Source organism: Bidens hawaiensis, unplaced genomic scaffold, assembly GCF_021521415.1.
Source record: "Bidens hawaiensis isolate Kalapana, Puna unplaced genomic scaffold, B.hawaiensis_p1.1 tig00024613_1, whole genome shotgun sequence".
In the NCBI taxonomy this organism is placed as follows: domain Eukaryota; kingdom Viridiplantae; phylum Streptophyta; class Magnoliopsida; order Asterales; family Asteraceae; genus Bidens; species Bidens hawaiensis.
Genome location: NW_027493883.1, coordinates 259,054 through 331,142, shown reverse-complemented (window position 1 = coordinate 331,142; position 72,089 = coordinate 259,054). Strand labels below are relative to the sequence as shown.

The 72,089-nt window shown below is 37.6% G+C and overlaps 2 protein-coding genes and 1 pseudogene across 2 annotated transcripts; all 3 read left to right on the top strand.

Annotated features, from left to right (window-relative positions):
• Positions 1-37,490: 37,490 nt before the first annotated feature.
• On the top strand, positions 37,491-42,508 carry LOC143569564 (uncharacterized; annotated as a pseudogene).
• A 6,816-nt stretch (positions 42,509-49,324) lies between these two features.
• LOC143569563 (uncharacterized) lies at positions 49,325-52,854 on the top strand. Its single transcript, XM_077055441.1, has 2 exons — positions 49,325-49,485; positions 52,100-52,854. The coding sequence occupies exons 1-2, from the start codon at positions 49,325-49,327 to the stop codon at positions 52,848-52,850; spliced, it is 912 nt and encodes a 303-aa protein (XP_076911556.1). The 3' UTR covers positions 52,851-52,854.
• A 2,167-nt stretch (positions 52,855-55,021) lies between these two features.
• On the top strand, positions 55,022-59,385 carry LOC143569561 (uncharacterized). The gene is made up of 6 exons (XM_077055439.1): positions 55,022-55,168; positions 55,294-55,367; positions 56,022-56,171; positions 57,169-57,454; positions 58,046-58,279; positions 59,116-59,385. The coding sequence occupies exons 1-6, from the start codon at positions 55,022-55,024 to the stop codon at positions 59,383-59,385; spliced, it is 1,161 nt and encodes a 386-aa protein (XP_076911554.1).
• The last annotated feature ends 12,704 nt before the right edge of the window (positions 59,386-72,089 follow it).

The following is a 72,089-nucleotide window of genomic DNA, read 5'->3' as shown; positions in this document are numbered from 1 at the left end:
AGGACCATGATTGTTGATGCCAACTTGCCTGTTAATTTCTGGGTAGAAGCAATAAACACTGCATGTTATGTGCAGAACAGGGTTCTACTCAACAAGGCTCAAAACAAGACACCATATGAAATTCTCTACAAGAGAAAACCTTATGTGAAGTTCTTGAAGCCTTTTGGATGCAAATGCTCACTCTTGAACATAAAGGATTACTTGAATAAATTCCAGTCCAAATCACTGGAATGTTTCTTTGTGGGCTACTCATCTCACTCAAAAGCTTATAGAGTCTATGTGAAAGAGCACATGGTGGTGATTGAATCGTCTGACATTATCTTCAATGAAAACCAGTTCAACAATACTGATGGTCCTAAATGGTTATTTGATCTTGAGAAAATGATCAAATTATTTAAAATCTACAGTGAAGACATGGATGATAGTATGCACAGACCCAGCTTTGAAGAAAAAGGATAAGCAAAGCAAGTTGATCTGGACAAACTATGGACCTTAGTTGCGTCTGAAGCAAATGGATTTACCTTTGGAGGTACTATCCAAGGAGAAGATGATCTAGAGAGAGTTAGACAAGAGGCTGAAGTTGAAATCTCAAATGAAGGTCCAAGTTTTATTGAAAGTCAACCCATCCAAAGTCAACAACGTTCTCAAACTGAAGAAATGTGTCAGTTACAATCCCTGTTTGACTCATTGCAGCTAGGAGGAAATGACGCATCTACATCATAACTCAATCTTGTTCAAACTTCTACTGAGACTCAAGTCACATATGAAGATGAATCTGTTGAGTTAAATTTGTCAAATCTAGAAGCAGAAGTGTGTGTACCTCCAGTTGTACAAAGTACCTCAAATGAAAGAAATCATCCTGCAGAGAACATTATTGGAGATCTACATGAAAGAGTTACCAGAAGTGCATCTGAAAAGGCAAATATCTGCCTGTAATCCTGTTTTTTATCCGAAGTTGAACCAAAGAACATCAATCAAGCGTTGAAGGACAATAGCTGGGTGGAAGCTATGCAGGAGGAATTAGCTCAGTTTAGAGACTTACATGTGTGGGACTTGGTGGACAAGCCCAGAGGAAGGTATGCAATTGGTACAAAATGGGTCTTCAGAAACAAAAAGGATGAAAGGGGGATAGTGATAAAGAACAAAGCTAGATTGGTAGCTCTAGGATGTTTACAAGAAGAAGGAGTATATTTTGAAGAGGTATTTGCTCCTGTTGCAAGACTAGAGGCTATTAGGATTCTTCTGGCATATGTAGCATCAATGAACATTAAAGTCTATCAGCTTGATGTAAAATATGCATTTCTGAATGGAAAGATAGATGAAGAAGTGTATATCACTCAACCTCCTGGATTGGAAGATCTAATTCATCAAAACAAAGTCTACATCAGGCACCAAGAGCCTGGTATGATGAGCTGTCTAACCATCTGTTAGAACATGGTTTCTGTAGAGGAGCCATAGACAAGACTTTGTTTTACAAAAGGAGAGGAAAGGATCTGCTGCTGCTGCAAGTATATGTGGATGATATCATTTTTGGGTCAACAAATGAACAAATGTGAAAAGAATTTGAGCAAGTGATGAAGTCCAAATACCAAATGAGTTCAATGGGAGAAATGAATTTCTTCCTTGGATTGCAAGTGCAACAGAAGCCAGATGGAATTTTCATTAATCAATCAAAATATGTTCAAGAGATTCTCACCAAGTTTAAGTGTCAAGACTTCTAGACAGTGTCAACACCAATGGACACACATGAGAAAATGGTACCTGATGAAAAGGGGGAGCCAGTTGATCAGCATGAATATAGGGCCAGGATAGGATCATTGATGTATCTTATAGCATCTAGGCCAGATATTATGTTTGCTGTGTGTGTTTGTGCAAGGTTTCAAGCTAATCCAAAGGTGTCACATAAGCTAGCAGTGAAAAGAATATTCAGATACTTGAGAGGAAAACCAGACCTGGGAATTTGGTATCCAAAGAACTCTTCCTTTGATTTGATGGCTTACACTGACAGTGATTATGATGGATTAAACATGAGTCGAAAATCAACCTCAGGAGGATGTCAGTTTCTTGGAAACAGATTGGTGTCATGGCAATGCAAGAAGCAAACCACAGTGTCAATCTCTACTGCTGAAGCAGAGTACATTGCTGCATCTGCCTGCTGTGCACAGGTTCTGTGGATTCAAAACCAACTGCTGGATTATGGTCTGAATTTCTTACTCACACCTATTTTAATTGATAATACGGCTACTATGTTCATTGTTAAGAATCCAGTTCAACATTCTAAAACTAAGCACATTGAAATTAGACATCATTTCATTAGGGATTGTCAGGAAAAAGGGCTTATAGAAATGAAGAGGGTAGATACATCTGATAATTTGGCTGATTTGTTCACCAAACCTTTAGATAAGACCAGATTTCATTTTCTGTTAAAATGTCTAGGAATGATTGATGCTGATGAAGTATGATTTAGGATGTGTGCTTAAGTGAGGTGCTTACTGATGATCCATGTTTCTCACTGTGAATGTTTGCATGATTGATAGTTGTGCTAATCTGAATATTCTGTTTGCCTTCATCATGTGTGTGACTGTTCTGGGTGTCATAATCATGTTTGTGAATGTGTGTATGTCGAATTTCTGTTAAATCTGATATTTACAGCTGTTAGTACTTTGATCTGTGCTTGCATGATAAATTTTTATGATTCTAAGTACTTCGAGCATGAATCTGTGCTCGATGTTGTGCTTTCAGTTGCTCAGTTGCTCGAGCACAGACTTGCTTTGGAAAAATTTTCTAAGTATTCCGAGCATGGTTCTGTACTTATGGTGTGTTTGTTGTTCTTCGAGCACAAACAAAGCATATTTCGAGCACAAATGATATGTTTTGATGTTCGAGCATGGACATGTACTATGGAAAACTTTCTAAGTATTCCTAGCACAAATTTCTTGCTCGAGCACAATGTACAACTCTGTCGAGCACAAACTCTGTAATGATACATCTTTAGGTTGCTACAGACTTCCGAGTATGCTCGATGGATTTCTAAGCATGCTCCACCGTATTGTGTGCTTTGCTGATTGAAATGTGTGATGTGAGTATTATGTGTGTGACACTTGTGAAGTGTCTTCTTGTCAAATGTGACCACAAGACTATACTATTTTCAGAATCTAACATTAAAAATGACCTATCAAATAAATGATTTTGAAAATGTAACATGTTTTATGATAAGCAACACTGTTTTGGTGATCAAACAAGAGAGATGATAATATTATCCAAGTTCATATTCAGAAATGAATATTGTTATTCAGGTGGAGATTGAATCCAACTAATATGGAAAATGATAGTATATTGTCTAATCTACTAACTCATGGATTATAGGCTTAAAAGGTTTCTATTTAGTAAACTGACAATTTGTGTAGCTTCTTCTCATGAGTGCAGTGAACTGTGTGATACAAATACTATAATCATGCTAAGTTTGATGTGGTGATTCATTTGAAAACTAAGGTATGTTTCCTTGCACATCTCTCCGAATGATAGGCAGAAAGGCAATTATCCAATCATACACGAGCCTGTTGATGTTATGGTCTACCAAAAACAGTTTATCAAATTATGAGCAGCTACTAAATAGCTATATATATATATATATATATATACATCTGAAAGTTCATAAAAAGAAAATGAAGCAAATGAAAAAGACTGAAAAAGAAAATGAAATATGCTTCAAAAATTATTAATGATAAATAAATATATCATGAACTTAAGGGGTACTAACAGAACTACAAGAGTGGGGCATTCAAATAAGTCCTAAACACTCTGAATGAAAGGCATGTAAGTCCGGATGGCTTGTAAGTCCAACGTTCAACCTTATGGTCTGATATCTATGTATGTTATTATTAAATAAACTGCTCGGACAAATAAAAATTATTTTTGACCAATGCACCAGGGGGTTGAAGTCAATTCGGGGTGATTCGGAGAAAGCTAAATAAGCTTTGAGAAGAGATAAGGATCAACAAAAGTCTAAAGTGTGACCATTCTAACTCAAGCAACTATTGAACCTTAAGAATATCACAAAAATTCATAAGAATCATGCTAAGAACCTACACCTAGTGTCAGCCTGACTTAACTCATAATACGGCTGAGAATGAAGTGGTGTGACAGTTATTGGACAATCTGATCCCATGTTGAGATCTTTCAAATGAATTGACATAACTTTTGAACTGGATTTTGATCTCTTGTTCACCTCAAACCCAAGCTTGAGCAAACGGAATGATTTCATTAACTTGTAATCGTAATTGTTGCAAAGTTTGAGTGTGATTTTTGTCTTAACTTCTAGGCAAATGATTTTGATTTCACCACTGTTATCTGTGTTTGTTCTAAGTATTTTCGAGTATGATCTAGGAATTAGACTGTACTTCGAGCTTTTTTTTGATGTGTTTTGTTATCTTTGATCTTCGAGCACGAAGATATACTTTGTTATTTTACTAAGTATCTTCGAGCATGATTGCATGAGTAACTATGATTTCATGTCTACGAGCACGACAACTGAATGATAGGAAACATTTAAGTGTTTCGAGCAAGGTCTGTGCTCGGTGTCTTAGTGAGCGTGTAGAGATGATTGAGTTAAAATTTCGAGATAGAGTAAAGATGATTTTATTGCTACAAAATTTTCGAGCACACTAGGGTACCAATTTCTGTGCTCGAGTGCGGGATTAGGAAAGATTTTAAGGCTTTCGAGCACACTGTACTTCAAGCACACAGGAATGCATCTCGAGCATAAGAAATTGATATGATATATTTCTAAGTATGCTCGAGCAAGCATTGTACCATGTCCTTGTGTACAGGGGGAGCAACTTTTTATTTTGGCTATATACTCAAGCAAGGGAGGTACATGTAAATTTAAAATTAAATGACAACTGTCGTGTGCTAGACGACAAACCAAGGTACTGTACCACCAAATCGTTAGGTATAAAAAGGGGACTTAGAAAGTTTTTCTCACATTACTCTCTAATTAAACCTAAACGAACGCCCTCTTGCTCGTGCTATCTCCCCCTTGCTCGCTATTTAAATTACTTGTTAATTTCACTTCGATTATAGCCATTAGCTCTGTTTCGACTTCGGTAAGACATCGCAGTTCGATAATCGTCGCACTGTTTTTGAAATTAGGAACAAACTGACTAACTGTTTACTTGTTTTGCAGGTACGCATATTACTACGGAACAGAACTGATGGCATTCAAATTCGAAAAACGGCATAATATGTGTGCTCGATTGGCGATAGACGATGACAACCGTGAGTTGGAGACAATGATAAACTTTCTGAGAAACTCCAATCTGAGGGTGGCGTTAACTACTGACCCCACAATATACAGAAATCACATATCGGATTTTTGGGGGTTTGCAACACATGTCAATGACATCAATGGGGACAGAATTGAGGCATCGATACTAAATCATGACATTAAGATAACAGAAGCCTCAATCAGAGCTTCTCTGGAACTTAATGACAATCTTGAGGATCAGCCGTCCTACTCCGTCCAAAGGTTACTGAGAGTTTTTCAAGATACTATGGGATATCAGGGAGGAGTAATAGAGGGACAGTTTCAAAAGGGGAGTTTTCCGTTAATCTACAGATTTTTAATTCATCACGTTATTCAGTCTCTATCTCCACGACGAGGGACCTGGACTTTGTTGAGCAGAGAACTAGGGACACTCACAGTCGCAATTCTTTACCAGCAACCCTTCAATGTTTCGAGACTCATCTTTCAAGGGTTGATTTCAAATGCTGAAAGGTCACTAACTCAAAGATTCTTAATGTACCCACGTTTTCTGCAGATCTTAATAAACAGAGACTTACCAGAAATTCAGAGGACAGGGCAGATTTCAAAATTGCAAGACTCAAATATATGCAAACGGATGAAGGATGCTCAAAGTAAGTTCATTGAAAACGATGACTGGGATGTACTCCCATGGTTACTCCTACCTGCACTGGGTGCGATTGATGTTCCAAGGAGCCCTGGTAATAGTGATGAGGAAGATGATGATAGTGATGATAATGAAGAGGATGATACTGATGATAATGATAATGATGTTGGTGATGATAGTGGTCCTGAAATGTTGATTGGTTGTGATGAGAGACCGTTGATTTAACAAGCTGAATATGAGGGGGTTACTAATGATATTCATGAACAGGGAGAGTTAACTGAGCCTATGGATGAAGATGTGCTTGTTGAACCTATTCCTACTTCACCAATGCAAGACTCCACTTTTCATGACCCTACCGCTCAATATGAACCATCCACTGACCCAGTTCCAAAACCAACTGCTGAAACCCCACCATTAACTCCAAATCTCTATGATATTGTATGTGAAAATGCCAAACTGGAGTTTGAGAACTTAATGTTAAGAGAGAAAAATGCCATTTTGGCTACAAAGAACTCGGTATTGGAAGCTGCACTGAAGGAGGCTTTATTGAAAATTCAAACCCTTGAGGGTCAGTCTGAGGTTGAGAAGACCTCAGATGCACCAAAACAGGGGGAGAATATTAATGTTGAACAGGAGGTTGGACCATCTGATGCACTACACATGATCAATCAGCTATATGATGATGAGTCAGAAGTTGAGGGGGAGAATATGGAAGATAAAGTAACTGAGGAAGAAAGTTTAAAAAAAAAGCAAAAGGCAAAGGGGTTTCAATGACTGAAGATGATTTACATCTCCTGCCTAAGCACCCAGTCCAATCAGAAGATATATTGTTTAAAGAAAATGTTGTTGATCCGGATGTAGCTGAAGCTGAGTCTGTAAAGACTGCAATTAATTTAATGAATGAAGAGTTGGAAGCTCTGGAGAGGGAACAAATGGTGGAAGAAGCGGAGGAAATCCCTCAGGAAGTAATAGAAGCTTTAATTGATATGAAAGAGAGGAAAATGAAGAAAAGAGGAGATTAAGAGAAATTGATGAAGCAATCAGGGCAACAATTGATGCCTTTAAAGAAAATTTGAATGATGATAAACAAGAAACTGAACAACAAAAGGCTGCTGAGCCCTTGATCACTGAGCCTGAAGAGCTTCAAGTAAACGAAGATGAACTGGGACTAGGTCCTGTAGCGAATGAAGAAGATGAAACAGTTGAGGTTCAGCTTTTACAATGGTCAAACTGGTGATAATGAGAGATATAACACTCATACTGAACAACCCAGAAAACCATCACCCAGACATTGTAACAGCAGCAAAGAAAGCACAACAAAACTTCATAAATATGAGCAAAGAAGAAGGATCAAGAGCTTCAAGAGCTGCAGAGCAAGTTGATCCAACTGAGCCCATTATTCAAGAAGTCACTGAAAATTCTGAAGAGATACATATAGATAATCCTGTTATTGAAGAAACAGAATCAGTTGATGAGGAGATCATAATGGAAGGGTCAGAAGATCAAGTAACTCAATCAAGTTCTCCTACTCAATCTAAATCATCTCTAAAAAGAAAAGGCATTGATGATGTTGAGACACCAAAATCCAAAAGACAAAAATCTGTCAAGAAAATGGTGTACAAATTGAGGTTAGACAAACTTGAAGAAGGTAGAAGAGATCAATCCAAACAAATTGATGAACCAATGATTGAGGCTCTTCATGACCTTGAAGAAGTAATTGAATTGGATGGTGAAAGTGAAAATGAAGAAAAATTGAAGAAAGCCGAAAAGGAAAATGAAGAGGAGGAAAAATTGAAGAAGACTGAAAGGAAACAGAAAAATGAAGAATATTATGAATCTTTGAAAGCCAAACACAAGGATATCAAATTCCTTCAGCTGTATGGCTACAGCAACAACTTCTTGATAAATCTTTCTCATGGAGAATTGAAAAGAAGAATTCAACAAATTAAAGACTCTCACAAAGATCAAGCAAGTCGAGAAAAATTTGAAAGAGAGCAGGAGTTGAAAATGAGGTTACAAAGGGAAAAGGATGAAGCTGAAAAGAAAAATCAAGAATTAAAGAAGTGGTTTGAGGACCCTCAGATGGTAGAGATGTTAAAAAGAATTGTGATGGAAAAGGGTGTGTCAGAAGAACAGTTTCAAAACATGCCTCTTGAACAATTAATGGAGATATATAATAGAGAGCAGAAACTGTATCTTGAAACCCAAAGAATATTACAGGAGGAAAGGAGGAGAGTTGAAGAGGAGGTACGTGCTGAAATGATGAGTGCTCTCCACAAAAAGGGAGTAAGAATGTCAAAGTTGTTGGTACAAACAGATGAAACGATAAAGAGATGGTATGTTGAAGAGGGTCTTGATAAGATTAAGAAAGTTGAAAAGGGGAGCTCAAGTGGAACCCATAGGTCAGAGAGTGTGAGGCCTGTGCAACCAAGAAATTTGAATTTGCCCACACACCTCTACTTTGACAGAAGATCGAAGACCTTAAGGGTTGTCACTGAAGATGTAGCAGAACATCTCATCATCTTCAGAGATGATTTGAGAAACTTTACAACAGAACAACTGACCAAGATGGCTGAGCTGACTTTATATGACAATCAGGTAAGGAGTCAGCCATCTGGTCAACTAAGGAATGATCTCTCAAAGTTTTTAAAAGATCAAGCAGAAAAGGGATTCCCATTTCTGCAGCAGAAGAAGAGAGAAATCAGGAGCCAAGCAGAAAAAGAGAAGAGGAGGAAGAGAATAAGTGAAGTTCACATATCTGAGCTTTCTCTCTCTGAATCAAAGAAAAAGAGAACTCTAGCAAGCAGCTCTCATCAGAAACGGAAGACCTTAAAAGAGTGCTTGGCTACGAGAGAGAGATGAAGGAACCCAACTCAAGAGTGCAACAATTTGGAAGAATCACATACATAACGTACAATCAAAATGATGATTCGACCACTTTGAGAAATGAGTCAGGTATACCTATTGCAGTCATAAGAGAGGATGGTGATCTGCATTATATGCATCCACAAGATTTACAAGATTTGATTGATGCAAGATTCCCAAGTGATGCCTCTGACTCCTCTGAACTTGACATGCTGAAGCAAAGAGCTGCATATGTGAAGAAACAGAAAGAAAGGGCTGAAGCCAAGAACAGAGGAAGAAGATAACAGAATGGAGCTAATGGATGATTGATTTTTAATTCTGTTTATCTTTGTAAGTTTGAGTTGTAAAAATTTAGTGTGAAATGCCTATGTGGCAAAAAATTCCAATTATGTAATGAAATGACACGTTCTTAAATGATTTATCTAGAAAACTGATACATTTGTAACTCTATGCAGGTATGTTTTGGTGCATCTGAGCTTGTTCCAATCTAGGGGGAGATTGTTGGGTCGGATTTCTTAATAAGGAAGATTGGAATCTTTTCAACCTCTTGAGAAACGGCTAAGTATGGAATACGAGCAAGCCCAGACGATCGAGCATGGTTTTACTACTTCGAGCAAGGTTCTGAATCTTAAATGGTTGATTCTTCTAAGTGTTGAAGGCTTCGAGCAAGCTACACTTCAACGAGCAAGAGTATTCTTCTATCGAGCATGGATTGCCAATCGAGCAAACAGCTTGATCATACAAGTTCCAGCCAAGTGTTACGAGCACAGGATGATCGAGCACATGGGGACGAGCATGGATGCAATAAGAGGATGTCACGTGATTCAAAGCAAAGACTTCGAGCAGAGTTCAGTTACCGAGCAAGATTTACATCCGAGCATGATAAAGATTGCTGAATAAGAAAAGCTGAAGACATCAAGAAGAATGAGCTTGCTTGATGGACTTATTCGAGCAAAGTTTGAACAAGTTATGAGGAATGAAGCTTACTCGAAGAGAATATGTATTCTCCGAAAGAGAATATATTCTAAGTAAAGTATGCTCGAGGACACTCTCCGAGCACACCTTGTATAGGAAGCTTGCTCGAGCAAGGTATATACCTTGCTCGAGGTCTGAAACACTTGTATTAGATTTATCTTTCATTATGTAATGTCTAGGGCGTGTACATGGAATGTTAGGGTCTATATATAGACATCCTAGGGTACGACTAGGGACGGGTTTTTTGGCGCGCATACTGACAATCTTTGCAGACGAATATCAAAAGCCGCCATCACACAAAACCCTAGACATTCCATTCACTGTATCAATGTAATGTAATTAGTCTAAAGTATAGGGGTCTTAATGTAAATATGGCTAAATGGGCCATTCGCTCTAATGTAATGTTACATTCGTTAGCCTGTAACGAATGTAACACATTCGTCTAATCTGCAAGCTCATTCGTTAGCCCAGATTAACGAATGAGAGAACGAATGAGGGCTATTCGTTATATGTTAAATGTATTAACGAATGAAGAGTTCATTCGTATGGTTTAATGTAACGAATGACACATTCGTTAACAGGTAAGTTAACGAATGTGGTCATCCCCTATATATATGCTGTAAATTATTCATTAATGTAAGTTTTCAAGTTAGTGTATCAATTTCTCTCTCGTTACTCTACCAATTCATTCTCTCACATCATTCGTATCAATCATAACGTATATCGACCTTAATCGTGTACCTAAACATCATGTATCATCGTAATAATAAGTTCTAGATCCTAACCCCAAGCTCTTTCAAGTGGTATCAGAGCCTTGGATCTGATCTATGATACATAATCAAGTTTTAATCGTAATCAATTGATCAATTTCGAACATGAATTGATTGATTTTGTGATTTAATTGAAGTTCAAAAACAGAGTCTGGTTGTTCGTTAAGTTGAACCTGATTGAAGAATGTCTGTGACTTCGGACATGGCTAGAAAGGTTTGGATTTGGTGTTGGATAGTTTTGGTGTAAGTTTTAAGTAGTTTCAGTAAGATTCGGACGAGTTTGAACTTTAAATTGGAAGTTTGAATTGTTGAATACTGATTCGTTACGATGAAGACTTATTCGTTAGGATGAAGACTCATTCGTTACACTCATTCATCATGCTATCTTATTCGTTCAACCTTATTCGTTCAACTTTCATTCGTTAAAAGCCTGACTCGTTAAGCCATATTTGTTAATTCCCTTCATTCGTTATGTTGATCTTCATTCGTTAAGCCTATTAACGAATGAGCTTATACGTTAAAACCTTCTATTCGTGTGAACAGTGTCGAATGAACATTCCTTGAGAAGTCATGTTCGTTAACTTTCATTCGAATATCTTAGACATTCGCTAAAGTAATCAACTTTTAACGAATATCCCATTCGTTAAAGTATCTCAGTTTTAACGAATATTCCATTCGTTAAAACCTATTCGTTCATTCGTTAATCTGTTAACGAATGTGAAGAGATTCATTAAAACCCATTCGTTACTTGTTCATTCGTTACTGACTATAGTTTATCAGTTGGTTTATGATGGCTGCTCAGAATTCATCTTATTATGCGTTAGCATCACAGAACGTCTTATTGCAACAAATGCTGACAATGGATAACGAGATAGGCAGTCATAATAAATGTCCCAAGCTGTTGAAATTATCAGATTTTGCCCGTTGGGAACCAAGATTCCGTGCACATCTAGGATCTGTGCATCCTAGCAGTGTTCGTTTTCTTGATGATGTTTATGCTGCACCACTGATCGGTAATGACAACACGAGTTGGACTCCGAAACCGTTTAAAGAGTATGAGACACATGAGTTGAAGGACTTTGAAAGTGAGATGAAAGCTTATTCTACACTCACTATGGCTTCACCGGAACATATTTTTCATCAATATAGTACGATCAAAGTCTGTGCTTCACTATTTACTACCTTGAAAACAAGAATTTTGGGCAATACTCTCGAAAGCAAGAAGACTTTAGTGAAATTCCAATTCAGAAACTTTATTCTGATGAAAAATGAAACTGTAGAAGAAATGATCAACCGTTTCAGCCACTTGATTGTTGAAATGTCTTCTGTTGATCTTGAGCCAACAGAACAGGACAAGATTGATACTTTGAAGAATGCTTTACCTACAGACTATTCGACGTTCCTGTTTGTGCTTAAAGAGAACAGATTCTTTCAGAAACCTGAACTGACTGCTATACAATTCATTAATAAGATCGAAGAAAGGGAATTCGATCTTAAATGTCAATCTACTTTGAAAGAAAATCAACATCAGCAGTCGTCAACTCAAAACCCGTTACTTTATGGTGCTGCATTACCAGCAAATAATGCGACAAGCTCAGTGCCTATTAATGCATTCTTTGCTCAATCCCAAGAGGATCCTAACGTAAACAGTCCTCATAATGTATGTTTCATGGCAAGTGGTACAACTGGCAACTCAAATGCTCATACTTCAAGCTTACCCAAGGTCAATTTACAAGAAGCTGAACAACAGTTCGCTTATGTATGTGCGTTCATGACTTCATATGAGCAACTGGTGGGAAGTAAGATTGCTACGAACGATCTCATAGATGAGGACTACGATTAAATCGACCCAGATGATCTTGAGCTTATGGATTTGAAGTGGAACATGGCCATGATTGTTCGAAAGGTTAAAAGATTCATGCAACGAACTGGAAAAGATCTTCCTACGTTGAACAAAAGGGTTGGGTTTGATAAGTTAAAAGTCAAGTGTTATAATTGCAGTGAATTTGGCCACTTTGCCAAAGAGTGTGACAAGTCGAAGAAAGATTATTCTGGCTCACGCAATTCTGACCGTGCTTCTACAAAGTCTTCATCTGGAGGAGATAAAAATAACACTGCTGCCTCTAGTGATCAAGACAAATCTCCTGTTACTCAAGCTTTATTGGAAAATGATGGAGTTGATTGGTCTCAGCGCTTACTGGGAAACCAGGCAAACGTTGCTATCGTTGAGCCTGTCGAGAATTTTGAGGATGCCAGTAGCGAAAACGTGTTAGAGAGTAGTGATTCATCTGACTCGGAAACTGACAGTGATCAATCTCTGTTATCTCAACCAGAATCAACTCCTGAGAAAACTGAATCTTATGCTTGCATGGCTAAGATTGATAAGGTATGTCCTACACCTCAAATTAATGTAAATGATCTTGCATCAATAATGGTGGATTGTTCTGAGTGTGCTGTGTTAAAAGCCAAACTTGAAACAGCATTAACTCAAAACAATACATTTACTAATGATTACTTTACTATCAAGGATTGCTATAAGCAAAAGACAAAATTGCTTGAGCAAGCGAATCTGAAAATTCAGAAATTATCAGATAATAATCATGATCTTAAAGCTAAGGTCCATTGTAAAATTATTGAAGTGGATCAACATTTAAAGGAGATTCTTCGTCTTCGAACTTGCATTTCCAATCTCGAACAAGAAAAAATGGAATTAAATCATAAACTTAGTAAATTCAGAGATTCTTCTTTCTTGTTGAATGAAATAATCGAGGTTAATCATTCACATAAAAAGAACGGAAAAGCAGGTTTGGGATATGTCGAAATTCCTCCTCCATTTAATCAGGATTACAGTAGTATTCCTAAGAAAGAAAATTCTTTAAATATGTCTACTGATAAACTGAAAATGTTGATTCATTTGAACCGACTCGTGAACCAGTTAATATTGAAAGCAAAAAGGTGTTTACCAAAAACGAAATGGATGGTTCAATCGAGGAGCTAACTGAAACAGATGTGATTGTTAAAAATAATGACATTCCAATTGACAATCACATTCTGTGTGAACCTGAAGATTTTGAAAAAGCTGTTTATAGTGCAAAATCCTCAAGTGCTTCTTCAAACAATTCACGCGTTCCTAAGGATATTCCTAAAGTAATTCCAAAGGAACATGTTAATGTAACTTCCACAGACAAGCTTTCAGTGTTTGATGAGGAATTAATGCAATTCACTAATCCTCCACTGAAAAATTCAACTGGAAAAGTATTTAAATTAAAAGGTCTCTCAAAAGTGTTTTCAGACAAAGAAGTTCCATTGAATCTTCTTAAACCAGAATTGATTGAAAGTGTAATTCAAGATGAAACTACTGAAATGACTGAACTTGAAAAAAAAATCTTTCAATCAAAAACTAGTAATGTTCAAAAACAAAAAACAAATGTTTTCAAACCTATAAAATAAACCTATAAAATTCATAAGATCGTCAGGTTTGGAAATTTCATCGAATTTGACAAATCTTGAATTTTACAAAACCAAGAAGGGTTTAAAACATGAGTCATCAAAGAAGGCCACTTGTGGAATACCTAAATCTGTTGATCTTAAAACTTTGATACCACAAACAACCGGTACATCATCACAACAAAATTTAAATGACTATCGATTGTGTTTCAAGTGTGGTGAACCGGGTCATCTTTCAAGACGATGCAAAGTAAAGATCAACAATATCAAAGATTATTCAACTTGCAAGATTAAATATTTTTCAAACACAAAGGAAAATCAAGTTGATGATTCTATGATAATGTATTCAAACATCAATCCGAGGAAAGTAATTCGGGTTGATACACTTAATGTATTGAACACATGTGTTGATCGTGCTCAACCCATCTGTTCAAACATAGATTCGGGAAGAATCCGTGATGGTTATCTTAAGAAGAAAACTAAGAAAAATGCCACTTATTCTCAAGTACCGAATACGTGTGTTAAATTATTAAGTTCTCCAAAAGTTTCATAGGGAGAGCCCAAGACTGAGGCTTGGGCTGCCTTTTCGGACTAATCATTTTACTTGATTGTGTAGGGTACATCTAGGTCCGTATCAAGTCAAAAATGGATATTGGATAGCGGATGTTCTCGGCATATAACTGGCAACCTAGACCTTCTGAACAACATTAAGGATATTCAAGGGGGTTATGTGGCATTTGCTGGTAATCAAGGAGGAATGATTACAAAAGAAGGGGAAGTTTCAAACGGTAGAATAACGTTTGAAAAAGTCAATTATTGTGAAAAGGTGGATCACAATATGTTGAGTGTTTCACAGATTTGCGATAAGAAGTTCATCACCATATTCACCGACAAGGAATGTGTTATTCTTCAACCGGGATACACAATTCCAGAAGACATGGTTGTCTTGCGATCACCTCGATCAAATGATATTTATGTACTTGACATGAGTTACGATGTCAAAGTTTCTCCCTCATCTACTTGCTTCGTGTCTAAAGCAACAGAGAAAGACTCTATTCTTTGGCATAGACGCATGGGACACATTCACTTAAGAAAAATAAACTTTTTGATGACAAATGATTTAGTGAATGGAGTGTCCCTCAAGAACTTTAAATTTAATGATCATTGCGTCGCATGCAAGAAGGGGAAACAAAAGAAGAAATCTCATCCGACCAAATCACTAAACGATATTGTTACTCCTCTGGAACGACTTCATATGGATCTCTTTGGTCCAGTGAACCGTGCTAGCATTGCTGGAGATTTTTATTGTTTAATTGTGACGGATGATTTCTCTCGTTACTCGTGGGTATTATTTATGGGATCAAAAGATCAAACTCCTGTGCTAATTCAGAACCTTATTACAAAGATCTAATCACTTTACAAACTGAAAGTGAGACGAATTCGTAGTGACAATGGAACTGAGTAATGTATTGGATTTCTTCTGTATACAGAAAGGAATTCATCGGAAATTCAGTGCACCTTATGTTCCTCAACAGAATGAGGTGTCTGAACGAAAGAACCGTACACTGATTGAAGCTGCACGTACAATGCTGGCTGATTCAAAGCTACCTGTTCAATTCTGGAACAAAGCTGTGAATACCGCTTGCTACACATTGAATCGCGTACTAACGGTAAAAAAGCTCAAGAAGACTTGTTACGAGCTTCTACATAATTGTAAGCCGAACTTAAAGTATTTGGAACCATTTGGGTGTCCATGTACTGTGTTAAAGAAAGACGTTGGAAAGTTCGATGAGAAAGCTTTTGAGGGTTATTTCTTGGGTTATAACTCTCTGAAAAAGCGGATTTTCAATCTTTCTTCTGGTTGCGTGGAGGAATGGTATCACGTTGATTGTCAAAGTTATACGACTCCACCAACTGGTACAGGTCCCGATTGGATGTTCGACTACGATCGATTATTTAACTCATTTACATCAACAGTTAATGACATACCTGAAGATCTTGTTTGATCATATTTGGAGCCAAGGTTTTCTTCGGTTGATGCAGATGAAGTTCAGGAAACTACCGAGCCTATTCTAATCAGTGATGATTCATCATCTGTCTCTTTAGACACTGTGGAGAAGAATATCACCAATTTGGGTGATAATGTATCTGTTCCTGCAAATTCTACTTTACGAATTCATTCGCAACATCCACAGGATCAGATAATTGGTAATGTGAACGACGGGTTTCGCACAAGGTACTAATTGGCTAACATATGTGATGATCAATCTGATCATAATGTATATCCTATTGAGGATTCGATTGTTTGTGCTTATGCGGATTTGCACTCTTCGGGTATCCTTAGTATCGCACAATACACCTGCTTTCTATCACAGATAGAACCGACAAGTGTCACAATGGCACTCACGGAACCATCATGGGTTGAGGCTATGCAGGAGGAGCTGCAACAGTTTGTAAGACTGGGTGTATGAGACTTAATTGACAAACTCGATCGCGTTAAAAAGGCGATTCCTACAAAATGGGTTTTTAAGTTCAAGAAGGACGACTGTGGGGTTATCGTGCGAAATAAGGCACGATTTGTCGTTCTTGGTTACAATCAACAGGAAGGCATAGATTATACAGAAGTGTATGCTCCGGTGGCACGACTGGAGGCTATACGAATTTTTCTTGCCTATGCAGCCTACAAAAATTACAAAATTTATCAAATGGATGTGAAATCCGCATTCTTGAATGGAGAAATTCATGAAGAAGTGTACGTGAAACAGCCTCCTGGCTTCGAGGATCCAGACTTTCCTGAGCGTGTTTATCGTTTAAACAAAGCTCTGTATTATTTACATCAGGCCCCGAGAGCCTGGTACAGCACGTTGGCTGACCATCTGATTGAAAGTGGATTCACGAGGGGAACTGTGGATTGTACGTTATTTTACAAGAATATGGGTGATGATCTGCTCCTCGTCCAAATTTACGTGGATGATATTATTTTTGGTTCGACAAACGATAGTTTAGGCAAAGAATTCGAGAAAACGATGCAGACAAAATTCGAGATGAGTTCGATGGGAGAAATGAGTTTCTTTCTGGGTTTGCAAGTTCACCAATCTGACGCTGGGATCTTTATCCATCAGACAAAATATGTGAACGATGTCTTGAGCCGATTCAAGATATCCGATGGCAAAATTCCCTCTACTCCTCTTTCCGTGGGTCACAATTTATCACCGGATGAATTGGAGGATACCGTAGATCCGACCCTATATCGAGCCATAATTGGATCAATCATGTATTTGACTGCTTCTCGACCGGACATTATGTTTGCTGTCTGTTTGTGCACTAGGTATCAATCGAGTCCCCGAGTGACTCACCTGACGGCAGTAAGGCGTATCTTACATTATCTGAGGGGAACTCTAGACATCGGGTTGTGGTACCCCAAAGACGATAAGTTTGATCTCACCGCATTTACTGACTCGGACTATGGAGGTTGCAAGATCAATTTCAAATCGACAACGGCGGGATGTCAATTCTTAGGAAACCGGCTTGTTTCCTGGCAGTGTAAGAAGCAGACAATGGTCTCAACTTCAACAGCCGAAGCGGAGTATGTGGCGGCCTCGAGTTGCTGTTCACAGGTTCTCTGGATCCAGCAACATTTGCGGGATTATGGTTTGAAGTTTCTTACTACTCCTATTTTTATTGATAATTCTGCTGCAATCTCTATCACCAAAAATCCGATTCAACATTCAAAAACAAAACATATTGAAATCCTTTATCACTTTATACGTGATTGCTATGAAAAGAAATTAATATCAATTGATAAAATTCATACGGATTTTCAAAAGGCTGACCTTTATACCAAAGCTTTTGACAAGACGCGTTTTCAATACTTGCTTGGTATAAAGGTTTAAAATCTTTCACAAAAAATTCAAAAGCTTGGTTAGATCATTTTTTTTGTTTTCTTATTTCAATTTTTACTGTTTTCAGGGGGAGAAAATAGATAAGTACAAATATATTGTGTTTTAGTTTGTACATTCTATAAACTCCAACAACATTCAAATATTGAAAAATACAAAAAACATTGAAAAATGCTCCTCAAAATTGAGTTTTTGATGCAAAAAGGGAAAATTATAGCACATTGACTCAGCGGACCTAACACATGAATAAAGTAGACTAAAAAGTGCCGTAAGATCAATTGTATGATGTGTATGATAGGCTTAACAGATCATATAAGTGCTGAAAAAATATAAACCTAAATGCTTGCTAAATCTAGTGGTGTTACATCTTGATGCATAGTTAATATCTGTATTAAATATCAAAAAGCTTTAAAGATTGCTGTGTGTGCATACATTCATTTTTGAAGAAAATTTCTGCTTTGTTTTATCTTTAATTTTGCAAAGAAATTCAACTTCATTTTTTCTTTATTTTTATTCAAATCTTGGATCCTCTCCTGCGCGATAAGATTATCCGACCTGAGGGTTAAGTTTTGAATATTCTGCTTTATTTTCTTGGTGTTTCGTATAAAATCTTGGACTTTCTCTGCGCGATAATACGAGATTATCCAAATTGAGAGTTAAGATTTTATGCAACTTCTGCTTATTTTTTATCTTTTTATTTTTGTTAAAATGGAACCTTATCTGCGTGTAGTAATACCGATCTTAAGGGAAAATTTTAATTTTCTGCTTTATTTTCTTTTCGTTATTTTTTGTATGAGTCACAGCTAATCAATTCAAAGAAGAAAAACATACATGTAAAATTCAATGTATAAGAGATATGAAACTGTGTCTGATAGGTGGGTTCCACATAAGATTTGTGCTTAATTAAACCTTAAAATGTATCGTAAAGTTACGGACGGATCTGTCTAAAGTTTAAAGAGGACAGTTATATCTGCAATCTTCTTTGGGTTACGTGCATAATAATGTCAAAATTGAAGTGTAGTCTAGGACGTTATTAGTCAATATGATTCTCTGCTCAACTCACAAAAATATGTACTGCTTTTCATTTACTATGTTTAGTTCTTTACTACTTGAAAATTTTCAAAATATACAAAAAAATTTTGTGTTTTTATTTTTTTTCTCTACTTTAGTTTCGATTTGCCAAGCTTGCGAATTAAATCATTGAGGAACAGGAAAAAGAGTTAAAACCCCGGAATAAGTTTAAGTTAATCGTGCTTAACGTATTTTCAATTGGTAACAATTGATGATTTAACGTAAAAATCCGTTTAAGTTAAGTATTACTGATCCATGGTGATCGGGTATTTTAATATATGCAATTAAAACCTAACTTGGATTTAATTGATTATTTAATTCCTTAAAATGAGAATTTTGTCTCATTCGCTAGGGAATATGGTGATTCGTTAAAAAGTTTAACGAATGAAATGGCATTTGTTATTTAAACATAACGAATGAGTTTCTCATTCGTTATAAAGACATTCACTTCTGTTGTGCATAAAGAATGGAAGACATTCGTTTAAACATTTAACGAATAAGAATGGTTAATGTATTATTCGTTAAAGATTAACGAATGACTTATTGATTCGTTAACGATTAACGAATGACTTAGTTATTCGTTAATAATTTAACGAATGAGAGAAGATTTGTTAAAAAATTTAACGAATGAGATTCAACAGTTAATGAATGAGGCCATTCGTTAGTTCAAATTTTGAACGAATGACCTCGATTCGCGTGAAATTATTGGATATAATCCCAAGGTTAGACGAATGATGGTTCATTCGCCTAATTCCTATTACATCATTTTCTCTAAACGAAACTCTGTCAAAATTTCTTCAGAATTCATTACTTGCATTTTTGGCTCATTGATTGATCTATTTGTATTCAGCAGGTAATGGCGATCATAACTATATGTGTTTCATGAAGATTCATCGGTGGTTTAAGTGTTAACCTGATTCATTAAATACGTGAAACTTAATTGAATTCTTAAAATCGATAATATTCATATATGAGATTACTTTTGTATTGATAAATTGAGGATGATTACATGCATTTGGTTTCCGAACACAAACTCAATGGTTAATCGTACAGATTGTTTGGCAGTTTAACAGTTTCTGATATGAACATGATGATTTTGACTATACATAGTCAAAATTGTTTGTATTTTGACCCTCAGATTAGTCAAACAAACACCCTAAACTGATTCGTTAGTTTTATAACGAATGAAGCATGATTCGTTATCTTTATAACGAATGTAGCTTGATTCGTTAAGACAGTTAACGAATGACTGTATGATTCGTTAAAGTAACGAATGGATTGTTTAAAGTCATAACGAATCAGATTGGATTTGTTAAGAGTGATTCGTTATATTTGATTCGTTACTTGTAACGAATAGGTTAACGATTAAGGATAATTCGTTAAAGATAACGAATACACCTTTTCATGTTTAACGAATGTCCCATTCGTTTACATTTTTTAACGAATGTGATTGTCATTTGTTAAACCGTTTGTTTATTTTGAAATATTTTACTAATGTATGTTTTTTCTAAACAGATATGGCACTGTCTTGGAATAAAAGTCACAATATATGTGCGTTTTTAGAGCCGAACTTTGAAGATACTCCTATCTTTGGTGGTATGATTAGTTTTCTCATCCGTTCAAGAATTTACAAGGCCATTTCTACCCGTACAATTGTTTATCAGAAGACAATACAAGAATTTTGGAATACTGCTAAATTTATTGAAGCGGAAAATCAGATTTAAGCGGTTATTCAAGACAAACGGGTAGTGATTGATATTGGCGTGATCAGAGACTCACTGGGTTTTCATGATACTATTGATGATAGGTGTGAGTTCGATCGAGCGTTGATCAGAGGACTATTTGGTCGTGTAAAGTATAATGGTGATTTGGGCAGATCTATGTACAACAAAGCAAACTTGTGTGAACAATACAAGTATTTGCTTCACGTATTGATTCATTGTCTCAGTAGACGTAAGGGTGGATTTGACGAGTGCCGGGTGATGCTTCAATCTGCGTTTGTTGCTCCTGTTCTTAATAAACCATTCAATTTCTCCGAATTGGTGTTTTATCATTTGAAAGAAAACATCACCAACAGACATAAATTTTTAATTTATCCTCGATTTTTGCAAATGATGATCAATGATTTGGTGCCGGACTTGGAGAAAGATCAAGCTGATGTTATGAAGCTTGAACACATGAACGAAGAAACTATGAGACGGTTGAGATCTTATAGAGGTCAGAGTTTGGCAGATCGACCAAAATTTAAACGATTGATTGGTCATCTAGCGAATATTGATTATGTCACGCCACTTAATGATCGTTGGGCACATGACGATTCAGATTCAGAATGTGAAGGTGGTGATGGTGATGATGGTGGAGATGATGGTGGTGATGGTGGTCCAGGACCACAAGACGAGTTAACTTATGAACGTAAGCGTAAAGGTAAAGAACCGATGATTGAAAAAGGTGAGAAAATCAAGAAACAACGAATTAGAAGGGGTTCGGGTATTGAGATACCAAGTCAGCCATTTGTGCCTTCTACTGCTGCTTCTACTCATATTATTTCATCTACTGCTTCTCCAGTTCAAGTTCCACAGATTCAACGATCTCCTACTCCTATTGTTATGACAGATTTTCCTCGTTCTCCAACACCTGTGCAGATGCCTACGTCTCCAATGCCTCCAACTTTGACTTTGGCTACTACTGTGAGGCCTGATCTTCATTTTGGAGACATCTTACATACTGTATTGGCACAGATGCCTTCACCACAGCCAACGACATCTGTTACTCCTGTTACTCCTATACCGTTGCCGAGGCCTGAGCACTCCTTTATGACATTCAGTCGTCCTCAGGGTCCTATGCAACCAGTGCATCCTAATTCCTATCACATGGCTCCTCACGCTCAATGGTTTCATATGATGAATCTGCTGCATTTACAACACACTCAAATGCAAGCAGATCGAGCTGCAAACGAGCTAGCACAACGAAATTTGCTTAGGCATCTTCTATCGGCTCAGCGTGATAATAAGGAACTTCGAGCCCTAGTTACTGCTGAGGGGGAGAGGTTAGACAAACAGGAGGAGATTATTCTTCAACTAACATGCAAAGAAGATGAATTAAAGAAGTTGAAGAATAATGAAGACGATCAGGATGGTGCAGGGGTGGGGTAGATCAGCAACCGGGCGGAAGTTCCACACCGTCGGCGGGTAATAAGACTGATGCGAGTGTTGGTGGTGGGTCAGAAGAGAGTAATCTATAGATTTTTCCATATAAAGATTACACGAGAGCCAAGCCAATAGACGTTATTCCGGCTAACATGCTTCTGTTTGTAGGAATGGATGGGATTGTATACAGTACGGTGAATGCTGATGAGATCGAAGAAGGTGAATTTGTTGATCATTCGTTAACAAAAGAACAAATTGCCTTGCTTCTGGATCTAAATGATGATGAGATTGAGGAATTGGGTAAGAATGTGGATGTGGAGATGGAAGATAGTACTGATACAGGTATTCCTCACGGGAATGTACCTGATTTTGAAGAAGTGGAAGTGGAAGATGTTACTGCTAAAGAATATCCAGAGTTTTACACAGATAATAACAATGACTCGGGTATTCCGTTCTTTACAACTGAGCATTTCAATGCAGCAGAGCATCGATTACAGGAAGAAAAAGATAAGTTAAATGCTATAGAATCAAGCCATGTGTCCACTACAGAGAAGAAGAGGAAACGTGCTTTTGAGGGTATGTTTGAGCATAACGTTGAGAAGATGAATAAGATGATCGAGACTTTCAGATATCATGACAGAGAAGATGTGAAAGTTGAGAAAGCTCGGGAATCTGCATACCAGATGAAGAAGTACAAGCCTGCTAAAGACGATAAAGGTGATATGGTGGCCTGGCAGTACGATTCAGATCTTAAGGTATGTATCATGAAGTGGGAACACGGTATTTATTATTTCAGACACCCACACGATATTTTATCTATGCCTCGATGGGATGTACGAACCTTAGCTAATTGTCCGTTTTTTAACCGTGGAGACGATAAATGGGCTAGCTGGTTCTACAGGCAGTTATTGCATGAAACCCGCTTTGGTTTCAAATTCTTCCAGCCTCAGGTGACGAAACACAAATATATTGACGAGATAGATGCCGCACAGGATGGAGGAAGTTAATTTTAATAGTGAAGCCGCCGAAGACGATGAAGAGGGTTCCGATGAAGATATTCCCTCAGAGTCTTTTCACCTCATTTAATTATTGGTATTATGATAATCGTACAGGTGAAGCGGTTATTGTTTATGGCCAGGGTTCACGCACGAAGACGTTACGTGTATTTGATCTGATGTGGCTGGTCAATCTATCTGAGTCTGAAACGCCGCGTTATTCACAAATCAGATCAGATTCGCTAATGTAAAGGATTATGATCTTGCAATGCAGTTTCAGAGGGTTGTTCGTGTCTACTACGCATACAAGATTCATAGCTGCGTTGATTGGAAGACAAAGATGTTTCAACGCTAAAGTATAATAAAGAGCTCGAGACGAGGGGGAGTTTGTTGATACACGTTTTGTACGTCTCAGTATTTATCAGGGCATTAATGTAATTAGTCTAAAGTATAGGGGTCTTAATGTAAATATGGCTAAATGGGCCATTCGCTCTAATGTAATGTTACATTCGTTACCCTGTAACGAATGTAACACATTCGTCTAATCTGCAAGCTCATTCGTTAACCCAGATTAATGAATGAGATAACGAATGAGGGCTATTCGTTATATGTTAAATGTATTAACGAATGAAGAGTTCATTCGTATGGTTTAATGTAACGAATGACACATTCGTTAACAGTTAAGTTAACGAATGTGGTCATCCCCTATATATATGTTGTAAATTATTCATTAATGTAAGTTTTCAAGTTAGTTTATTAATTTCTCTCTCGTTACTCTGCCAATTCATTGTCTCACATCATTCGTATCAATCATAACGTATATCGACCTTAATCGTATACCTGAACATCATGTATCGTCGTAATCATAAGTTCTAGATCCTAACCCCAAGCTCTTTCACCTTCTGCTGATCCTGATTCTGATTACCTGACGAACTGTTACCCCGGTAACCATCTCTGTTATATCCCCGACTGTTATACTGACTGTTCGAACCACTCTGTCGGTAGCTGTTCTGCTGTTGGTTCTGACTAGACCCCTGAAAGTTCGGGTTCGACTGGTTCTATGCCTTCCCGTATTTGAAATTCGGGTGATTCCTCAGGCCTTGATGATAAGTGTTCGAATTAAACCCTTTTCCCTTGGACTCCCTGTACGCGTAACTGACTTCCTCCTCGTCGGTATACTCGTCATCATCAAACCTGGGGCAATTTTCAACCTTATGCTCCAACTCGCCACAATCTGAACAAACCGGGAATTTCACCCCGACTTTACCAACCTCTTTCTTCTTCTCCTTTCGATAACCCGCGATTTCTCATTCCAACTCTGCAATTCTGTCTGACTCGCTCGATGCTGATTTAACTGACCTGGTAGTTCTAACTTTTCGTCTTCGTTTAGCTGTTGCTTCTGACTTGGAATCCTCACACATAAACTCAAGGAAATCCCAATCATCCTCTTCTGGTTGGTTTAACAACATCCCATTACATGAAGATTTCAAATACTTTCTGTCCTCGTAAGTCAACCCGTCAACAAAACACTTCACTGAAGATTTCAGGTGGTGCGGACATTTCTTGATCATCTCCTTATAACGAATAAATGCCTCATGAAATAACTCACCCGGTGACTGTGAAAAATGTCGAATTTCCATCCGAGCTTCGTTAGTCTTCGACTACGAATAATACTCATTAAGGAAAACCTGCTGCATCTCGGCCCAGCTCTCAATACTGTGCATCGTAGCGAGTTGAACCAGTGTTTTGCCTTGTCTTTTAATGAAAACTGGAACAACCGCAACCGAACCTCATCCTGATCATAAGTACCATCTCCAATAGACCCGCAAATAACTGAAAAATCTGACAAGTGTGAATACGGGTCTTTTGATCCCAGTCCGTGAAAATAGGGAACTATGTTGATGTAGGACGGACGGGATTTAAATGTCGGCTGTCCCTGAACACGCACCTGTGGGATAATTGGTGATGCACCATCTGAAATAGCCGGTCTGAACAGACTGTTAACTCCCTGAACTAGAGGCCTGCAATTCCTTTGTCTGGCCCTTGGTTCCTCAAAACCTCCCCGATTAACCTGAATCGGCTGTCTCTGTTCCTCCCGTTATCTTCCTATACCATTTCTGTCTCGGTTTCTGTTCCTCCACCTAAGACCTCTCATCCTAACCGGTTCCTGAACCTCTCCAACCTCTTCAAACGCTTCAATCTGAATACCCTGATATGCATTTCTTGGCTCTCGTTCCTCATCATCACCCTCTTCTTCGTCTTCAGTGTGAATACTGACATGATCAAAATCTCGAATAATCGATTGTCGGTGACGAGGGGTATTGTTCGGGGCTGATGGTCCGGGTCTATCATGGTTTCGGTTTCGGTTTCTGGATTGTCGGGCTAAATTTTGTGGTGGTGATATGTCATTATTAGGTGGATTTTGGTTATTTGGTGGATTCTGTTCGGGCTGGAAACCTTCGGGTGGTGGGTTTTGGTTTTGATCCTGGTTCTGGATCTGACCTTCCATATCTGGCTGTCTGATCTAAGCTCAGTTTCGCCGAGCTAAATGTTCAATCTCTGGCTCGTAAATCAGTGGGGACTGTCTCCCTGAATGGTGGGTGTGCATAAACCTGTTACCTGCACAAATAACACACACCGCGTAAAACGGGAAAATAAAACTAAACTATTATTAAAATTACAACTAAATTAACTACTAAATTAACAAGGAAATCAATTAACACAAAAACACTAAGTGCACTAACTCCCCGGCAACGGCGCCATTTTGATGCTAGACTATCGCTATCTAGTAAAAAACAATATAAATCAGTGTCCTAATCACCTTAAACTAGTCAGGGTAAGTAGGGTGTCGAACCACGAGGAGTATGTGGTCAATCTAAAGTGTAAACGATTTATAACATTATGAAGTAATTCAATTAAAGTGCTGATCACACTAGCAAACAATTTGGTTTTCATATTGATTAAACACGTAAACAACTTTCAAGCAATTAACAAAGACAAGTCACACCCGGGGATTCAAGCAAGTAAACAAACAGCTATCTCATGCAACTAAACAAATTAACGATCAATGATCAACACAGATTGACTAACTAGATAAACCTTAGGCATCCACGCTCACTAACACACGGCACTGGTTATCAAACGGTCCCTGCCAGTGTGACTCAACTAAGGGAAAGCGTATGCTTCATCATATTCAACTAGTCAAAACAATCCTATAAGCAATTATCATAGCAACTGGCACAATAATCATTCTGATTGAAATAAACCTAAACTGACTGAGTGCACACTAGACATCAATACTCATAGATTAATCAAAGATGGTTACAAATAATTCGTTCTTAATACATGAGAAAAACTGAAAGATACAATACTCTACATCCCGGGCATGACTCGAAGGAACTAGCCGCGTCTCGACATCTCTCGGGCTTTGGTTATGATGTAATAGGACATGTATGATGCCTTGAGATGATTGGAGGTGATGGTGGCTCTCCTTGCTGCTCAGAAAATCACCTAGAAGGTGAAGAATGGCGTCTAGGGTCGTTAAAACAAAATATAAACTCAAACACTAACTTTCACGATTCTGGGGACCATCGCGTAGCGCGATGGTCTCCTCTCCTGGTCCATCGCGCTACGCGATGGACCAAAGTCAACGCAGATAATTTACAGGGCATCGCGTAGCGTGATGCCCCACCTTAAACACCCATCGCGCTACATGATGGGTCACTTCAGTCAGCAAGTCCATATAACTGCCTCGGTAAGCGTGCTGGACATCCCGGGTCTTCATTCCATGCTCGTACAGGGCCAAATTAAGCGCATTAAGTACCTGTGACATGAAACACAGTAAACATGTATGAGGTACCAAAGTTCCTAAACTAAACTAACAAAACGACTAAGTTAACACGTTAATATATATACAAATAAACGAACATCGGACCCATATTCATTTCTCGCAGTAATCTCATATCTCTCCTGAACTTACAACACACACACACACACATATATATATAAACAAAACTTGTGTGAACTAACAAACTATTTGTTTAGTTGACCTTTATTGTATATATATATATATAGTTCACACAAGTTTTGTTTATATATATATATATGCTACAAGTACAGTCATTAGAGGATGAGACATGGAGAAGACACTACTGTTGGGACCAGGATCTTTGATCCTCGAAAATCAAGTATCATTAGCAACAATCAGCGGGACTAATGATCCTTTGTGGTTCAAGGATCCTCAACAGTCAATTTCAATTATATTCTAATCTAATTTTTGCAGATAAAACACGTGACTACTGGAAATTCCTATTCTTGCGGATGAAGTATTTTACCTGGTCCTCCCCACTCGTCCAAGCTCGTAAACGGTCAGGTTGAAAGAGTAAACAAACGTGACCGTATTTGTAGGAGTTAGTTAGTTTATGTTGTAATCTTTGTATCTATATATTGAACCTTAGCTGATCAAACAAAACACACAACACTCAAGCACACTTAGAATTTTTAGCAAAAATACTCTGTAATCACGATCAGCTATTGTTCCACCATTTGTAATCTTTTTCAGTTCAATATAATTGGTAGTGATAGTTTTCACTACCCGAGGTTTTTGTGCCAGTGGGATACTAGTTACCAAGGGCTTTTCCTCGTATAAATCTTTGTGTTCATTGCCTATAATCGTTACTTTGGTTATTCTGTTCATTTTTGCACCAATCCTCACATACGAATTTGGTTCATTGATCCTTAGCCCGATTTTTAACCAAAACAATGGGGCACTTGGTACTTTAATCACAAAAAATCCTTACCTTTATTAAATCCTTTGTTATCACTCACTCAATGGCCTCTCAAGGAAAAGCTATTCTACAACCGCTGCTTCAAGTGTCCCGGCTCAAGTAACTTTACCACCGCTACCTGGCACTACGAAGCCACAAAAGCAAGTAGCTGTTACTCAGAAGAAGGTGACTACTGTTTTCTCCGGATCAAAATCCACTACTATTTCCTAAACGGTAACTGCTAACAATGACGTCTCTGTTATGTGTTCACAGATGAGGAGCTATATGGAGCAGCATAACAAGACCAATCAGAGGATCCTCTACGAGATCGGGGAAATCAGGAGGGCAAAGAAGGCCGCTGAAAACACAAGCCCCAATATGCCGAGGATGCTTGATTTCAACACTCTAGATTTCTCGGACCAAAGGTGCCCAGCATCCACGTATCCTCAGCAAGGATCCTCGGACCTCTCCCAAAGAAAATTCTCTGATAAATATTCTCAAGGATCCTCCATCCTTCAACAAGGATCTTTGGGTCAACCTTTAAGACCCTTCAATCACCATTTGTAAGGATCCTCAGCATGCCAACCCGAACCCTTAGGATTCCGTCAAGGATCCTCCAACCAACAACTTCAAGGATCCTCGGTTTTTCAACCAGGATCCTTGGGTTTCCAAACAGAATCCATCATCCATCAGCGTCCAGAATCCTACTATCCTTATGGAAAAGTGCCCCTTAAGGAACCCCGATCCAGGCCATTGGAGGTCCATGAAGGCGATTTCATACCCATGCAAACTACTGCTCCTACTAGACCAACTACTGATGCCGAAACAATATATCCCGGACGCAGCTATGGAGCTAGATCTTTTGATCACGTAAAAGGTAACCATTATGATAATCCGTCTTTTGGCACTAAACATGCTAGTATGCAGGATACTGGGATCAACCAAACCATAGCCCGTGAGCTACAGAAACTCAAGGATATGATTTCGAGTGTGTCTGGAATCATCAAACCTATTCCCGAAGTACCTGCAGGAAGCCACATCATATCCAGGTTTGCTCCACCAATTTGCGATGCCGAGATACCAAAACGCTTCACTGCTCCCAGTATGAAACTATATGACGGATCCACGGATCCTGTGGAACATGTAGCCTTATATCGCGAAAGGATGGAAATTAATCCAATCCCAGATAGATTGAAGGAAGCCTGCTTGTGTAAAAGCTTTGGCTCGACCCTCACTGGAACCGCCCTTAAATGGCTGCTAAGTCTTCCTCCTTATTCTATTACTTCGTTCTCTCATTAAATCAATCTATTTAATAGTCAATTTTCATGTAGTAGATCTTTCAAAAAATTAACTAGTGATTTATATAGAGTTGTCTAACCTCGTGAGGAACCTCTTAGGCAGTTCCTTACAAGGTTTGGAAGAGAGGCTTTGAAAATTCCAAATTTGGATGTCCCGACAGCTGTTGAGTCATTCAAAATGGGGTTACAAAAGGACTCTCCATTTTATCAAGATCTTGTGATGACCCCGTTCAGGAATTTAGATGAAGTGCAAAACAGAGCTTTAAGATTCATCAGTTTGGAGGAGGATCAAAGAATACAAGATCAACTAAGCACTCCGTTGAAAAGGGGTCTCAAGACAAGAAGCAAAGACCCTACTTCAAGAACAGCAACTCTAAGCCATACAATAGACCAAATGGCCAGAAGATCAATACTGTAGAAGAGGAGGAGGACGATGAAGATTGTCCAAGAATATCTAATTATTGCTTCTCTGTAGATATGGGAGGAGTGATGCTTGCCGTTAGGAACTTGGGCGACAAAGCAAGATGGTCGAGAAAAAATGAGAAGGCACCTCTCCCCAAAGACAAATCGAAGTGGTGTGCCTTTCACGAAGACTTCGGCCATATGACAGATGATTGCATAGCCTTGAGGAAGGAGATAAGCTACCTCCTCAGCAAGGGTCACCTTAAGGAGCTATTGGGAAGAAAAAAGCCCAGGAACCAGGATCCTGAACTAGTTCCAGAAAAGGCTGCTCCACCTCCCCTAGACGCTCAAGTTATCAACATGATCTTTGGAGGATCAGATATATGCGGAACCTCTTACTCGGTTGCAAAGAATTACGCCAAAGAGTGCAAACTGGAGAATGGTGAAAGGCCAATCAAGACTTATACAACAGCCGAGCAAAGAGCTATCTCCTTTGATGAGGATGATCGAGTCAATGTTCAGGATCCTCATCATGACGGTTTAGTCATTACTTTATTTATTTCTAACCATTATGTACGCAGGATACTCATTGATGGAGGAAGCTCAATTAACATTATCCAACTAGAAGTACTTCGAAGGATGAATATCCCGGAGTCAGAAATTGTCCCACGGTCTTCAGTTCTTGTAGGGTTCAGTGGGGAAACGAAGAATACATTGGGGGACATCAAACTACCCATACATATAGAGGGAGTAAATTCTATTCAAAAATTTTGTGTTATCGATTCCTTGTCTTGTTGCAATGTTATTCTTGGAAGGCCATGGATACACGAGATGAAGGCGGCTCCCTCCACTTACCATCAATGTGTGAAGCTACCGACCCCATGGGGAATAGCGAAGATCGAAAGTGATCAGCAAGACGCTAAGGATTGCTACACTTCCTCAATGAAGTCAATAAAAAAGTTGAGGGAAGCATAGCAATTACAGAAAACAAGGAGAAATGTCATGGAAACTAGGGAACAAAACTCCAAGGAAATGGTCTTGCACCCTGAGGATCCTGACGGCAAAGTCTTAATAGGTGTTGAAATACAAGAATCTATTGAGAAGGATCTAGTATCCTTCCTACAACGAAGAAATTCGACCTTTGCGTGGAAGCACGAAGACATGACAGGTATTTCTAAAGACGTTATAACCCATAAACTTGGCATTGATCCTTCTTTCAGGCCCATTCATCAAAAAAGAAGGAAATTTGCACCAGAGAGAAATGCGATCATCCAAGAAGAGGTATTGAAACTACTAAAGGCAGGTATGATTAGAGAAGTAAAATATCCAAAATGGTTAGCCAATGTGGTTGTAGTTCAAAAGAAAAATGGAAAGTGGAGGGTATGTGTCGATTTTACTGACTTAAACAAGGCATGTCCCCAAGGATCCTTTCCCTCTTCCCCACATTGACTCCATGGTGGATGCTACCGCAGGGCATGAAATGTTGACCTTTATGGATGCTTCCTCGGGATTTCAACAAATCCAGATGGAACCATCTGATCAAGAGGATACAGCATTTATAACCCCTACGGGCATATATTGTTATATTGCTATGTCGTTTGGTCTTAGAAATGCAGGTGCTACATATCAAAGACTAGTCAATATGATGTTCATGGAACAGTTGGGAGAGACCATGGAAGTCTACATCGACGACATGGTGGTAAAATCAAAGATGGCAGAGGATCACCTTAAAGATCTGGAAGTGGCATTTGACATCCTCGATAAGTACAACATGAAGCTAAACCCGGCTAAATGTGTATTTAGTGTCAAAGCCAAAAAATTCTTAGGATATTTAGTAACCAAAAGGGGGATAGATGCGAGTCTAGAGCAAATCAAAGCCATCTTAAACCTCAGGTCCCCAACAAATGTCAAAGAGGTACAAAGATTAACGGGAAGGGTGGCAGCACTTAACAGGTTCATATCAAAATCCTCGGATAGATGTAAAGATTTTTATGACATCCTGAGGAAAAACAAGAAATTTGAATGGACGGAGAAACATGAAGCCGCTCTTGCTGCTCTGAAGGATTATTTATCCTCAGCACCAGCTTTGATGAAACCTTTAGATGGAGAACCATTGATCCTCTATCTAGCCGTTTCCCTCACCGCCTTGAGTGCAGTCTTGGTAAAAGATCACGAAGGTAATCAACATCCCATTTATTATGTAAGTAAAAGTCTCCTCGATGCCGAGTCCAGGTACTCTCATCTAGAAAAACTTATTCTTGCTTTGATTATGGCCTCAACTAAGTTAAGACATTACTTTGAAACACATAGTATTATTGTTAAAACCAATTATCCCATAAAAAATGTCCTTAGAAAACCAGAAATGCCGGGTAGAATGGCCAAGTGGGCTGTAAAATTAAGTGAATATGATATTCAATATGAGCCTAGAAATGCAATTAAGTCACAGGCACTAGCAAACTTTGTGGCTGATTTCAGTAGTGACATAGAAGAACAAACCAATCTTGAAGTTCAACAGCTTGAAGAGGCCGAGGATCCTTGGACACTCTTCACTGATGGAGCCTAAAATGTCAAAGGAACAGGATTGGGAATACTACTGAAATCGCCACAGGGGGACATACTACCCCATTCGATAGCTTGTGAATTCCAAGCCACTAACAACGAGGCAGAATATGAGGCACTTATCGCAGGAATACAACTAGCCAAAGGTATGAGAATCAGGTATCTTCAAATTTTTGTAGATTCATTGTTAATTGCTAATCACTTTAATGGCTCATGCGCAGTCAAAGGTGAGAAACCAATTAAATATTTAGATATAATAAAGGATCTTGCAGGATCCTTCGATTATTGTACAATTACGCAGGTACCAAGAGAAGAAAATGCTGAGGCCGACACCTTAGCAAACCTGGCTTCTCTTTTGAAGCTCCCAGAGAACATAAAAATTCCTATCATCCACGTCCTATCCCCTGCAATTGAGGAATACCAAGAAATGGAGATAGACGGTAGCCTACACACGGATCCTAAGGATCATTTTCTTGATCATTCATCCTGGATCCTTCCGATAATGAAGTATATTCAAGATGGAGAAATCCCGAAAGAAGAGAAATCCAAAGCTTTTAGGGCCAAGGTATCACAATATACTATTATACATAATATGCTATATAAGAAATCCCTTGCAGGTCCATATTTAAGATACATCGAAGGATCCGAGATCCAAGAAGTACTGAAGGATTTCCATGAAGGAGATTGCGGCAACCATACAGGGGGCAGAGCATTATTCTCAAGGATTCTAAGAACCGGGTACTTCTGGCCTACAATGAAGAAGGATGCTATGGAATATTCTAGGAAGTGCGATGCTTGTCAGAGGCATGGAAACATTCTACATTAACCGGCAGAACCCTTATACCCTATTGTCTCTTCGTGGCCATTCATGAAATGGGGAATGGACATAGTGGGTAAACTCCCTACAGCTCCAGGAGGAAAAGTCTTCATGTTAGCAATGACAGACTACTTCTCTAAATGGATCGAAGCCGAGGCTTTCCCTCAAGTTAGGGAAAAGGAAGTTATATCCTTTATCAAACGTAACATTATAACTAGATTTGGAATTCCTTCCGAAATTATTTGTGATAATGGTTCCCAATTTATTGGGAAAAGAACTACTAACTTTTGTGAAAGTTGGGGAATCAAAATGATCACTTCAACGCCAGTCCATCCACAAGCAAACGGCCAAGCAGAATCAAGCAACAAAGTCATCATCAACAACCTAAAGAAAAAGCTTGGAGCAAAGAAAGGCAAATGGGCTGAAGAACTACCCTATGTGATAGGACAACTTCGAAGAATGCCACGGGACAGACGCCATTCTCATTAGTCTTTGGAGCTGAGGCAGTGATCCCCACTGAAATGGTGTACCCAACAGCCAGAACAAGGATCCGTGATCCTCAAAGAAATGACGAGAATTTTGTCCAAGATCTAGATACTATGGAAGAACTTAGAGATCAAGCAAGATTCAGGATGGTAGCCTACCAACAAAATATGGCTGGTGCTTACAACAAGAATATCAGAATTAGAAGATTTGAGGTTGGAGACTTAGTCCTTCGAAAGGCGTTCCAAATCACAACTAATCCATCCGACGGGAAGCTGGCACCCAAATGGGAGGGTCCCTATCTAATTGAAGCCGAAGCAGGAAAGGGGGCATATCGTTTGGTGAATATGGAAGGTGACATGCTCCCAAGGGCTTGGAATGCAATTCATCTAAAGAAGTATTTTTATTGATCAGGATCCTGGATCCTAATCAATTACTTCAATCAGATACTTGGTAACATTTTACTTTATATTGATTTTCACATTATATTCTTGTCTTGTTAAATGTGTCAAGTTGTAGAAATACCGAGCAATGGGGCCCTCAAGTGGAAAAAACGGGTTGGCCAACTCTCTCCAAAGTTTAATCGGCCTTGTCGCCAGGTTTCTAAGGTCTTCACCTTATCTCCCGAATTAGGGTTTCTACACCCTCGCCTGGAGCGCACGATTATCCGGGTATAATTGGAGGCTGTGGGACCAGTGCACTATATGTGGCTGACAATTTCATGGCTGAAAATTATATCTTGGATCCTACGAATTAAATGGTAAACGTACCATATACACAAGTTAAGGTCAATGCCAGGGTAGGCTTCTTCTGCGTATAACTGGGTCAACGCCAAGGATCGGCTCGTCGCTCGTATTTATTGGGCTTGTCCCCATGTTTATTGGGCTTGTCCCCACGTTTAATGGGCTTGTCCCCACGTTTTATCGGGCTTGTCCCCACGTTTCGTTGAGCTTTCCCCAAGATAGTTGGGTTTAAATCCAACTCTTCTAACTATTATATTATCTTTTGCTGATTTGGTCAAACAGGTAAACATCATGAAGAAAAAAGTTCTAAGGATTGAGAATCCTCTATCCTAGTGACACAAGTTGTAAAGCTGAAACCAAAGGAGTTATATTATCATAAGCGAGATAAAAAGTGATCCGGGCTTCACCAGCAAAAGTGTACCATCCACCCGGATCGGATTACGTCAAAGTCATCATATGTCCATGCAGGAAATTAAAGAGACAAGGGCAGTAAAGGCTTCATCCTCTAAAAGCTGAGGATCCCTCCACCTTAAACTACCCTTGACAATTGTCTTAAGGATCATTGATCTTGAGAATTACAGCTACCATTGTTCACAAAAAAAAAAAAAAAACCATTAAAACTTCATAAAAAATGGGCTCTGGCCTTGTCTTCATATCCATTATTGCCCATTACACCAGCTACTCCTTAGCCGCATCACCTTCACCATCACCCGCCTCCTTGACCTCCAACACGTCATCTTTGACTCCACTCGTTCCAGCATCCTCGGTCCTTTTTGCATCCCCTGCATCCTCGCTCTCTTCGCCAAAACCAGCTAAGGCCTTATCCCACATAGCTACATTCCAAGTGGACCTGTCGAAGTTAGGATCCTCAGCTTCGGCGGCATCTTTATCCTAGCCATTAATACCGCTTTGCTGGCCCACACTTTAGCCTGTTCAGTAACCTCGACCACTTGTTCTTGAGCCCGGATGTCTGCAAGAGCCAGCTTATCCTCTAGGGTCCCCTTTTCAGTCTGCAACTCCATGATCAGCTTGTCCTTCAAGGATATCCCAACACGGTATTTGGCGAGTTCCCTCTCCGTGCTGGCCACATTTTCATCATACAAAGCCTTGAAGTTGGCCACTGCCTGCAAGATATATGCAACTTAAAGACACAATTGAAATGTAGATGGCTAAGGGTAAAGGATCCTTACTTCCGAGAGCTGGTCAAAGATGTCCTGGGCACTGTGAACTTCCACGTTAGGGTCCCTCTTTCTCTTCATGTTAGCCTTGGAGCGGGTAGTCATAGTTTTTGGAGGAGCAAGGCTGGAACCTTTCATAGGTCTTTTCTCAGAGGAACGGGAAGAGATGAGGCTGTCAACGTCTTCCAACTGGAATTTACCCAACAAGTTCTTGCACGTTTTGGATGATGATTTTTGTGCACCTGTCCGGAAAAAGATAAGTTTTCTATAGTTCAACGCTTTTCTTTATTTTTATCAATAATCAATAAATTTATTCTAACTTACTTGACATTGTTTCCGAGGAACTGGCGATCCTTTCATCTGAATCGTTCGCTTCTTCAACAGCAGCCTTGAATGTCCTGTCGAAAGGATCCAATGGCAGGAATACCTTCGCCTTCTTAATACCCTCCTGGTCGGTGGCGAGTTCTGAGAAGTTGGACACTTCACAAGAAACAACAAACCCATAGTTAGCCAATCAAAAATACTAGGATCCTCTATCCTCAGGATCCACTACCCTACCCTTCAGGATCCAACGAGTTGGTAACAAATTCCCCTTTGGAATATTGTCTCTTAGAACAAAAAAGAACTGGTTCTTCCAACTTTGATCGTTATGGGTAGTCTTGTTGATTGGTAGAGGCTGAAAGGGTTTGCTTTTGAAGAGAAACCTGCTGGAACCATGGGTAACGAGGCTGTAGAGGTGAGAAAGGGCTGGAAGATTGAAATCTAAATCCTGTTCTACAATCAACCTCTCGAGTGTATGCAAAGTCCTCCACATCATCGGCATCGCCTGGATATAGCTGAGGCCGGCGAAGGAGAAGAAAGTAGAGGTCAAGTCAGGAAACGGATAGGAGAATCCAAGAAGAAATGGGAGTGTAGGAAAGCAAACCCAGTCAGAAGAAACACAGTCGCTCTTTAATCGAGAATCATATGCTCTAAACACTATTTCTTCGGGGAACCAGTTGGAGATTCTCTGGATTTCCTCATCGGTGAATTTACAGATCTCCGAAACCGGATCTTTGAGAAGATGCTGGCTTTGAAAAACGGGACCTATGTCCTTAGGGTTCAAACTAAAGGACGCTTTCTGATTCCTTTTGGGCATTGTAACGAAGGGATGAGGAAAAGCAGAAGAAAGAAAAGACTAAGAAAGAAGAATACCTGAGGATCGTTATCGTCGGAATAAGGGGGTGGATATGATAAAGAAGAAGTTATAAGGCTTGAAAACCCATTAATTAGGGATAATGATGTGTTTGCAGGCGCCGGTCACGTCACTTTATCGTTAACGGTTCGATTCAAATATGCATAGGGATAAACATAACAGCTGTACTCCATTCACACCTATCATGTTTGGGGGCAATTGTTGGGGCCAGGATCTTTGATCCTCGAAAATCAAGTATCATTAGCAGCAATCAGCGGGACTAAGGATCCTTTGTGGTTCAAGGATCCTCAACAGTCAATTTCAATTATATTCTAATCTAATTTTTTCAGATAAAACACGTGACTACTAGAAATTCCTATTCTTGCAGATGAAGTATTTTACCTGGTCCTCCCCACTCGTCCAAGCTCGTAAAAGGTCAGGTTGAAGGAGTAAACAAACGTGACCGGATTTGTAGGAGTTAGTTAGTTTACGTTGTAATCTTTGTATCTATATATTGAAACTTAGCTGATCAAACAAAACACAAGCACACTTAGAATTTTTAGCAAAAATACTCTGTAATCACGATCAGCTATTGTTCCACCATTTTTAATCTTTTTTAGTTCAATATAATTGGTAGTGATAGTTTTCACTACCCGAGGTTTTTGTGCCGGCGGGATACTAGTTACCAAGGGCTTTTCCTCGTATAAATCTTCGTGTTCATTGCCTATAATAATTACTTTGGTTATTCTGTTCATTTTTGCACCAATCCTCACATACGAATTTGGTTCATTGATCCTTAGCCGGATTTTTAACCGAAACAACTAGTACTTAGATTATAGTTAATAAATGGACAAGCTGTTTAATTTTTCTTATAATAGTTGTGTTCCTTTGTTTACAAACTTGTGGTACTTGCTATTTAAATAAATTAATGATAATATTATCACTTTATAGTGTCACATGTGGTGTGGTGGGTGGTGGTGGCAGTGGTGGGCAATGGTAGTGGTTGGAAGGGGCTATGGTGGGTGTAAGCGGTGGCAAGCGGCGGTGGCGGAGGAAGGTGGTGGGTGGGTGGCAGCAATGGTGGTGGTTGGTGGCTGTGACGGTGGTGGCGAAAGGTGGTGGGTGGGTAGTGAGCGGTGGTCGGTGGCTGCGGCGGTGGTCGGGTGGTTGTGGTGGTGGTGGTGGGAGGGTTGTAGAGGTGATGTAGAATGAAAGATGGGAGATGGAATGAAAAAACAAGCAGTGTGAATGGAATAAATTCGGGGTGTTTTGGAAGGGATGGAATGGACAATGTCGTAGGCGATACCATTCCCTTAGCCAACCAAACACTCTTTTTCCCATTCCATTGTAATGTGTAAGGCCCCGTTCTCGGTAACCCTACTTTGGTGTTGGATTTACTCATAAACACAGTTCTAAAATCAGAGTTAATTAAAACTTTCGCGGAATAAATAAACTTCATGTATTACATTACAAAACATCAAATCATATCTTAACATACAAGTTGTCTTTTGATAAACATTAACATAAAATAGTCATGACACTTCTTCATAGAAGCCAGTCTCTTTGGCTCATGCCATGTGTCCCTCCTCAAGCCAGCTGCCTCAATCTATTTGCCTGCGTGCATATTAAAAGTCAGCTACGCTGAATGAGTTCTAGATAATCAGTTAACATACATTACATTCATATTCTTATTCATACCTTACCTGTCATTACTTCTCTCATACATACGTTATATACATGCATACGTACTTACATACTTTCTTTTATAAAACCCTATGGTATACCATAAGCTATTCTATTTTAAACATCACAGATATTATAAGGGTCTGGTCCCTAACATCTCCGATATTGTAAGGGTCTGGTCCCTAACATCACATATATTGTAAGGGTCCGGTCCCACACATCTCAGATATTATGAGGGTCTGGTCCCTATTATCTTAGATATTATGAGGGTCTGGTCCCTAACATCTCAGATTTTGTAAGGGTCTGGTCCCTAACATCTCAGATATTATGAGGGTCTGGTCCCTATCATCTCAAATATTATGAGGGTCTGGTCCCTAACATCTCAGATATTATAAGGGTTTGGTCCCTTCTATCTCGTTTAACCATACAGCTATACCTGTCTCGTCGATCATCCATACATTTTATCATACGTGCATACTTTACCTGTCTTATGTATATAATATATATACATGCTCATTCATACAATCATCATATAATAATAACATTCAATACATAGTCATACACGTATCATACACTTATCAATTAAGTAAATGTATTTACTATCACATAGGAGTATGCACACAGCCCCGAAAACGTAACAGATAAAGGGGCTAGAACTCACCTGGAGTCGGTTTCTGTCGCCGTTAATGGTAATGCCCTTCCTTAGTTGTGCACGGCTAACTGTACAATACATTACACGTGTCAATTATCCATTACTACTACTTCCTACATATAAGTTAATGAAACCCTCAACTAACGGGGGTCCGGTAGCAGTGCCCCTGGTAGCGGGGTCTAGGGGCGGCAGCCCCTAGCAGGGTCCAAGGGGCGGAGCCCCTGGCTGGGGTTTTCATTAAGACTCCTTTATCAAAAACGCATCAGAAAATTGAATCGCACGAAATTTCGCATGGAAATTTCGCATGGAATTTCGCTTCGTTTGGCCATTTCGCTTCGCATGGCCCATTTCACAAGGTTAATTTCGCTTCACATGGCGTTCGATTTGGATTTCGCATAGCATGCGATGCGAAGCCCTTTTCATGCAATTAAGGCCCGATTTCCTTATTTTGTTATTTTAGAGCCATCTTACCCCAAGACCCTTCCTTAAAGCCCATCTGAACCCTTTTTATGGGTTTCTACTTTGTATACCCGTGTTTTACACAGTCTAAACATCACCTTTTTGTCCTAAAACGAAACCGTAAACACTCGACCATTCAAGTTTACATTTTTCTAGCCTCTTACGACCTGATCTATCGTTCTATCAGTTTGCATGTCGAACTTAACCATAAAACGTAACCTTTTTCCGAACTCACCTTTCTGTTATCGGGTTCGGCTTCAGATCTGGACCAACTCGTGAATCTAACGTGGTTCTTGGTGTTTGATGACGTTTACACACAAGGTTCTTCCTTCTTTTATCTCAGGATCAGATCCGGGTGTTTAGAGAGGAAGTGTGTGTGTGTGTGTGTTGTGAAAGGAAACCAAATGGTGAAAGGGTTGAGGGGTTGGGCTTATATAGGGGGCTATGGGCCCCACAACCCACTCACAATTCCAAATCTCAAACACTTAACACACGACTAATTTAACGACACACACTATTAACAAAACTTTCTGTTATTTATTATTTAACAAAAGTTTGATGTAACATAATGGTCCATTCCATTTCACCTCCCATTACAGCCTCCCAAACGCTACCTTACAATTGCCCACCGAACTATTCAACATCTTCTCTATGCGCCCAGTGCTGGATGGGTACTCTTCTTCTTCCTAATTGCAACACTATTCAATGCGTTTTGGGCCGAGTATACCTGATGAGTATTTTGTCAGAACCCGATAAGAAACCCGATAGGTATCTCCGAAACCCGACGGATAATTACCTAATTAATACCCAACGTGTTTAGGACAAGCTTAATTAATCGCGTATAGGTTTAGGAATACCTATACCCATACCAGACCCGACCCATTGCCATCCCTAGGTAGGAGCAATAACGTTTACTCCTATTTCAAAATAATTTGTGGGCCTTTACAATCTACACTAACTTTTAGGTTGGATCAGTGTCCCTTACTTTAACGACAATGAATAAAAGTCCGAATACATCGTGACTCAGAAACACAATGCATCACATGTTGTGTTGCGGTTTCACTAGCTCATCAAGTGCATCACACAATATGTGCGCAATTTAAAACAAAGGTTTAGATTTAATATGAACAGATGATTCTCCAAACATGTACAGCTGATGAAGTTCAATACTTCTTGTAAGAAAGACTGATGAAAATTCCATCAAAGAACTGATCTCAGCTTATGATAAAGACTAAAGGCGTGATGTACTAGATTGGAACAACTAAAAATTCAAAAGGCTAAAGCACTAACGGACTGAAGATGCAAAAGTCTGATGGGCTATATTACTAATAACAAAGAACTGGACATGTGCTGATGACCATAAACCACTGACGGCACTAACCAGTTGCTTCATATATCATTCATTCTCCACATCAGCAGGAGTTTTATATTCAGTTTATGTTATTACTCATCAGCTTTTCTTTATACAACTGATTATTATGTCACTTTCAAAATTCCTCTTGGTACGTTAAACGTCTATATCATGGTGACGTCAACTTATTTCACTACAATTTCTTCTCTTCGTATTCTATGTACCACAACGCTCATTATCTATAACCATATGATCATATTAATCACTAGAGAACTAAGAGAACGGCTTTACACGGTTGATGGGGAGTTACTTGTTCATTGTAGCTTGAATTCAACAATTTCAATAATCAATATTGTTCTTGGTTTAACTCTATTGTATTTATTATATTTTTTATTTAATACTGCTGTAAATCCGTGTTGAATTAGTTCTTCAGTTAGTTGTGATTCACAAGCGTATATCATATCCCAACATGAGTTATTTTCGTCTTTTCTTGGAGTGGGTCTATTCTCATTAAAAGATTCTATATAAGGATCAATGATGATATGAAAGAGAGCCTATCTGGGATCACTTCGTCCATTCCAGGCAAACTAATTTCGCTGGAACCATTAAAACATACAAATTGAGATAAAATAGGGCATACTCCAAGTGTCCAGTATGAAGTGTGAGTGAGTGTGTCCAACGGATGGCTTCACTTAATGTTCAACTGGAAAAATAATCGCACCTCTAGATGGGAATGAATGATCTTGATTGTAGGGGTGTGTGCGATGCAGTTCGATGCAGTTTTGGGCTAAAACCACACCGATAACCAAATCTATAGTTTTTCATTTTTTTCAAAACCATTTGGTTTCAGTTTTCTGGTTCATTTCGGTTTTGGATTCAAGATATTAAAAAAAAGAATTTATGGTTAATAGAATATTGAATTTTTGGCTTAGAATATTAAAAGCTAACAAAAACACTTACATTAGCATTTAGTCATTGGTAGGTTCAATTTTAATGGTTAAGGCTTGGTTAGTATGATTTTCTGTTTTTCTTTTTGTTGTTTCAGTTTTTATTGAAGTCCAAAACCAAACTGATGTTTCTAATTCAGTTTGATTTTTTCAATTCCGTGAAACCCCTAAAGTGAAGACTAAACTTTCTTCTCGATCGTTCCGAGATTGAGCGCCATTTCAATAACTCAGTTACCATTTTCATTTTCAGACCCGCATGGCCAAAATCACTTCCATCATCGCCTGCAAACGAATCCTACCTCTTCCGACTCTTCAGCAGCCGCACCACTACTACCCTCAAAGCGCAACACCAAGGTCAATTTCTCGCATTCCGATTCCGATTCCGATTCCAATTCCCATTCCCAATCAACCCCACGACCACCTGTCAGTCCAAACCCACCGCCTCCACCTTACAACCCATTCAATGAAACCCACTCCAACGACCTCAAAAACCTTCAAGAAGTTTTCCACAACATCCACGCAGACGACCTTCATAATAATGCCGTCAAGATATTAAATTCTTTGTCCCAAGACGGCCTCACCCACAGGCATTTGAACTCTTTTTGCAGATCAAAGACAAAGGCCACATGCCGGATGTGGTGGCCTACACTGCTGTCATTGAAGCGTATGCGGATGCTGGGAAACCGAAAGAGGCGTTGAAAGTGTACACACGGATGCTGGGAACTGAATGTGGGGACGTGTGTGGCGGTTTTTGAGGGGCTTGTGAAGGGTGGGAAGGAGGATGAAGGGAGAGACCTCATGGTGAAGATGAAAGATTTCGGGTTTACTCCGGATAAAGAGGGGTTTCGAGAGGTGTTGAAGAGTAAAAGAGGTCAGGTTTTTCGTTCGGTTATGAGTATTGTGTTTGGAGACTGAATCTAAGAAACCTGTCTCTGTTGGAATGATTGTCAGTAGATTTTGTTTTAGCTTTAGTATGATTTTGGTGTATAGATTTGTTAGTGTGATCTTGAACATTCTTGTTTTGTTTCGTTATGTCACATTTTATGTTATCCGGATACTGTAATTTATATCAAGAAAAGATTTTTTGGAGCTGGGGTGTTAGCGAGTAGCCTATCTATTGTCTATGATACAGAAAAAGTTTGATCTCATCATAACCTTCAAAAACTCTACCAATAGCTTGCTTGTATTATCGGTTGGTTTTGCATTTTTCAATCAAACCTTTTTTGTTCATGAATTGGAAAACGTAATTAGTTGAATTTAGCCAAAGCTAATCACCGTTCAAAACAAAAAAATAAACAAAACAAAAACAAAAAACAAAACAAAACAGACCGACCAGTAGAATAACAGTCTTAAATTTCTAATTATGTAAGATTTTTTAATCATATATGGCATGATAATTTGTTTTAAAATGCCTCAAAATTTGCACAAAATGGAAGATGAAAAGCAGCATCTTGATCTGGTGTAACCTGTTGATTAGTTAGCGGTTGTGCAGAAGGAATTCAGAAAAGGTTGAAATCACTTCATCACTTGTTTCGCAGAAGAATTCAACAGATGTTCTACGCCTAACAACTAAATTTGGATTCTACATTCTCAAAATAGCCTTTCTCTAGTTCTTGCGCGGCTGATCTTCCAGAATGATGCACAGATGGTTTCAGCATGCATTTCTTTTACAGGTGATCAAAATTGGTTTTCTTTTCAAGGAAACATAATCCATTTTCAAAGTTTCTTTTAGAGTTAATTACGGTTTTGGTACATATGATTTGGTGAAAATCTTGGTACTTGTCGATAAACTTTTGTGTTTTTTTTTGCTTCATATTTTCAGCATTATGTGGCTTTTATTTTTTGCCATTAAGTCCCTGAGTTGTTTTTTAACAACTCATGACATACTTTTGTTAATTATATTATATAAATGCACTTTTATTCCTTTTTATAAATATGACTCAACCCATTCTGACTTGAACCGGACTCAAAAAAATTCTTATATAGCGACAAACAGACAACCCCAATAAAATTTCGCTCCACCCAAAAATATCGCTCCAATCTTCCCATCCGATTTGCTTTACATTCGTTGTCCCCAATTCCCCCCAACTAACCGGAAAAAAGTAATAATTAACGCATACCCAACTCATCCGATTTTTCAATGAATCACCCGAGGGCTTTGAACCATACAACTTGTTCAAACTCCTCGGGTTCATATAGAATGTGATTGTCAGAAGGTATGTTATGATTTTTGACAATCACTTATGGCTCTATTAATTCTTCAATTGATCCATCCAATTCATTTTCAGTAAAAACTGATTTACTCTTAATATGAATCGGTTCTTGTGTTGTTGCTTTAGTTGTTTCGGCATTTTCAGATTTGATTGAGTCAACAACAGGCATTTCTAAGTTTGTAGATTGCTCCACAACTGGAATGCTGCTGTAATCTCCTTTGAAAGGAGGGGAAATCTCAACACAACTCAATCCTGCTTTACCATTTTTCTTGTGATTATTATTGAGTTCAATAATCTCGTTTAAAAGAAACGAGGAATCACGAAATTTTCCAAGTTTATTTTTTAATTCAAAATTTTCATTTTCTAAGTTGGTAATGCAGGTTCGGAGTCTGAGAATCTCCTTGAAATGTTGTTCAACAACCACAATTTTACAATTAACTTCAGCTTTTAGGTCATGATTGCTAACAGACAAATTTTTAATTTTCAGTGTCGATTGCTCCAATAATTTGAATTTTTGTCTGTATCATTCATTGACCATGAAATGCTCTTTTGTGAGAGTAGTGTTCTATTGTAAAGCTTACTCAAGTTTGACTTTGAGTTCAACACACTCAGCACACTCAGTAACAACTTGGGAAGTTACTGTCTCTTTTGATTCATTAACAGATACATTAATTGAAGATTTAGTACAAACCTCCTCAATATTTGCCATGCATGCAAAGGATTCGGTTTGCTTAGGTGCTGAATGATTCGAATCAGTTTCCGAATCAGACGTGTCACTTTTTTCAAATAAATTATTACCGCTTGCATCTTCAAACTGTTCAACCGGTTCAACCAAAGTAAGGTTGGCTTGATTTCCCAGTAGTCATTGAGACCAGTCCAAACCTTCATTGGCAACAAGAGCTTGCGAGTTGGTCGGCTTATTCTGGTCACCATCTGATGAATTCTTCTTATTATGATCAGTTCCAGAAGAGTTAAGTTCTCTCAGAATTACGTGGACCCGAATATTCCTTCCGCGGTTTATCACATTCCTTGGTGAAATGGAAATCTCCACAATTATAGCATTTGACCTTCAATTTGTCAAATCCAACTCTCTTGTTTAGAGTTGGTAGATCTTTTCCCGTCCGTTGCATGAATCTTTTCACTTTCCTGACAATCATAGCCATATTCCACTTAAGACCCATCAACTCAAGATCATCGGGGTTGATTTGGTTATAATCTTCATCAGTCAATTCACTGGTAGCAATCTTACTCCCAACTAGTTGTTCGTAAGATGTCATGAACTTCATAATGTTCATGATCTTTTGCAGTCCAACCAAGTGTGTCACTTCCTACAAGAGGTGCCCTGTAGACCACGTCCAGAAACCGTACACTACTCGGATGTACTGAACCAAGATGAGCTCAAAACCTCGGTTCCCAACGAGCAAATTCAGATAATTTCATAAGTTTTGGACATTTATTGTGAGTACCAATTTCGTTGTCCATCGATAGCATCTGTTGCATTAACGCATTTTGTGACGCTAAAGCATAATACGTGGCATTTTGAGAAGCCATGTTATCACAAGTTTGATTAGTCAAAGGACTAAACTTATCAGTTGAGAGAATTTACAAATATAAATCAACGAATGTGCACTGTAACGAATGAGATAGTTGAAAGGTTAATGATTGAGATAGCGAATGTAATTGGATAACGAATACAAATGTGATACTGTTTATGCGAATGTAGATCTGAAATGAATGAGTAACGGATGTGAATTGGAACGAATGGTGAAGTGAATGTGAAGAACGAATGTGAAAGCGAATGTGAAGAACGAATATGAATTAACGAATGTAAGTTTTAGCGAATGATCAGTTAGAATGTAACGAATCAGTCTTCAAACTGATTAACGAACCAGTCTTCAAACTGATGAATCAAGTCCAAGTATGTCCAAACTTTGTCCGAATTCAATACAATCTATATCAATCTACACGGAATCTGAGTCCGAACCTTAATATACTAGTCCGTTCCAACAAACACTCAAATCCAGACTCAATTGTCCAATTCAAACACCCACCATTAACATCCAATTCAAATCCTATCAATTAACTATCAATTCAGTCAAATTAACTATCAATTCCAACTCAATCCTAACTCAATCCGCCATTAAAACCTTCAATTACTTTGACTATAAGATCAAATACACTTAAACAAGATCAATTAGCAGTTTCGCTTCACCGAAACCAATTCAAAAACTGTTTCATATAAATTTATATCGAAATTGACTAAATCCATGATGAATGAACACAATTAATCAATGAAGCAACACGAAGATCCGATCAGATTGGCTCTGATACCACTTGATAGAGCATATACGGATCTAGATCTACGATGACATCGTGTTATTCATTGAAAGATTGATACGATTAGGTTGAATACGATTAGTGTGTGAACTGTGTGTGTTAAGAGAGAATTTGGGTAGAGTAACGAGGCTGAAAGGATTAAAATAAGGAACTGATTACATTAATGATAACATTACAGGTATATATAGACGATGACACATTCGTTAAATTAACCTTAACGAATGTGTCATTCGTTACATTAAACCTAACGAATGTGTCATTCGTTACATTAAACCTAACGAATGAACATCCTCATTCGTTTTACATTAAAGACTAATGAATGCCCTTCATTCGTTGTCACATTCGTTAAGCAGGGTTAACGAATGTGGCTTACAAACTAACGAATGTAGCTTATTCGTTACGGGGTAACGAATCGCTTTACATTAGAGCGAATAGGGATAATTGACCAAAATACCCTTACATTATCATTAATATAATAATACTATTATAAAGACTGAGATGTCCAAGTCGTGTATCAACACTATTTTATTGAATTATAAATCCGAGATGGAAAACATACACAACTGCTTTTATATACGATAATTAGAAACAAAACACCAATCCTTATGCGAACATGAATTGAACTATGTATTGCTAAAGTCCCTTGCTTGCATACTATAACCATTAGCTAACGGAGTTAGCCACAGAAATATACGAATAGTACTATTGGCGTTGACATTCCCCCTACTGTCAATTTAGTCGCGCTAACCTCCGATATTGAATCGAATCAAGGTGTGTATATTCCATCTGTGATATTTGAACATGGCAAAAGAATATAAGTCGTGGTTTGGTTATAGGCTCAGGGTTTGTCATATTAATTAGTAGATTTAGTTAGTCAATATCATCGTATTTGTTTTAACAGATTATCGTATACTTAATTGTGAACTGATTCAGCGTTTTATGAATAACGTGATATCATGTCGAGTCTCAAAATATGTGAACTCACCAACCATTGTGTTAACTTTATAAAACGTAGGGTTTTCAGGGAATTAACAGGCACGTAAGGAATCATGAAGACGGGACCTCGAGGCATAATTAGGATACCTTTTGGAGGGGTTTCGCTTGTATAACCCTATTGATATTTAGGGTCATATACGAGAAATCCTAATTTTGTCTTAAACTAATTTATTTAAAAACATGTTATGGTTTGTAAAATCTTTTAAAACTATTGGTATCCTAATGCTACTATGTTGGCGATAACCATATGCTTACGATATACATGACATCATGCACCTGTGCTTTTGTTTCAGCGGGTGTGACAAAAGAAATGTCTAGCTGAGGGAAATCTCCACATACTGCACGATGAAGTGCGCATTGATGAAACAATGCACTTTTTTAAGAAACCAGTGAAAATCATGGATCGCAAAGACAATGAAACCAAACGTAGTCGTGTTCCATTGGTAAAGGTTCGTTGGGAATCTAATGAATTCACTTGGAAGCAAGAAGAACAAATGCGAACTAAGTATCCTCATCTTTTTTATATGGGTTCTTCTACTTAATTTCTGGACGAAATTCTCAAAAGTAGGGAATGCTGTGACATTCATCAATTTTTATTATTTGTAATTGTTTTCGTTAAACTGACCCCGTTTTGTCATTTCAGTATATTCTTGTTCATCGTTCATCATTGGTATTTTTAACATATTCCAAAGTTCAAGGACTAATTGGTATTTCTATTTTAAATTTTGTTTTAATATAACTTGAAACTTGAGGGGTTAATAGTGTAAAATAATTTAAATTATAATAATATATTATATCAACCCAGTCCCCAACCCCTGTCGTGATTTTCCGGTGGCCGAAATCCGGCGAAGCAGCAGCTCCGGCACGCCATAAAAACACGTTCAAACGTGCAGTAAAACTTAATTAGCGACTTGTAACAACCTTAGACCATAACGGAAACTCTTTATTATCATCCATAACCCGTAACAACAACAAATAATGAGTAATCAATCCGATAACCAACCAAAATATTAATAAAAATCCAATAGAGAGCAATTAAGTCCATACGCTCCAATTGAGCCTATAAAAAGTATCAAATCCAACATCTAAACTTGCTAAAATCATCGTTTTAACCTGAAATACTCTCTATAATCACTAAATTGTTCGTCAAAGTTCATACTTCGACAACCTCCGTTCACCATCAATCCGCAACATTTCCATGTAATATATATATATATATATGCATTATGATCGTTTTAGTCGTAAAACAAAACCTCCCAACAAAGATTAATCAAACTTGGAACCATTTAACAAATTGAGAAGCTAGAGGTTGAATGTTAAAGTTAAACATGGGTATTTATATAAATAAAGTTGTTCCTGTATGTTAACACAACAAGCAAAGTGGTCAAGTTGGTTGGTTCTCTTAATTGTGGTCTTAGTGACCCGTTTTCGAACCCATGTCTAGCCATTTTTGAACTTTTATTATTTTTTATCATATTTCTTTTAATATATTAACCAAATTAAATTGTTAAAAATTATTATAAATTAAATAAAATTATTTTAAGTTAAATAAAATTATTTATAGATTAATTTTTTTTCGTTTCATCTAAAAACTAACTATAATTCTACCGATAAAATCAGTGCTTCGTAAATAATATAATTCTTATATTAGTAATAAACTTTTAAATAATATTAAAATAATAACAAATCATTAACTTACCTAAAGCTTAAAAATAATATTATAATATAAAATAGCATAGAATGATAAAATATATAATAAAATAACGCATAGTCTCTAAAACTAAATTTATTTAACTTTTATAAATCCGTTAGTTTTTAATTTTGTATTTTTAATTATAGTTCGTGAGGTTCGATCGCTTTGATTTCTTTAACGCGATTTCGGCTTTTGTTTCTATTTCATCTTCAATTTCAAAGTTGAGTTTCTCTCACCCCTTTTTTAACATTTTTACACACTTTGGGAGTAGCATATATATCATACCAAAACAATTGCTTACTTTTTTATTTACAAACTAAAATTCATATCATGGACTTGTGTGTTACTTGATTATTTGCTCAAATCTAACTTGCACGTGGTAGTCTCAATAAGTAGTGGTTGGAGGTGATGGTTGGTGGTGGTCGGTGTGGTGGTGGAAAGTGGTGTGGCGGGTGGCGGTGGTGGTGGTGGGCGGTGGTAGTGGTTGGCAGGGGCTATGGTGGTGATGGTGGGTGTAAGCGGTGGTGGTGAGAAAGGTGGTGGGTGGGTGGCTGCGACGGTGGTGGCGGAAGGTGGTGGATGGGTGGCGAGCGGTGGTTGGTGGCGGCCGCGGTGGTCAGTGGAGGCAGTGGTGGGAGGTGGTTGTGGTGGTGATCGGTGGTAGTGGTGGGAGGGTTGTAGAGGTGATGTAGAGTCAAAGATGGGAGATGAAATGAAAAAAAAAACAAGGGTGTGAATGTAATGAATTCCGAGTGTTTTGGAGGGAATGGAATGGACAATGTAGTAGGTGATTCCATTCCATTATCCTACCAAACACTCTTTTTCACATTCCCTTGTAATGGTCTATTCCATTCTGCCTCTCATTCCAGCCTACCAAATGCTACCTTACAATTGCCCAACGAACTATTCGACATCTTCTCTATGCGCCCGGTGCTGGATGGGTACTCTTCTACTTCCTAATCGCAACACTAATTCAATGCGTTTTGGGCCGAGTATACCTGACGAGTATTTTATCATAACCCGATAAGAAACCCGAAAAACCCGATGAGTATCCCCGAAACCCGACGGGTAATTACCTGATTAATACCCAACGGGTTTGGGACGAGCTTAATTAATCGGGTATGGGTTTAGGAATACCTATACCCATACCAGTCCCGACCCATTGTCATCCCTAGGCAGACACAATAACGTTTACTCCGCACTCTATTTCAAAATAATTTGTGGGCCTTTACAGTCTACACTAACTTTTAGGTTGGGTCAGTGTCCCTTTAACGGCATTGAATAAATGTCCGAATACACGTGACTTAGAAACACAACGTATCACATGCTATAATGTGGTTTCACTAGCTCATCAAGTGCATCACATAATATGCGCGCAATTTAAAACCAAGGTTGAGATTTAATCCGAACCGATGATTCTTCAAATATGTACATCTGATGAAGTTCAATGCTTCTTGTAAGAAAGATTGATGAAAATTCCATCAAAGAACTGATCTCTCCTTATGATAAAGACTAAAGGCGTAATGTACTAGATTGGAACAACTAAAAATTTAAAAGGCTAAAGCACTAACGGACTGAATATGCAAAAGACTGATGGCCTATATTACTGATTACAAAGAACTGACATGTGTGATGACCATAAACCGCTGACGACACTAACCAATTGCTTCATGTATTTTTCATTCTCCACATCGGTAGGAGTTCTATATTCAATTTATGTTATTACTCACAAGTTTTTCTTTATACAACCGATTATTAAATCGCTTTCATAATTCCTCTTGGTACGTTAAACATCTATATCATGGTGACGTCAACTTATTTCACTAAAATTTCTTATCTTCGTATGCTATGTACTGCAATACTCATTTTCTATAACCATACGATCATATTAATCACTAGAGAACTAAGAGAAGGAATTTACACAGTTGATGTGGAGTTACTTGTTCATTATAACTTGAATTCAACAATTTCAGTAATCAATATCGTTCTTGGTTGAACTCTATTGTATTTATTATATTTTTTTATTTAATACAGCTGTAAATCTGTGTTGAAATAATTCTTCAGTCAGTTGTGCTCACAAGCGTATACCATATCCCAACATGAGTTATTTTCGTCTTTCTTGGAGTGGGTCTATTCCCATTAAAAGATTCTATATAAAGATCTGATATGAAAAAGAGCCTATCTGGGATCATTTCGTCCATTCTAGGCTAACTAATTTCGCTAGAACCATTAAAACATACAAATTGAGACAAAATAGGACATACTCCAAGTGGCTAGTATGAAGTGTGAGTGAGTGTGTCCAATGGATGGCTTCACTTAATGTTCAAATGAAAAAATAATCGCACCTCTAGATGGGAATGAATGATCTTTATTGCAGGGGTGTGTGATGTGGTTCGATGCAGTTTTGGGCTAAAACCACACCGAAAACCAAATCTACGGCTTTTCATTCTTTTCAAAACCATTCGGTTTCAAGTTTCTGGTTCATTTCAGTTTTGGATTCAAGGTATTAAAAAAAAGAATTTATTGTTAATAGAATATTGAATTTTTGGCTTAGAATATTAAAAGGAAATAAAAGACACTTATATTAGCATTTATTCATCGGTAGGTTCAATTTTAATGGTTAAGGCTCGGTTAGTATGATATTCTGTTTTTCTTTTTGTTATTTCGGGCTTTATTAAAGTCCAAAACCAAACTGGCGTTTCTAATTCAGTTTGAATTTTTAGGCTTTTAAAATTCCGTGCCCCCCACACTAGAGGTGCACAAACCGGTTTAAAACTCAAAACCGGTTTGGGTTAAAACCGGTTCGGTTTGGTCAACAAAAGTTAAAACCGGTTTATGATCGGTTTCAGTTCGGGTTGAAACCGGTTTCTTACAATGCTACGATCGGTTTCGGTTCGGGTTTTGATCGGTTTTTACCCGGTTTTGGTTCGGTTAACCGGTTTGAAACCGGTTTTGGTGGAGAAAATTACAAACCGGTTCCGAACCTACGGTTTCAATCGGGTCAAAACCGGTTTCTACATAATCGGTTTCAAACTGGTTCGACTTCAGTTCAGTTTTCGAATCAGTTCGGCTAATCAGTTTATTTGCCCACCTCTAACCCACACACACAAACAAACAAAAAAAAAGTAAAAAAATTAAAGAAAAATGAAGACTAAACTTTCATCTCGATCTTTACGAATTTGAGCTCCATTTCGGTAAGTCGGTTACCCTTTTCATTTTGAGACCCGCATGGCCAAAATACTTTCATCATCTTTTCCACCTACAAACTCAGGCCTGCAAATGAATCCTACCTCTTCCGACTCTTCAGCAGCCGCACCACTATTACCCCCCCAAAGCGCAACACTAAGGTCAATTTCTCGCTATCCGACTCCGACTCCGACTCCCAATCAACCCCACTACCACCCGTCAGTCCAAACCCACTGCCTCCTCCTTACGACCCATTCAACAAAGCCCACCCCATCGACCCCACAAACCTTCAAGAAGTTTTCCACAACATCCGCGCAGACGGCCTTCATAATAATGCAGTCAAGATGTTAAGTGCTTTGTCCCAAGACGGCCTCACCCACCAGGCCTTGGAACTCTTTTCCCAGATCAAAGACAAAGGCCACATGCCGGATGTGGTGGCCCACACTGCTGTCATTGAAGCGTATGCGGATGCTGGGAAACCGAAAGAGGCGTTGAAGGTGTACACACGGATGCTAGCGTCTGGTGTGCTGCCTAACGCCTATACTTATTCGGTGTTGGTTAAGGCGTTGGCGGGGTCCGGGGATGAGAAGCTGGTGGGGGAAGGGAAGAGGTGTTTTGTCGAGATGATGAGGAGGAAGATTAGGCCGAATGTGGGGACGTGTGTGGCGGTTTTTGAAGGGCTTGTGAAGGGTGGCAAGGAGGATGAAGGGAGAGAGCTTGTGGTGAAGATGAAAGATTTCGGGTTTGCTCCAGATAAAGAGGGGTTTCGAGAGGTGTTGAAGAGTAAAAGAGGTCAAGTTTTTCGTTCGGTTATGAGTATTGTGTTTGGAGATTGAATCTAAGAAACGTGTCTTTGTTGGAATGATTGTCAGTTGATTTTGTTTTAGCCTCAGTCTTGTGTTAATAAGATTTTGGCGTATAGATTTGTTAGTGCGATCTTGAACATTCTTGTTTTGTTTCATTACGCCACATATTATGTTATCCGGATACTGCAATTTATATGTCAAGAAAAGATTTTTGGAGCTCGGGTGTTGGCGAGCGGCCTCTATATGTTCTAGGATGCAGAAAAAGTTTGCTCTCATCATAACCTTCAAAGACTACCGATACCGATAAATTGTTTATATTGTCGGTTAGTTTTGCGTTTTACAATCAAACCTTTTTTGTTCATGAAATGGAAAACGTAATTAGTTGAATTTAACCAAAGCTGATCACCGTTCAAAAATCTGTAAATGTAAGATTTTTTAATTATATGACATGATAATTTGTTTTAAAATTCCCTAAAATTTGCACAAAATGTATTTTGTAAATGTCTTCAGGAAGATCAAAAGTAGCACCTTGAGCTGGTGTAACCTGCTGATCAGTTAGCAGTTGTGCAGATAGAATTCAAAAAGGGTTGAAATCACTTCGTCACTTATTATGTTGAAGAATTTAACACATGTTCTACACCTAACAATTAAATTTGGATTCTACATTTTCTCAAAATAGTCTTACTTTCAGTTCTTGCGCGCCCGGTCTTCCAGAATGATGCACAAATCATACACCTAACAATTAAATTTGGATTCTACATTTTCTCAAAATAGCCTTACTTTAGTTCCTGTGTGCCCGGTTTCCAGAATGATGCACAAATCACAGATGGTTTCAGCATGCATTTTTTTACAGGTGACCGAAATTGGTTTCCTTTTCAAGGAAACATAATCTTCAAAATTTCTTTTAAAGTTAATTACGGTTTTGGTACATATGATTGGGTGAAAATCTTGGTACTTGCCGATAAACTTTTGTGTTTTTTTTTTGCTTCACATTTTCAGCATTATGTGGCTTTTATTATTTTTTTTTGCCATTAAGTCTCTGGGTTGTTTTTTTAACAACTCGAGACATATTTTTGTTAATTATATTATATAAATGCACTTTTATTCCTTTTTTTAAATATGACTCAACCCATTCTACCTTGAACCAGACCCAAAAAAATTATTAAATAGCGATAAACAAACAACCCCAATAAAATTTCGCTCCACCCAAAAAAACATTTTCTGGGTACGACACTATATATGTGTGTATGTGAGAGATTGGGACTGCCATCGGTTTCCCGTTTGCGACAACTGTGTATTCGTCCGCCATGTCAAGTTTGGAGGATTAAAGCCGACAACCGTTGTGGGTGGTAAGTGATATCCTCGACTAGTGAACAATAAGGACGACTAGTGCAAAGTTTTGAAAATTTGAAATTAAACCTGTAACATGAGTAAAGTATAAGGACCCATGTGTGCAATTAAGTCTAAAATTAGATTTGATGCCTTATTTGTATCTGAAAGAAGAAAGACAGACGTTGCCATTGTTGGCCGTTTGAAGATTGATCATTGATCGTGGATACACAACATCGGACGCCATCATCAATATACAATCTTCCCATCCGATTTGCTTTACAATCGTCGTCCCCAATTCCCCCCATTTAACCGGCAAAAGGTAATAATTAACGCATATAATGACCGTACCGGTATTCGTTTTTCTTGGAGCATTTTTTACCCAACTCATGCCGTACCGGTAATGTCTTTTGGTGCTGGTATTTGTTTTTTTTGGTATCGATATTCATCATGTTATTTTGATATAGGTATTCGTTTTTATATTGACTTATCATGTTTTTTGGTACGCTTATTCGTTTTTCATGTTTATGGGTACCGGCAATAGTTTTCATGTTTTTTGGTGTTGGTATTCGTTTTTCATGATTTTTTTTTGCACCGATATTCGTTTGTTCTTCACGTTTTTTGGTACCGGTATTTGATCTTTCATGCATTTTTGGTGCAGGCTTTCGTTTTTCATGTTTTCTTTTTTTTTTTTTTTCCGTTTTTTATTATTTTTATGTATTTCAATGGTGTTGGTACCAAACCAAAAATAATCGGTACAATAGAATAGAATATTTATTATGGGTTTTTTTGGTTGGATCTGATTCCAAATACAAAACTGATGTGGTCCTGTTTTAGTGGAGGAAGGGGCTGATTTCCGGTAGCCCACCAAAATGGGGCCAATATATTACATATTGATTGCATTGCCGTGCACAATTGGGGCAATTGTTTTGGCGCTTCGTCACATTTATCGCCATCTTTTGAATTACACTGAACCTACTTACCAACGGTTCATTGTCCGAATAATATTTATGGTTCCGGTGAGTCTTGTAGTCCTTCAAACTCATAACAAATATGCTTCATCATCCATTTTTCTTTTTTACATCATGCTTATCGACGCAGGTTTATAAACACACACAATAAGTCTTATTTGTTCTTCTTGCAGGTCTATGCGTTGACATCTTTCCTGTCACTTGTATTCAACGAGGCCTCAATCTATTTTAATTCCATTCGAGAAATGTGAGTATACGATACTTTAGTATTTACATGACTAATCATAATATATTGAACTTGTTTCAGCATAATTAACACCTATTAGATCAACCCACACACACACATATATGGTGGTGGGTTCAAATTAGAGCCACTAAAAATTTAGAAATCCCTTTAAGTTATTTGTGTGTTTTTATGGATGCAGTTAGAGGTGAGCATGGGACAGTTTTGGGCTTCGAGCAGAAACCGAAATTTTGGTTTTTGAGTTTTTGAAAACTGTTAAGGTTTTTTAGGTTTACGGTTTGGGTTTGATTCGGTTTTGTCATTTAGGCTTGAAGTTTTTTGGCAGGAAAAAAAATTATTAAACCAAAATAATGGATTTGAAGATTTGAACCTAAACTTTGGCTTAAATCTTTTTATTAATTAATTATTATAGATTTGGGCTAATTTTTTTGGGATGGACTATTTGGTAATTTACTTAAAATTCAAATAGAAAATTAAGAATCCATAATCCGGTTTGGTATATAGGTCCGGTTGTTTCCGTAATGAATTGGTTTTTTCAATTTCATGCACACCCCTACCCTAGATACAGTTTACATGCTTTTTCTTGTTTTATTTAGAGTATTAGCAATAAAATTCATGTTTTCATGTTAATAATGTTGTATATCTTGATTTTTTCAGATATGAAGCTTGGGTTATATACAATTTTCTCTCACTCTGTCTGGAATGGGTGGGTGGGCCCGGTGCTGTGGTTTTAAGTCTCACCGGACGCGTTTTAAAGCCGAACTGGTGTTTGATGACATGCTGCTTCCCTCCAATTCCACTAGACGGGTGAGTTCAGTTCTTGTTCTGAATCTGTCTCATTATTTATATTTTTATTTAATATTAGTATACTATATAGATAAAAATCGGATTTTGGTGCCGCGGACATTTTTGAAATATTTTATTTGAATTACTTTTTTGTTCTGGTTTTTTTTCTTTTGCTTTTTGTTAGTTTTAAATGTGTATATTTTAAGAATCTATTTTTTGTTTAGTTTTACTACCGTAATGACTTAACTGATACCGATTAAGTTCACGTCGTCTAGGCATCACAACGCTCTGGTTTTACTAATTTTGTTGTTTTTTTGTTTTAAATATGATCATTTTAGGAATTTATTTTTAGGTTTAGTTCTAGTACCGTGACGAACCTATCCAACACTTACTGAATTAATGCTTGGGGTTTTACAGAATTTTTGTTTTGTTTTCTTTTAGATATGTTCATTTTACGAATTAACCAATGCAGGTCAAATTCATATCGACTAGACGCTGCAATGCACGGGTTTTACCGATTTTTTAAAATATTCTTTTTAGTTATCTTTTTGTTTTGAAAAAACTCCTTTTGCTTTAATGCCGATATCGTAACGAACCTATCCAATATCAACTAACTTCCTGTAAATCATAAGTTATACATGTGTCGATACTATTTTGGGCTTTTACAGATTTATTTTTTGAATTTAGTGTCTGGGCCGTAATGAGTTTAACCGATACCAACCAGATTTCCGTCAGTGCATGCGGCGAGCTTCCTACTAGTTTAATTTAATTTAACTACTCATAAACATAATACTAACATCTTTCGAGAACAGTGGTCTGAGGTATGTATACATGAACAATGAAGAGACATGCCACTGAACTTCCGTTAAAAAAAAGTTGACACATATTTTCATATCCGTATATATAAATAAGATGTCTCAAGTGTAAACTTTAATTGTTATTAGTTACAAAAGGGCAGGAAAAAGACTAAAAATGAAATTGTTGGCAGCTTCTGTAGTTAGTTAATATGATTTTGCAGGCGCTTTATACGGAGATGCAAGCAAGGTTGTTTGCAGTTTGTGATTCTTAAACCTATCTTGGTGGCAGTTACATTCATTTTTTGTGCTAAAGGGAAATACCAAGATGGAAACTTCAGTGCAAAAGAGTCGTATCTGTATATCACAATTATATACACGATTTCATACTCTATGGCACTGTATGCGTTGGCCGTGTTTTATGTAGCGTGTAGGGATTTGCTACAACCGTTTAATCCCGTTCCAAAATTCATCATTATCAAAAGTGTTGTGTTTTTGACGTATTGGCAGGTAACTAGCTTTTGTTTTATCTATTATTTTGTTCTTGTTCATACTCTGTGGCATAAATGAACGAACATAAACATTTAAATGAATGAATGCAAACGAACTTTCACAAACATAAATGAACGAATGAGACATGTTTATGTTCGCCTGTTTAACTTAATGAACTACAATTTTGTTCTTGTTCATTCCTTTATTTATTTAAATAAACGAACGTAAACGAACGTTCACGTACATAAACGAATGAACGTAAACAAACATAAAAGAACATTCACGAGCATAAATAAATGAAGTTTAACTTAATAAACTAATATTGTGTTCATGTGGGTTCATTTATTAAATAAACGAATGTAAACGAGCGCTCACGAACGAGACATGCGTTCATGTTCGTTCCTACTAGAACTGTAATTAAAGAGCCGTTCGGTGGGAAGTTCGTTTATGTTGTTTATTTAATAAACGAACGAACATGAAGAAAATTATTAGTTCGTTTCGTTAAAAAAAAGAACATGAATACATGTCTTGGTCGTTCATTTATGATTGTTAAAGTTCGTGTATTTAATGAACAAATGAACATGAAGAAAATTGTTCGTTGTTTTGTAGGGTGTTTTGGTTTTTCTTGTTGCAAAATCTGGATATATAGAAAACACAGAGGAAGCTGCTGAATTTCAAAACTTCATTATTTGTTTTGAGATGCTTATTGCAGCCTTGGGCCATCTATATGCTTTTCCATATAAAGAATACGCGGGTGCCAACATTGGCGCGTCTTGTGGATTTGGAGCCAGTCTTGCGCATGCTTTGATGTTGAGCGACTTCTATGACGACACTGTTCACCAGGTCTGTTACGCGTTTTATTAATTTTGAATATTAAACTTGGCAAATTCGACCCATTTTGCCACTTGCAATTTGATTTTGGAGGTAGGGTGTAAATGAGCTGAGCCAAGCTCTATTTTTAAAACTTGAGCTCTGCTTGTGTTTAGTTTTTCAAGCTCGAGCGACGGCTCATTTATTATATTTGTTAACTTATTTATATATATTTATAATTATTTTTTATGTGTTTTAAATTATAATTTTCAGATATATAACATAATACATATTATGGATTTGGATGTATTTAGAATTCCAAAACATTTAAGAATTTCAAGAACTCATAACAATCAATCATTTTATCTATTTATTTATTTTATATAATTAATATAATTTGAGGGTAGTTTCGTCATTTTACATGTAATTTTGTGATTAAATATATGTAATATCCAAATTACATATATGTGTTATAACCAATTTATATACGTGTAATAACCAACACACATATACGCAATAATGAAATTACATATAATAAATGGCAAAACTACCTCAATAATATTATATATTGAAAATAAAATAAAATGATAAGTTGCTAAAAGTTCTTAGGTTGTTTGGAAGTTCTAAGATGATCCTGATCTATATATTTTGTTAGTTATTAATTTTGTTATAGTTCTGTGTATAATAATTATTGTTTAAATACATATTTATAAATATTAAATACAATAAACAATATATAAAAACTGAAAACTCGTTTATGCTCTCGATCTCGATAAATGAAGCTCGGGCTCGTTTAAGCTCGACTTGATTTGCGCTTTTAGCAAGCTGAGCTAGTTCATGATAACAATGAATAATAATTTTTGTTGCAGTTTGCTCCGGCTTACCATGATTACGTACTTTACAACCATAGTAACGACGCAGGTGATGAGACCGCACGAAAGTATAGGACAAAAACCTTTGTCCCGACCGGTTCTGAGATGGAAAACGTTAGAAAAAACAAGCAAGGTAAAGATGGTCATTCACCCCCAATTCGGAGCCCAAAAGGATCAACAAACTCAGGTTCTACACGAGATGACCTCACACTCATTGACATGGACATGAAAGCGCCTCCTGCTGCGAAAGATAGTCAGAAGAAGTGACTGGGCTATATGTGTTTTTTCTCATGTAATCTACTAGTTTTGTAAGTTCATGCTACTAGCTAGGAGTTTTACATGTAGTGAATAGTACGTGTTTGTGTCGATGCTTAATGGTGATGTTGTAGATGCAAGGTTGTTTGTATAAGCTTGGATTTTTTATAGTCAACACGTGTAATTTTTAATCACATGGCACTAGAAACTGTTGGGATAATTTTTACCCATGAGAAACCCAACAAATGTTTATTTACATGGGTTTATTTATTATTATTTAGTAATAAAGAAAAAAAAAGAAACAAAAGTATTTTTATTTTGCTTACGGAAAACCAAAGTATGGTTTATTCTAGTTTTGGGCTTGTGGGCTTCAACCCCCACGTAAGGCTCGAGGAATTAAAAGAGTTTATTTTGTGGTGGCATACAATTACATGATTCTACTGTCATACATACATTCGATATACACAAGAGAAGATTTTTTTTTTTGGGTGCTTCGTTCTTTTTTTTTTTTGTTTTTTAAGATAAGAGACGTTCCAGAGACCGGTTTGTTTCTCGTTGGTGTTACCTCTTACTCGTTTGTTTTATTCCAAATACTTGATGTTAGTTTGTACCAAGTATTTGATGGTTTGTGTATGCCTCTAGTTTTACCTAGAGAAAACTTTGTATTTCTCATTATTGGTGATATTGGATTTGATGCGGCTCTAGTAATCCCGTGGTTTTTACTCTCGCATTGAGAGGTTTTCCACGCTAAAATATTTGTGTCACTGGTTACTTTTAAATTACCCTATTTGTTTGCATCCTCATTGGTTCATTCGGGTTGGGAAAAAGTTTACCCAAACGAAGATTAATTCCGCACTTTTTTTTGTTTTACCGTTCGTGGCTAGGTGGTCGTTTTTCCCAACAGAGTGGTATCAGAGCTTCGGCTCTTGTTCTTGGGTTAAGACTAGTTTGAACGATAGAAGCTAATACAAGTAGGATGGTGAATTTGAATGGTGCTAATTATCATGTTTGGAAAGGCAAGATGGAAGACCTTCTTTACGTGAAGGATTATTATTTGTCTGTGTTCACTACCGATAAACCTGAAGATAAAACTGTTGAAGAGTGGAACATCTTGCATAGAAAGGTTTGTGGATATATTCGGCAGTGGGTTGATGATAATGTTTTGAACCATATTAGCGGGGAGATTCATGCTCGTACTTTATGGACCAAGCTTGAAGAGTTGTATGCTCGGAAGACCAGGAACAATAAGTTGTTCTTGATTAAACAGTTGATAAACTTGAAGTACCGTGATGGTACGCCTATTACTGATCATTTGAATGCTTCTCAGGGTGTTATTAATCAGCTTGTAGGTATGGGTATTAAGTTTGAAGACGAGATACAAGGTTTATGGCTTCTTGGTACGTTACCGGATTCTTGGGAGACTTTTAGGACATCGTTGTCCAACTCCGAAGTAAACGGTATTATTACTATGGAATTGGCTAGAGGTAGTATTATAAATGAAGAGATGAGAAGAAAGTCACAAGGTTCATTTTCACATTCAGATGCCTTAGTTACCGAAAGTAGGGGGGAGAAGCCATAGTAGAGGTCTGAGTAATAGAGCAAAGCACCGCAGTAAGTCCAAATGAAAGTTTGAAGAATTTGAGTGCCATCATTGTGGTAGAAAAGGGCACACGGTAAAATTCTGCAGACAACTGAAAAAGGAGAACAAGAAGGCAAATTACAACAACAAAAAGAACAACCACAAGAAAGACGACGGTGATGAAGGTACTTCTGAAACTAACACTGCCACCGAAGAATTTCATATTTGTTGTGATTATGATAGGGTGAACGTTGCACGTGATGATTCGAGTTGGGTTGTTGACAGTGGTGCTACTTGTCATGTGACATCTCACAAAGGGATTTTTATTCGTCTTATACTCCTGGTGATTTTGGGAATTTCAAGATGGGTAATAATGGGTTATCAAAGATCATTGGTGTTGGGGATGTTTGCTAGAAGTTTGATACTGGGATGGAGTTGGTTTTGCACAATGTAAAACATGTTCCAGATATTAGACTTAATTTGATCTCCGCGGGCACATTAGATGATGATGGTTTCCACAGTACCTTTGGTGGTGGAATTTGGAAACTCACTCGTGGTTCGTTGATCGTGGCAAGAGGTGAAAGAACTTCAAAGTTGTACATGGCACATCCAAAGATTTCCAGGGACTCGGTTCATTCGTTGACGAGTTCTGATGTAACCGATATGTGGCATAAGAGACTTGCTCATATGAGTGAAAAAAGGATGTCTATTTTATTGAAGAAAGATGCCTTGTCCGGTGTGAAAGATGTTCATTTGAAGAAGTGTTCTCATTGTATGAATGGTAAGCAAAAGAGAGTTTCTTTTCATAGTCATCCGCCTCATAGAAAAGAAAGTATACTCAACTTGGTGCATTCAGATGTATGTGGTCCAATGAAGACTAGAACACTTGGGGGCTGCTTATATTTTGTCACATTTATAGATGATCATTCGAGGAAGGTATGAGTTTATAATTTGAAGTCTAAAGATCAGGTGTTTGATGTGTTTAAGCAGTTTCATGCCTTGGTTGAGAGATAAACTGGGAAGAAGCTCAAGTGTATTCAAACAGACAATGGAGGTGAATATATTGGTCCTTTCAATGCTTATTGTAGAGAGAAGGGTATTCGACACCAAAGGCCACCTCCAAAGACACCACAGTTGAATGGTTTAGCAGAACGGATGAACAGAATGTTGGTTGAAAGGTTTAAGTGTTTGCTCTCACATGCAGGGTTGCCTAATTCCTTTTGGGGAGAAGCTTTAAATACAGCGGTACATGTTATTAATTTTACACCTTGTATTCCTTTGCATAATGATGTTCCAGACAGGGTTTGGAGTGGCAAAGATGTTTCATATCGTCATTTGCGGGTCTTTGGATGCAAAGCATTTGTGCATATTCCCAAAGATGAAAGATCAAAGCTTGATATGAAGTCCAGACAATGTATATTCCTTGGTTACAGGCAAGATGAGTTTGGATACAGGCTATATGATCCAATTTCAAAGAAGCTTGTTAGAAGTCGTGATGTTGTGTTTGTGGAAGATGAGAGTTTGAAAGATATTGAGAAGACACAGGTAGTTCCTCAGTACACTGATGATCTCATTGATTTGGATCCTATTCCTACTCAGCAATCTGAGGCACATCACGAAGATGGTATTCAGAATAACAAACAACATGGTACCTATAATGTTGATAATCAAGAGCAGGCAGAGTTGGATGAGGATATTCATCCCGATTTACCAGTAGATATGCCTGCATTTGTCCCACTCAGGCGGTCTACCAGAGACCGTCAACCTTCTACTCGTTATTCGACTGGTGAGTACGTCTTACTCACTGATGGGGGAGAGCCCGAGTATTACAAAGAGGCCATGGAAGATTAGCATAAAAGAGAGTGGGTTGAAGCCATGCAAGTTGAGATGGATTGCTTGTATGAGAACAATACCTTTGAGTCGGTGAAGTTGCCTAAGGGCAAAAGAGCTTTGAAGAACAAGTGGGTCTACAAACTGAAGACTGAAGAGCATATCTCGCGCCCTAGGTACAAGGCAAGATTGGTGGTCAAAAGGTTCAATCAAAGAAAGGGTATTGATTTTGATGAGATTTTTTCTCCAGTAGTGAAGATGAGTTCTATCAAGGTGATTCTTGGTTTAGCTGCTAGTCTTGATTTTGAGGTTGAGCAAATGGATGTCAAGACAGCATTCCTTCATGGTGATCTGGACAAAGAAATCTATATGGAGCAACCTGAAGGTTTTCAGGTTAAGGGTAAAGAAGATTATGTTTGTAAACTTCATAAAAGTCTTTATGGGTTAAAGCAAGCACCGAGACAGTAGTACAAGAAGTTTGAGTCAATTATGGGGAAGCAAGGCTACCGAAAGACTGCGTCTGATCACTGTATTTTCTTCAAGAGGTTTGGTGATGATGATTTCATCATTTTATTGCTTTATGTTGATGATATGTTGATTGTTGGCAAGAATGTAGAAAGAATTGTTCAGCTGAAGAAAGATTAAGCAAGTCGTTTTCTATGAAAGACTTGGGGCCAGCTAAGAATATTCTTGGCATTCGGATTACTAGAGATAGAGCTTCAAAGAAGTTGCACATGTCACAAGAGTAATACATTGAAAAGGTGCTTAGCAGATTCAAGATGTCTAAAGTTAATGTGGTTAGTACACCTCTTACTCCCAATTTTAAGTTATCTGAAAAAGATTGCCCTAGTTCTGAGAAAGAGATTGAAGAGATGGATGGTGTTCCATATGCATCAGCGGTTGGAAGCTTGATGCATGCAATGGTATGTACATGGCCTGATATTTCCCATGCAGTAGGTATTGTTAGTCGGTTCTTGTCAAATCCGGGTAAGAAGCATTGGGAAGCAGTTAAGTGGATACTTAGATACTTACGTGGTACTTCCAAATTGGGTATAACATTTGGAAATGGGGAGTCGATGCTTGTTGGTTACATGGATTCTGATATGGCAGGAAATAAGGACAACATGAAATCCACTTCTGGATATTTGATGTTATTTGCAGGGGGAGCCGTGTCATGGCAGTCAAGACTGCAAAAGTGTGTTGCTTTGTCTACTACCGAGGCAGAGTATATGGCAGCAACAGAAGCATGCAAAGAATTATTGTGGTTGAAAAGATTTATGCAAGAGCTTGGCTTTATGCAACGGCGCTACGTGGTTCTTTGTGATAATCAAAGTGCTATTCACCTTTCTAAGAATTCTATGTATCATAGAAGAACAAAACATATTGATGTGAGGTATCATTGGATTAGAGATGGTATTGAAGACAAGTTATTTAAACTTTATAAAGTTCACACCGATGATAATTGTTTCGATATGTTAACCAAAGCTGTGGCAAGGGAGAAGTTGAAGATATGTTGCTCGCTCCCCGGGGTGGTGAGTTCTTTCTCATAGACAAAAAGGGGGAGATTTGTTGGGATAATTTTTGCCCATGAGAAACCCAACAAATATTTATTTACATGGGTTTATTTATTATTATGTAGTAATAAAGAAAAAAAAAAGAAACAAAAGTATTTTTATTTTGCTTGCGGAAAACCAAAGTATGGTTTATTCTAGTTTTGGGCTTGTGGGCTTCAACCCCCTCGTAAGGCTCAAGGAATTAAAAGAGTTTATTTTTTGGTGGCATACAATTACACGATTCTGCCGTCATACATACATTCGATATACACAAGAAAATAGAGAGCAATTTGGAGGTCTTCATCTTCTGTCGACACAGTATATTACGAAGAGAAGATTTTTTTTTTTGGGTGCTCCATTCTTTTTTTTTTTTTTGAAGATAAGAGACGTCCTAGAGACCGGTTTGTTTCTCGTTGGTGTTACCTCTTACTCATTTGTTTTATTCCATATACTTGATATTAGTTTGTACCAAGTATATGATGGTTTGTCTAGTTTTACCTAGAGAAAACTTTGTATTGCTCATTATTGGTGATAGTGGATTTGAAGCGGCTCTAGTAGTCTCGTGGTTTTTACTCTCGTCTTGAGAGGTTTTCCACGCTAAAATTTTTGTGTCATTTGTTACTTTTAAATTACCCTATTTGTTTGCATCCTCATTGGTTCATTCGGGTCGGGAAAAAGTTTAGCCAAACGAAGATTAATTCCGCACTTTTTTTTTGGTTTACCGTTCGTGGCTAGGTGGTCGTTTTTTCCAACAGAAACATGTATGTATATGTGATACTCGAGTGTGAAGACCCGAATTAACGGGTATGGATCTCACAAAACCGAGATAGCCCTTAAACGAGTTTAACATCTTATTAAATTAAAATTAATCTCACCAAATATTTTATTATGAAAATCCTAAAAAATAGGGATATACTTAAAAATAATATCCGATTTAAAAAAAGATATTATTTATAATTAAGATACAATTTTATAATAAAAAAAAGAAGCCGGTCATGGGTCTCACCAAACCCAGATAGCTTTTAAACCGGGTTATAACATCTCATTTATTTATGAAACACTTTCATCATCAAATTACAAGTATATTATTAGCTTACATATAATAAATAAAATTAAAATACAAAAAAAAATAATTAAATATTAGAAATGAATAATGTAAAACAACCCCGTAATACTGGGGAGAAAATGTGATCAATTGTTCCATGTTTGCGTACTTGAACAAATATAACAAGAAGAGATGTGGATGAAAACGTTTAGTGGGAAGTTTGTTTGGAATGTGAAGATGAAAAACAAGTTGCTGCGAAAAAGTCAACTTTAGTAAGTTGTAAGATCGATATACTTAGAGTATTTATAACAGCTCCTTTAAAAATATGTGAGTGTGTTTTTTATATATTATAGATGAGTTGTGAGTTGAGATAAAAAAATTATTGTTTATTAGTAAATTTGAAGAAACACTATTTATCCTTTATAATTTTTAATACCTTTTAAAAATGGTTGTGAGTAAATAAATGTATAATACAAAGAAGATGACTAGTTTTATTATATTCGATCAGTTTATGCCACACCCCAATCTAGGGCCTAGGAATGTGACCAAAAGTTGGTACATGTTTTGTAAATATATCAGAGTTTAAGGTTGTAAAGCGGAAGACTTGATTAAAATATTATTATATTCAAAACACGGAGATTAAACACCCGATGGTTGGTACAGAAGAGTTTAGAATTATAAAACCATAATTTACATTATTTTATTAACAAAAACTCCATCTGAGCCATCAGATTGTCTAATGGCTAGTCATCATCTCTAATCACCTACTCTCGATTACCTGTAAAACAGTTTATAAATATGTCAGCAACATATGTTGGTGAACACGTTGACACAAAACATTTTGATAATCAATTACCCCTCGAGACGCTGTAGGCCTTGGCGTAACATGGTTTATGAAATAACCAAGTTCTGAAAGTCTAAGTTACTATTATAAAGTTCTACTCGAAACCACTCAGCGAAAACCGCAGCGTTCGAGGACTTAGCAACTACCTATATACACAAGATAATCCTTTCTCGGACATTACTTAGGTCCGGCTCAGCGTGGTGGAGGCATAAGCAAGTGTGGTGCGGTGTGGCCACCTTCTACCACATATGTAAGGATCCAGACAAACGTATACAATAGCCCGAGGGCTAACGATTACATTTGTTTATAAAGTTTTATGGATACATAATCCCATGTAAACATTTAAAGGCTTGATTTATAAATTTGTAAAGAGTTTGGACGTATTCACTTTTGTTCTTGATCAGTGTGTATCACTGATTTATGCTTCTTGCTACCTAGGACCTATAATACGAGAATAACCTTTTATAATAATTAGATCAATTGTGACATTTGAGCCAAAACAAGGTACACCTCAGTATGTATTTACCGATTAAGCAAATAAACGCCTTTTGCGTAACAAACGAACAATTAACCGAACGGGTCAAGTTATGACCCAGATATCTCGGGGGGCCATCTATATGTGATATACGATCTATACAAGCTAAAATGTTAGAAATATGGTCTTAGTTTGATAGCAAACAAGTTAAACGAAAACATGCTCGTTTAACTACCCGCTATAGATTTAAATGCAAAAGATAGTTATAAACCAAGCATTGTATCATCCGTTAAGCCGAAAAAGACTTACCAAACACTTATTGAGATGTTTTAAGCGATCCGTGAAAATATTTTTGATTTTTACAAACACATAGTATGCTTTTATAATTTTACACAAAACTAGCCGAAAAACACTCGTTTTCGCGCCGTTTAACGCACCCGATAAGTTTTTTCGCTCCAAAAACCGAACCCGAACTAAATTTGGACCGGGCTTTTCGTATTTGGGCTTGAGAAACCAGATTATTGGGCCAAAACAGCCCATCTTGGGCCCAATCTTTCTTCCGGCCGCAGCCGCCACCCCCCCTTTTTATTCTTTAACATTTAAACTAGATCCAAGACATAACCAACATTATTTCTTGAAAACTCTGGATACAAACTCTGCTCCAGCCAGAAAAACATCAAACCCTAAGGTAAAGGGCTTAAATAAGTAGCTTTTATGCTTGTTTAAACTTGTTTAATACCATAAAAACATGTCTTGGTTACTAAAAATCATTCCTAACCGTGTAAAAATCCTAAAAATGGTCCATAAACATGTTTTGATCATACACATGGTAAGGAACCTGTTTTGATAGTTTTTTTTGGCCATAAACACGGATTAAAGGGTTGAAACGACGTTTTTACGGTTCAAAAGTTCGTTTTTGTGCAGAAGCCGAAACCCTAACTTAAGGGCTGTTATGTTGATGAAATATTGCTTGGTTTGTGATATAGGACTTGTACCTAGCTTTCTTAGAAGCACAAGAACCTTAAAACTTGAATAAAGAGTCAGAAACGAGCTAAACCCGTCAAGGTAATGCCGAAACACTCGCTTACGGGCTACTTAGGTTAAGGTTATGATTTGTATATTTTTAGGACTTGAAATTTTTCAGGGACATCAGGGACCATGTCAATAAGTCCCTGTTTAAATTTGGTAATTTTTCGACCATCCGAGAATATTTGGCAAATTTATTACCGAATTGGGACGTTTATTTGGGAAAAATAGCTAAAAAACTTCAAAAGCTATGAAAATTTTCTGGAAACTCAGATTTTATGTATTTTGATCACATATGAATTTGGGGATCATTTAGAGAAGTTTAAAGGTGTTTTGTTTATTTGCGTTTGTTTGAATTTTTACAGCCAAATTTGGGCCGAAAAGAATATTGCACAAGCTTTTTACATTCTGGAATTGATACAGGTTGTTTTGGGACATGATTTTAGTATTCAGGAATTTTTGTGGAATTTTTTGAAATTGTTTGGGGTAAACTGATGATTTCCAGGCGAAATATAGCTGATAAAATGAATTTTTATAAATTAATAAATCAGTAAATAAATTCCAGAAGTATTTTTATTAAAATCTACATATTTTAATTGATAAGTTTTTAAATTTTCATAATTTAATGATTAACGGTTAATTAATTATGCTAATCTGAATATTAAACAAATTCAGTTTTTATAAAAACCGGCAAGTTCGCGACTAGTGAATCTGCGGGAATATCAAAACACCAAAAGTGATCAAAAATCATATTTTTGGACTAATTAAGTAAAAATGAACTTTTCTATGAGAAACCTGAACAATCCGGGTGGATTGTGCGCGTTTCTTCTCAAATCAAACTGAATAAACGGAAACGGGCCCCGTGGCTAATCCGGGACCCTAATAGGTGATTCTTCTTTATAACTTAATCATTTCGTTAACCAATACATTTACTCAAGCTTATTTTCCCATAACTGTTTTCTAAACGCGGTAAACGAGCAACTTGGCCCAGTTAGGAAAACGGGAATCTGAGCCAAGTTCGGTAGACATTGAATAACATCACAACCTAAGCCTATTGCCACTTTCTAGGCGTTCCAGCTACACCCAGATTAGTTATACAGTCCAGATTAGTATTGAGATTATAATAATATTAAAATATTAATATTATTATAATATTGATTATAGAAACACTGATAGCATACCGATCAAACCACGAGCTAATATAAACTGAATATCTACTAAACCGTGAGTTTCATGACCCCACTTTTAAACTGTTTTACGAAATTTTGGGGTGAAAAGCATGTTTTCTTATATCTATATACTTATCTGAAACATGTGATGATGTGAATTATCTAAGTGCTAACACACGAAAGTCCCCACGATCACAGTGATTAACTTCGAGCCGGTGGCTTGTGAATAGTACTATTGGTTTGACAAACCCAGGCGGGGCCAGCACGGTTGCTGAGACATTATCCCATTTGCACATGTCCATATTTCATTTTTACGAACCAGCTATGTAGTGTTAGACATAGCTACCGGGGCATGATGTGGGCGGAAAAGGGCCATAATGGTTGATTGAGCGTGGGAAATGGAGGCACGTAGCACGAACAGTCCAGGCTTCACTGTAGCTTAGCATAATTACATCACATACGTCATTTACATACATACATACATACATACTTATTTCATGATTACAAGTGTTGACTTGTGAATACTCATTACTGATTTCTTGAAACTCGTGAAACTCACCAACTCTAGTAGTTAACCCGTTTTAAACTGCTTTTCAGGTGTACCTAAATCGGAGTAATTTGGTGATCTGTTACTTGCCTGAAGTGTGTGGTTGATGCTATATGAATAGAAGCAAGGGAGTTAGTAGTAAGAATGTATAGCTAACGAACTAGTTTTGTTTGTATCACCTAGACCGTAAAACAATGATAGAACAAAGAAATGTAATATATTGTAAATTAGTTTGTAATGTTTCTTTATAAAAAATGTGTTGATATCAGAGGTGTCTGTTACATTCCCGTTTTACGCTTCCGCATTGTGCTAGACGGGGTGTGACATCAATGATCTAGCTTTAGACCTTTTGTCTATTTGCATAACCTTTACTTTGACATTCTTTTCTTTTATAAAAAATAAGGACCTTTAGTCCTTTCTTTGTTCATCATCTATACATTACATTTCTTCTTCATGAAGAAACGTATATATCGAGTTTCTTCTTTCTTAAGAAGAAATTATAAAATCTTTATGTAAAATAAAGAAAGTATTTCCTCTATAACCATGTCTTATGATATCTATATTTCACTTAGTATATGATCTCGGCATGGGCTATATCCCCGACTATGGTCTAAGTGATATAAAATGAAATAAATCGAGTAGAATTCCTACCTTGTATGGCTTGTTTATACGAAATGCTTAAGCTTGACGCGGGCAGCACTTCTACCTGTCGGAGGGTAATCGAGGGAATAAACGAACAAGATTCCTTTCCTTGCACGTACTTCAAGAAACGAACGTAGAAACGTTAGAATCGAGGCACGAATATCGAGACAAGTATGTTTGTAATAGTGAAGTGTGTTTGGGATGCCTCAAAGCAGAGCTCGACCTCCCTATTTATAAGGCTGAGTATCTTAGCCATCGCGGTACTCGATGGGGTTTAAGGGGGATCCATCGCGTATCGCGATGGATCTTTCCACCGCCTTTGATTATTATATTCCATCTCGTAAAGCGATGGAACTTTGGGCTGACTATCACGTATCGCGACGCTGCCCATTAGGCTTGATGAATTGATATATAGACTTTCCACGTGTCGCCACTTGGTTGGAGACGTGTCACGATTACTTAACATGGTTATCGCGCATCGCGATGACCCTTATCTTCAGGTGATCGCGTATCGCGACACCGCCATTTCTAGGAATTTGTAATTGTAACACCCTGGTTAAAGCAGAATACGGCCCAGTGTAACGTACAGATCACTCATAAGCTCGTAACGTTATTAAAGGGACAATAATTATATTTATCTCATTTCATTAAATCACAAATACACAATTTGGCATTAATCAAATAACAATACAATAACTTTGAACTTCAATATGGTATGTTTCTAATAACTTATTGGTCCAACCTTCTAGTCTTCAATTCTTAAATTTAAACTTCAACCTGCAGCACGTTTTAAATAATATATTTTGTCAACAATAATGTTGGTGAGAATTCATAAAGTTTTGGATATGTATATAATACGAAAAGTGTCAAATTCACAAGTCAAGATGTATCGTCTTAATTATAAAGTAAAAGAAAAGTAAATACATGATATTCTCGTTCACTTGACATAAGTCAAATCTACTAAGGAACCCACGTTCGCCAAGCTACTTGGAGTATAGAATATAATAATGATACCACTATTTACTAACAAAAGTTGAAAAATGGACGGCGCAGGTACATCCTATCGAACCCTCCCACTTTGAGTATATGCATGAGTCTCCACCAACAAAACAATAAACAACTAGCACATAATCACATAATTTACAAGCAATATGATATGAAACCAATACATACAAGACACGCATGTTAATTTTAGTTTACAACATGAAACATGAAATAACAATAAAGTTTGAAATGTGCTACACCCCAAAACGTGTAAAAGTAAAAAGAGGGTTATGAAAACTCACTTGGAATAAGGGAAAGCGTCAACGGGTGGATGGTTTAAACTGTAACATTCGTTATTTTTCAAACCCGATACTCGACCCGTTTATATTTTTTCTTATATTTATTATTATTTTTTTTGTTTCATTGATTGCTTGAACGGCTATCAAATAAGATTGACGAATTAACATTTATGTGGTTAATTATTGTTCACTTTATCACTCGTCACTCTGTTCTAGTTCGTTTATTCTATAAAGTATCAAAACTATTAAGCATGTACAATTTTGATCCCTTAACCATGTTTAAACTAACTTGAATAACAAAGTTAACTACAGGGCCAAATTGCGAAGTTTAAAAAAGTTATTTTAATATTTTTTTTGTTCTTCCTTTCCCTCCCATCACCGCCGACCCCCCCTGCTTCTTGATCCATCAATTAAGCTGGGAATCACGGATTGTAGTCATACCTAGTCATAAGCTTGATAAACACGAAATAAATCACAACATTTTATTGTTAATTGACAGCCATATATGCCTATTTTGACCATAACGAACCCACAACCTAAGAACACTCTAAACACTATAAATACTCGTTTATAATTTAATTAAGTATTATCACACCATCCTCTCATCATCACGACCCTAAAACCTAAGTAAATTGCAGCGTTAGAAGCCCTTAAGATCAAGACCCAGTTCGTGTTCTAGGCCGAAGCTTTAATCCATCAAACACAATCAATTCGAAACCAAAT

What these genes read in the sequence shown, in the direction of transcription:
- LOC143569563 (XM_077055441.1), top strand. Translation starts at nt 49,325, where the DNA reads ATGGTGGTGATGGTGGGTGTAAGCGGTGGTGGTGAGAAAGGTGGTGGG. An exon ending in GGTGGTTGTGGTGGTGATCG is followed by an intron (nt 49,486 to 52,099) that starts GTGGTAGTGGTG and finishes CTACAAACTCAG; the next exon opens with GCCTGCAAATGAATCCTACC.
- LOC143569561 (XM_077055439.1), top strand. Translation starts at nt 55,022, where the DNA reads ATGGGGCCAATATATTACATATTGATTGCATTGCCGTGCACAATTGGG. An exon ending in TTTAATTCCATTCGAGAAAT is followed by an intron (nt 55,368 to 56,021) that starts GTGAGTATACGA and finishes TGATTTTTTCAG; the next exon opens with ATATGAAGCTTGGGTTATAT. An exon ending in TGTTTTTGACGTATTGGCAG is followed by an intron (nt 57,455 to 58,045) that starts GTAACTAGCTTT and finishes GTTGTTTTGTAG; the next exon opens with GGTGTTTTGGTTTTTCTTGT.